Below are 72,089 nucleotides of genomic sequence, written 5' to 3' on the forward strand. Positions count from 1 at the left end.
TGAGAACCAAGTCCGGTTGGGCCAGTAAGGCGCAACTAGTAACACTTGATGCTCCTCTTCCCTGACCTTGCAGAAGACCTGTGTAATGAGGCTCACTGGGGGGAAGGCGGACGTCCATTTGTCCCACAGCCAGCTGTGCGGCAAGGCATCCGTGCTGAGGGGGGCCGCGGTCAGGAAGTACCAAAGCGGGCAATGGGTGGTGTCCAGGGAGGCGAACAGGTCCACCTGTGCCTGCCCGAACTGCACCCAAGTGAGCTGAACTGCGCGGGGGTCGAGCCTCCACTCTCCGCGGGGCAGCGACTGACGAGAGAGCTCGCCGGGATGTGTGTGAGTAACAGAGACTTCGTCACCTGCTGACACCACAGGAAGAGGCATCGGGCGAGTTGTGATAACTGCCATGGCAGTCGTGCTGTCTGACCGGACCAGCTTGTGTTTGCCCTGCACGAAGGGTTGTAACCTCCTAAGTGCAAGTAGCACCGCCAACAACTCTATGCAATTGATATGCCAATGCAGGCGGGGGCCCGTCGACAGACCTGACACTGCGTGCCCGTTGCACACAGCACCCCAACCTTGCAGGGAGGCATCCGTCGTCACCACCTGCCCAAGAGGGACCCCTGTCCGTAAAAAGGTAATTGAAGAGCAGGGTGCGCCGGGAATAGGGCAGGTATAGGGAACTCTCCTCTTTGACGTCTTCCTCTGGGAGGCAGCCTGGGTAGGGGGTGCTGGAGCCGGAGTCTGTGTCGAAGAGGGGCGGGGCTGTTGGGAAGCAGACGCCGCGTGGGACCTCACCGGCCGAAAAGGCAGCCGGGTCACGGTGGGGCAGGATGTGCTTGATCGCCTCCGTCTGCTTCTTTACCATCGAGAACTGCTGGGAGAAGTCCTCGACTGTATCACCAAACAGCCCGCTTTGCGAACCTTCTCAGCATCCCGCATCTGCACAAGGTTAAGCCAAAGGTCTCTTTCCTGGACCACTAGTGTGGACACTCCGCGCCGTCACCTTAGTCGACCGGAGAGCGAGGTCAGTGGTGGTGCGGAGTTCCTGCATAAGCCCCGGGTCGGTCTTCCCCTCGTGCAACTCTTTCAACGCCTTGGGGATGACCATAGCGTGAAGAGCCGAGGCAGCGTACCGCCTTTTACAGAATGGCCAGACGAGCGAAGCGGGGCGTGAACGGTCCACGATCCGGTGGCTGATGGATTGCTGCCGCAGGACGGGAAGCAAGCAAGGTGGTGGCTGCTTCTCAAAAGAAAACAGCCACCCCGTGACCGCAATGTCTGGATCATCATTCGGCCGCTGTGCGGGCATGACATATCCACAAATGCTGCCTCAGCGTGCCGGAGACCCAGACTCCTGAGGCAGACGTCGTGTCCGTCCCCCTCCTTGATGAGTGTGGTGCACCCATGTGCACAGCGGGACATGCCACGCTGAATGGAAATTGCTCTTATAGAAGAGAGAACTCTGGATTATTGCCGAGACGCCCAGGGGAAGTCACTGGAGAAGGGACAGTCCGCTGCACCACGTCGTAAGACCAGTAATAGAAATGAAAATGAAAATGCGAATCAGCATCAGGATGTGAAGGCTCCGAAGAACAAAAGGTGAATGAATGCAGCACGCAGGCTCCCTTTATACCCGGATGTCCGGGGCAGAGACAAACAATTTTTCATTGGCCTTTTCAAGTCAGTCAGAGATGATAGGTTCTCAAGTCAAACCCCATTCTGTCGACACAACGTAGAGAGACCGACAGAAAGGGAACTACTTCAAAGTTTGGTGCATAAAGAGTGACGAGGATCAACCCTCTAGATCACTTGTGAAATCCATATGCTACCCCCAGACAGCAAACTTTACAACTGCGGCAACAAGGTATTATGCATTCATTTTATGATTAAGGGGAAGTATGAAGCTTCAAAGCTGTTGTATTTTGACCAGGACGCAGGATGGAGCTCGGGAACAATAAAACCTCTCATAAAAGCTGTTGAAAAGTAATTGTAAATATGTTAAAATGTGTATGAATTAATAACTTAACTTGGTGTTTACATATTTCCAGTTGAGGCATGCAACAGGAGAACAAGGCAAAGGAGGCATACATCAAGACCATGTCATCAAAACAAAGTCATTTTAATGTAACCCCTACTGGACTCTGCATTTCTTCAGAGCACCCTCATATTGGTGCATCACCAGATGGGAAGGTGCATTGTGACTGTTGTGGCTCTATCTGCTTGGAGATCAAATCTCCCTACTTGGGAAAAGACAAGACCCTGTAGAACTGTCAATAAAAAAGGACGTTTGCTCGGTCAGATCCTCGTCCTCAGACGTGACACATAGACAACACATCTACTACTAGTAATCAAGCACAGTGCCAGATTCACGTTTCAAAATTACTACTCTGTGACTTTTCTGTGTGGACACCTTCAGAATTAGACATTGAAAGAATAACCCCAGATTCCAATTTTGTTTTGTCTAATACACATTTCAAAGGCAACAGATTTTTTCAAGTATGCAGTGTTGCCAGGGTTAAAATGGTTTACACGAAATGCAGTGCTGCCTGCATGATGACCACAACTATGCCAAATTGACCACTGGTTAAAAAATAAAATGGTCCAAAATGTTGAAAAAAACTGTCAGCAGACCTTATCTTACAGAGTATCATATTTATTTGTCAAGGATACTTTACAAATATCCGTCACCATTTTCATCCAAGTACTACAAGAATGTCACTTATAGGTTTTGTTTACAAATATTTACTGTAATGCTTTAATGCTACCATACATGTTGCTGCTAAATGTAGTTTATTTTATTGTCTGTTATTAATGAAAAAAGAAACCTTTTAAACATAACATGTTTTAGAATCACAGTCACAGGTTGTTTGAATAACACTCTAGGTTAAGTCAACTTTATTTATATAGTGCTTTTTACAATTTTCATTGTTACAAAGCAGCTGAAGGCTACATGAAACATATTGACTATAAGCAAAACATATAAAGTTGGGTAGAGAAGGTGGAAATATAAATACTATAAATTCCTTCATGCAGTGTTAATTAAATAATTTTTTTAAATTCTAGCAGCCCCCCCAGCCAGGAAAAACTGTATGCAAATGGTGGCGAGGAATCCAAAACTCCATTGGAGGAGAAAAAAAGAGGGAAACCAGGCCTAACCAGGGATTCCAATTCCCCTCTGGCAAAAGCAGCAGCCTCTGCACAAGCTCAACAGTGCTTGCATAATAAAAAATATGTAGATTTAAGATTACCAGATTGATAATCCAATAGCAGTTTATGTAGTTGTCATGAAACTGCTCTGAGACTTAGAGGTGAGATCCACTTGCAGCTTTATTGGTGGGTAATCCAGAGGCGTAATCCAAATAACAGGCAGGGGTCATACACAGGTAGGCAGTTCAAACAAGGAAACCAACAACACAAAGAAACAAACAAAACAGGCAGGGACCAGAGGCAAAAGAGTGAACAGGGAACCAGGCAATAAATCCAAAAAACCAAAAGACAAGGAACCAGGGAAACGCTCAGAGATGCAGTATTAACTTAACAAGACTTTGCAGTGAGTGAATAAGTGCACATGGTATATATAGAGTGAATGTGAATGATATGCAGGTGTGTGTGAAACCAGTGCTGATGAGTCCGGTTAGTGAGTTATGGGAAATGTAGTTTGTGAGTGCATGATAAGTTTGATGTGGAGTGCCCTCTGGTGGTTTTCAAGGGCACTCCAGCTGGTGAGCGTTACATAGCCCCCCCTTTAAGGAGCGGATTCCAGACGCTCCTAACACTGTCCAGGAGGGAGGAGGAGCGGAGGCGGACCCGGGGGCGGGATGGAGGGCCAGGACCGTGGAGCGGAAGAGAACCCGGAGACTGAGGCTGAGCAGGCGACCAGGGCGGAGCAGGCTGAGCAGGCGGCCAGGGCGGAGCAGGCTGAGTAGGCGGCCAGGGCGGAGCAGGCTGAGCAGGCGGCCAGGGCGGAGCAGGCTGTGCAGGCGGCCAGGGCGGAGCAGGCTGTGCAGGCGGCCAGGCCGGAGCAGGCTGTGCAGGCGGCCAGGCCGGAGCAGGCTGTGCAGGAGGCCAGGGCGGAGCAGGCTGTGCAGGAGGCCGGGGCTGAGACGTCCCTTCAAGGAGACCAGGCCGACTTGTCGGTTCAGGGGTATAACGCGGGTCCGACGGTTCAGGAACCGGCACAGGCGTGGATTCGGCCATCTTGTCCCCAGACACAGGCGTGGATTCGGCCGTCTTGTCCCAAGACACCGGCGTGGATTCGCCCGTCTTGTCCCAAGACACAGGCGTGGAGGAGGCCGTCTTGTCCGAAGACACAGGCGTGGAGGAGGCCTTCTTGTCCGAAGACACAGGCGTGGAGGAGGCCGTCTTGTCCGAAGACACAGGCGTGGAGGAGGCCATCTTGGGATGAGGCTCAGATATGGCAGACGTGACGTGAACAGTCTCTGGCTCCGGCTGGGCAGACGGGGCTTGACTTGACTCTGGAAGATCGACTCGGGCTTGACTTGACTCTGGAAGATCGACTCGGGCTTGACTTGACTCTGGAAGATCGACTCGGGCTTGACTTGACTCTGGAAGATCGACTCGGGCTTGACTTGACTCTGGAAGATCGACTCGGGCTTGACTTGACTCTGGAAGATCGACTCGGGCTTGACTTGACTCTGGAAGATCGACTCGGGCTTGACTTGACTCTGGAAGATCGACTCGGGCTTGACTTGACTCTGGAAGATCGACTCGGGCTTGACTTGACTCTGGAAGATCGACTCGGGCTTGACTTGACTCTGGAAGATCGACTCGGGCTTGACTTGACTCTGGAAGATCGACTCGTGCTTGACTTGACTCTGGAAGATCGACTCGGGCTTGACTTGACTCTGGAAGATCGACTCGGGCTTGACTTGACTCTGGAAGATCGACTCGGGCTTGACTTGACTCTGGAAGATCGACTCGGGCTTGACTTGACTCTGGAAGATCGACTCTTGCTGCCCTTTCATGCAGTGGCTCTGGGCTGGCGGCCATCTCGTGCAGTGGCTCTGGGCTGGCGGCCATCTCGTGCAGTGGCTCTGGGCTGGCGGCCATCTCGTGCAGTGGCGCAGGGCTGGGGAGTGCTGTGGGATTGTGGAACCCCTCATCCACAAAGCCCACAGTAAAGGACGAGCCGCTTAGCAGAAGGGCGAGGTCAATATACTGAGCTAAAGTCCATTGAGGAGTGTTGTCAGGCATGAGGTACTCTAACATGTCCTCAAGCCCATAGCGGAACATGTCCTTCATTACCTCGTCCGTCTCGTCCACCCCATGGCAGAGCTCACAAAACTCCGTAACATATTCCTCTATCGGGCGGTTACCTTGGCTGAGGCAGAAGAGACGGATGACAGGGTCCATGGTGTGTGTTGCTGCTGGATCTTGGGTGGCGAAGTCTTCTGTCATGAAACTGCTCTGAGACTTAGAGGTGAGATCCACTTGCAGCTTTATTGGTGGGTAATCCAGAGGCGTAATCCAAATAACAGGCAGGGGTCATACACAGGTAGGCAGTTCAAACAAGGAAACCAACAACACAAAGAAACAAACAAAACAGGCAGGGACCAGAGGCAAAAGAGTGAACAGGGAACCAGGCAATAAATCCAAAAAACCAAAAGACAAGGAACCAGGGAAACGCTCAGAGATGCAGTATTAACTTAACAAGACATTGCAGTGAGTGAATAAGTGCACATGGTATATATAGAGTGAATGTGAATGATATGCAGGTGTGTGTGAAATCAGTGCTGATGAGTCCGGTTAGTGAGTTATGGGAAATGTAGTTTGTGAGTGCATGATAAGTTTGATGTGGAGTGCCCTCTGGTGGTTTTCAAGGGCACTCCAGCTGGTGACCGTTACAGTAGTGCAGTCGTTTAAAGTTGCCGCGTCCTTCTTTATCCAGCTCCATCATCCAGCATTTGTCAGGTCTGGGCATGGACTGCATCCTGCCCACTCTGGTAACCTTGTAACAATTACACAAGACTGGCTGAGAGTAGAGTACTGTTCTGCACTCTTTGATGCAAAAAAATACATTAGTTGTTATTGGAAGTGTTCCTGGTTCCGGTTGATCTAACTAGTGCTGCCTAAACCTTTGAAAATATTTATATGATTGTGGTGTATGGGCGTGGCCTTTCCCCATTGTAATGTTGGGCTTGGCAAATCAGTGCACTTGCCTATAGTATAAAAGGGCAAGTGATATTGGCACCGGTTGTGCATCACTTTATGTGAGTCCCTGCAGTGGCAATACCACTGTGCAGTGGCACCGTCTTAGTCGGATGTCAGTACCCACCATGGTAGGATTCATACTGTGCTGATTGTATGCTGGGGTCGCTCTTGTACGTTCTGACTCTCCGTGAATGGATATGGACATAATGGGCGGTAAAGTTTATTGTTAGTTTTATGGGACTGATCGCACGTACAGTTGTTTATAAACTTAATTGTTTATAGACGAAATTTCCCTTCCGGGTGGTAAAAGTGGTTGTTATTGGACTGGTTCCTGCTTTATTTCCAGATTGCCATGTTATCCGGTTGTTTCCGGCTTTATTTCTTTCCAAAGTACTTTTGTGTGACTCTTCATAGAGATCGGGGTGCTGTTCTCTAACAGCTCTGTGCTTTTTGGGTTCTTGGTTGATTTAACATTTTGGTTGTTGTTTTTGAGTTTTGATTTGTGTATAAATAAATAACGTGCAATTTTCTTTTCCATTTGAAATTTGTTTTCCTTTTTTTGGTAGGGCCTGGGCACCAAGAGGCATTGAATCTTGGTGGTAGTGATTTCTTCACCGCGTGTAGTGTTCATCATTGATATCAGCTTTGTGTGAAATACGTGTGCATGAAAGTGAATGTGGTGTTCTTTTATTTAGAAGTGATTTTATTCTGCCCTGGCGGGTAAGTCCCAACCCCTTGCCATTAATTAGTTTTTATTGTGACGAATGGGATAAAGATGTTCGTGAGATTTTTATAGCATTAATAAACATTTTTGTACTTTTTTATCTCTGTCCCGGCCCTAAGTGATTTGAACCTTTGTTAGTCCTTGCAGGTAGCTTAGCTTTAGCTTAGTTGAAATCTTTGGGTGAAAATACCAAGGTGGCGTAGTCGGTTATTGTCAATAGGCGCCGCGTGTTCAGACGCGCGCTCGCGCACCACATCACCACATTATGATAGTGTAGTGTATGCAAGATTAAAAAGATGCATCTTTAGTCTAGATTTTAACTGACAGTGTATTTGCCTCCTGGACAGTGCAGTGAAGACTGTTCCAAAGTTTAGGCGCTAGATAGGAAAAGGATCTGCCGCCTGCACTTGATTTTGAAATTCTAGGTATTACCAACTGACCGGACGCCTGAGAGCGTAGTGCACGTGAAGGACTGTAATACAAAAGAAGTTCATTCAAGTAGTGAGGAGCTAAACCATGTAGGGCTTTATAGGCAGCAAGTAAGATTTTAAAGTTAATGTGATGCTTTATAGGTAACGAGTGCAAGGTTGACAGAACCGGGCTAATATGCTCATACTTTTTTGTACGTGTAAGAACTCGAGCTGCCGCATTTTGGACCAGTTGGAGTTTTTGTAATAAGCCTGCAGGGCAACCACCTCATAGTGCATTACAGTAATCTAGTCTTGATGCCATGAATGCATGAATTAGCTTCTCTGCATCTGATAGTGACGGCATATGTCGTAGGTTTGATCTTTTTTTTTAAGATGGAAAAACACAATTTTACAGGTGTTGGCGACATGGCTCTTAAATGCTAGGGTACCATCCAATAAAACACCAAGATTCTTTGCTGATTAGGAGGGTTTTATGGAACATCTGCCAATAGCTAAGCAGTATTCTTGGTTGTTACGTATGGAGGTTTTCGGTCCAATAAGTAATTTTTCCTGTTAGTACGAGTTCAGTAATACAAATGTTTTACTCATCCAGTTTCTTATATCGACTATGCATTCCACTATTCGATGGAATTGCTGTGTTTCATGAGGCTTCGAGGAAATATAGTTGCGTATCATCAGCATAACATTGAAAGCTGTTTATCATATCTCCTAGAGGTAGCATGTGCTAATGCGAAGAGCAAAGGCTCTAAGACTGTGCCCTGTGGTACATCTTACTGGACTTGCGATTTGAGTGACTCCTCATTGTTTAAAATACTACATATTTTAAACGGTCAGATAAATAAAATCTAAACCATTTCAAACCTATTCCCTTAATGCCGATAGTGGTCAATGGTGTCGAATGCAGCACCACGGTCTAGGCGCACCAATAATTCAATTCAATTTTATTTATATAGCGCTATTCACAAAGCAGCTTTACAGCGGAAAACAAGAAAAACTCAAAAAAGGTCAAACACAGTCTTATTCTAGTAAATAATATCTAATGTCAGCAGTCTCCCGTTGGTTTATTTTGCAAGTCTTGAGGTCATAAATGCATGAATTAACTTCTCCGCGTCAGCAACTCGAATAGAATCTTTCGTAATTTGCCAACATTTCTAAGGTAGAAAAAGGCTGTTTTTGTGACATTTGAGATGTGATTTTGAAATGACAGGTAACTGTCTAATATAATACCTAGATCGTTAACAGTATCTATTGGAGTAACAGTACATCCTTCAATTTGCAGGTTATAATCCGAAATATTCGGTTTACGTGTCTTTGGTCTGATAAGTAATATTTCTGTTTTATTCGAATTTAAAAGGAAATTACAAGTCATCCAATGTTTTATATCTTAGATGCACTCTGCCAATTTGGATAGCGTGGAGGAATAATCTGGTTTTATTGAGATATATAGCTGGGTATCATCTGCATAGCAGTGGAACCTAATGCCATGTTTTTTAATAATGTTGCCAAGGGGCAGCATGTATATGGAGAACAGCACGGGTCCCAGAACCGATCCCTGAGGTAATCCATATTTTACTTGCGTTAGATTTGATGATTCCCTATTTAAATGGACAAATTGATATCTGTCTGATAAGTAAGATCTGAACCATTGTAGTACCTGTCCCTCAATTTTAACAAGCACAGTGATGGGTTTACGATGTTCTATGCATTTCAAATTCATATTTACTGTTGTTTTACTGTCAAATATAATGATATGAGTATGTTTATGCTGTGCTGGTTTTTTAATCTTGAAAACTAGTTTGCAGGACTGTTAAACAAGAGCTGTGAGGAATGCAGGAGCTGAGTTTAAGATAACGAGTGTGTGTGTGCGAAAGAATGTTCCTGTCGTTAATCACATTCTGCTGCAAGGCCAGGCTGTTTTCAAATTATGTGTTGCAGAGAACCAACAGTTGGCGGGAAAATGGAGTCAGATTAACGTGTCCCAAGGTGATTGGTTCCAGAGGAATGAACGCCCGCCCCAGGGCAGGGGAGGAGCCTGAACAGAGAATCGACGTCACATGTCATGATTCCGCCATCATGTCATGTTTATTCTTGGTCTTGTAGCGGAGTCATGGCATAGCCTTAGGTTTTGTGTGAGAAAGGCATGGCTTTGTTTTGATTCTGACTTGCCATGTGCTTTCTCGTGTCTCGTCAGTGTTTCCCGCCCTTTTGTCTCGTTAACCTTCCCTGAGTGTTTCAGTACCCACACCTGCCCATTGTTATCTCCTTTGTTAGTCTCCCTATAAAATGCCCTCTTGTCTATTGTCTTGTGCTTGTTCGTTGTACCTGTATGCTGTACCTGGTCCCTGTTCATGTTTCCTGTCAAATTCCCTGGTAAAGTTTATGGTCTTGTACCCTGTTTGTTTAGTTCTTAGTTGTTTCTTTTTGCCCCCCTTGTGGGAAGTCTTTGTTTTCAGTTTTGGATTTTAGTTTTGTCAGCGTTTTCCCCATCGAGGGTGTTTTGGTTTGTTCTTGTTATTTATAATTGAAGTATCTGTTAAAACCCCTTCATCCGTGTCTGCCTGCACTTGGGTTCTCCCCTCACAAATCACGACAGTCACATATATTATAAATATCTGTAACCCGGAAGTTTGTTTTTGGGTCGATAGGAAACTTGTCGTGTTGTTGGACAAATGCTGCCAGAGATATGCAGAAGAACTGATGAAATACGGATAACGGATGATTAAATGAAATAACTCACGGCAGCATCCACCTGAACATCCAAGGGCCACCCTATTCTTTCCCTTGGCTGCGCATTCACAGTTATAGAAAGTGAAAGTTAAGATGATGATGAATAGTGAAGACAGTGAAAAATCAACAATGGATCAAATTAGGAGTATGAAACACATCTTTAATTAACTGTCAAATATACACATATTTAATGCATTACATAAATCAAAATGATTTCTCACCACAAATGCCCATGTGACACATGTATGTAAACATAAAATAATCAAGCAAAAGATTCAGAAAATGGATTTAACTGTGTTGTAGTTGAATTTATACATTTTATGTAATTAGTTAAAGTAACATAAAAACACGTGTTGTCATGATTTGTTGATCATTTATTTTTTTACAGGGTTTCCACAGAGGCCTTGTATAGGCCATGGGACCCTGTGACGAGTCACCCCTAGCGCAATCAGCGTCGCCATGGAAACCATGGGAGGTAACGAGGCACAGCTGTCGGTCGTCAGGGAATTATCTAAACCGGCATAAAAGCCGGTTTCACAGACAGCACGAGGAGCTACAACTCCATGGCAATACTGTGTCTAATGATTCTTTCTCCTGTGACTTTGACCAGGTTCGGACTACTAACGACCAACAGCGGCCACGTACCCCCGAAGCCAGCAGCACTACCCCACGAGGGATTGCACGGACACGAGGGATTGCACGGACACGAGGGATTGCACGGACACGAGGGATTGCACGGACACGAGGGATTGCACGGACACGAGGTTTTGCACGGACACAAGGTGTACACGGACGCACGGGACTTCGAGGAGATGGGGCTAGAAGTGGAGCACGGCTCACCACCCCGCACCGCGAACCCGGAAGCACCGGAACTACACCTAGCGCTCTATTGTTTTATCACCGGCCGTTGGCCACACATGTTAATAAATTCCCCTCCGGGCGGTAAAAACAAGAGTTGTGCGTTTCTCTACTCGTGACAGACCCATATATTAAACATAAATAAACATTTGTTTTCATTGTTGTTGGGTTTTCTTTACCAAACTGGATGGCGAAACCTTGAAGCCCAGATCCCCCTCGGGCTCATGGTAGCCAATGGCCCCTGGGCACTGGCCCCATTGGCCAGGTCAGTAATCTATCCGTGTTCCTACCTCTTTCCGTGGTTTTAAAAGTTAAATATCCGCCTCTAATGTCTCCCATTAACTTGTTGCATCAGCAATGTGACATAAAAGCTTGGATAGTTCTGTAAAATATCTCAACCTCTGTCTATCCACATATGAGATACATATTCAACAGAAGCTCAGATTTGTGCAACAGGGTGGGTGGACCAAACCACAAGTAGCATGTTTGTGTTCACCACGAGCAAGCTCAACACCATGTTTCGATTGTTACATGCAATTTTGAGAGGTTTACAATGACAAAAATTTTCAATTTATTCCACTGTATGTGGTTATGGGGTCTGTTTAAAATTGGGCATGCCAATTACAGGTGAAAATTACGAAAAAAGGACACTTGAGTTGCTTTAGAAGAATAATTGAATACCACATGACTATTTGTTGAGACCTGTTGGAATCAAGAACAATTGTCTCCAGGTTCCTAGGCCCCTCAGGCTCAGAGTAATACACTTTCAAAAACTGACTTTGGGGGAAAAAATCTAAAAGTGCCTTTATTTATGTATATGAGAATATCTTCTCATAGGACTGAAAACACATAAAATAATGTTTATCACATAACAAAAATTTTGTATTTACACCACTGTACTGTATGCGGATATGGTATGCATTTGCAATTGGGAATGCCAAATTCAGGCGGCAATCCAGAAAAAATGGCCCAGAGTTAAACAAGTTAAAACAGCAAAATTATCCAAAACAAATATATAAAACAAATCTGTTATTTATTTGCTTAGTTTGCTTAGTTTAGTCATTGAATTGAGAGACATAAAAGAAAGTAAAAATTGATTTGCTTGCTTCATTAGTCTAGTATTTATCTAAACTAGAAATAGCATCCCACTTTGTGTATTGTCTCCATTGATATGGGATCATTCCTCTCCCCTGGAATTTTGCATTGTAGCACCTCTCCAGATCTGTCTGAAATCTGCACACAAACCACTTCCAGTAGGGCAGCTCAGAGAGATCATGGGTGATGCTCCACCTCGCAAAAACTCCTCCTGCTCTTCTGTATTCTTTATATAGAAACCACTGACCTGATGAAAAGAAATATTTGTTACTTGCCACTTAAGTTGTGCAAGCTGTGAGGTCTTGTCCATAATACAGTCCATTGGATACATTAACTCTATGAAAAGGAACACTGTGATCTCCAGGATGGTTTTCTACTGTGTTGGTGCAGATGGCTGAACAGAATGGACACTGAACCCAACAGCACTGACAGAAGTGATCAATCAGAATCTTATGTACTCTGTTACTGAAATTCATAAATGGATCTGGGCTGAATTTTCCGCTGATGTCAGATATTTTTGAAGGAAGTTTCTTTCTTATCACTTCTTCTAAGAGTTTGAAATCATCAACATCATCATGTTTCACTCCACTGAAGAACTTCACAGAGAATATAAGAACATCAGAAAGCTTCTGCGTGAAAAGCTTCAACCACAAATCCACACCTCCTTTGTTCACTTGAACACGTTCAGTAGAATCATGTGCTGCTGTTATGATCTTCTGCTGCAGAACTTCAATGTTCTGTTTCATCTTGGGCTGAACACTGATACTGAACTGATCTCGAATGTACTGACTGACTTGATTTCTGATGAAATCCTTGAAGTGTTCTCTGGGATTACGAACATAGTCCATGTATTTATTAAAGTCTTCTTCGTTTGCCAGTTTCTTCAGGATGTGTTTCTCCAGATTTGATCTGTTTCCATTCAGTGATGGACAGTTTGATCTCATTTCATCTGCTACATTTCTGGCTGTGTTTCTGTATGCACTCTGTTCAATTGGTCCTTTCAGTTTCTGACAGATGATTTCACCAAAAATGTTAGCTGATGTTGCTCTTTGACAATATTTCTGGAAAATACTGTAATATTCTTCCCTCTTATTCTTTAAATAGATAACAGGGTCATTGGCTTCCATGAACATTCTGTGTTGGTCGGTGAATGTCTTGTTCACTCTCTTCAATATAGAAAAAACTAAATCTACATAAAATTCTCCCTTTAACAAATATTTCACTGGTTTCTCCTGATGTTCAATTATTGTTGCTTTGATGTAGTCTGTGATTTGTTGAATGCAGCTGATGTTGTAGCCCAGTCTTGAAATGTTGAACGTCTCAATCATCTTGTCTGTTTGGTGAACAACATCTGAGATTAATGTTTTTATTTGAGCTTCATCCTCTTTAGACAGACTATTGCCAAATAGTGCATTGACGGTTTTGTTCATTATTCCACTGGATTTCTTTAACTGTACATAATCTACATAACTTTGCACAGTGAATATATCCTTGATGTCTTTCCAGGTTTGTACAGGGACACTTTTATAGATGTCGCTGAGAAGATCTTTCACATCTCTTAGAATGTCAATGTCTTTGATTGGACAAGTATTTGTGGAAATCGTCTTCACACATTCTTCCCAAAATAAATCAAACTCTCTCTTCAGAGTTTCTTCATCACTTTTTTTGTCTTTGTGTTTTAAAGCAAGTTTTTTGCTCTTTTCAAAGAGTGTGTTTTCATGTTGTGTCTTCAGGTATTTCTGCTGAAGAATCTCATTCAGCTTCTTCTTTGTTTTTGTTATAATGCTCTCCTGAAGCTCTTTGATTTTAATTTCAAAAGACTCTTTCCACTGAATTAAGATATCTTTATCTGGGTCTTTCTCAAAGAATTCTGCCATTGATTTTTTCACTTCTTCACTTTTCCCCTTCAGTTCTCTCTGAAGATCTCTTTCTTCAACCCCATTAATTGCTTCACTTTCTATTTTGTTTTGTAGATTATTCTCAATTTCAAAAAGGGCACTACGAAGACTCCAGGTCCACTTGCTGTATTCTGTCTCTAGTTTTCTGTATGCTGAGATTTCCAGAGAGTTTCTGAAGCTGAACACAAACTGTTCATTCAGTAAAGCCTCCCAAAGATCTTTAATACGATCTTTTAGGTGTGTCAGCATCATTCCACCTGATTTTGAGGTTTGTGAAATAATGGTTTTCTTTAGATCTTGAACATTCTCACAGTAATTTGGGTTTGGTGGTGCCATTGGTGGGCTGCCCTCCCACAGCTGAGCAAAATATTTAACATCATCACGTACATCGAATGCAATGACATCACTAAAACGTTCTTCAACACAGACCTCTTCTTTTGCAGCAAGTTTTGTCATCTCATCCAGTGTCTCCTGCAGACGTCTCCTTCCTTCCATGTTTTTCTCTCCAGCTGTGACGTCTGAGACATTCTGATGTACAAACATGCAACTGGGATTCAATTTGACCTTCTTCATCCTCAGAAAGGCCTGAACAACAATCTGGAGAATGTCCTGCATCTCAGACGAGTTTTCTCCGAAGATGTTGATCAATGTCAGATTACCAAGACCGACAACAAATGTGGCCAGTTCATTGTCATGCTGTCTTGTGGACCGTCCAGCCAATTCCAGAGCTCGAAGACCCTCAGTATCAACAACCAGAATATAATCAAACTTCAGTTGATGTTTCATCTTCTCTGATACTTTGAGCAGCTGCATGAAAGCTCCTCTGGTGCAGCGACCAGCACTGACCGCAAACTCAAGTCCAAACATGGCATTAAGCATGGTTGATTTCCCAGAGCTCTGAATCCCTAAAACTGACAGCACAAAGACTCTTTGGTCTCCCAGTTTGTGGATGAGTCTATCTAGAACAGCGGAAACCCACATCAGAGGAACATGAGCAGCATCTCCATCCATCAGCTCCAGTGGAAATCCAGAGATCATCATGTCTGCTGCAAGACTCGGCAGAGAAGAGAAGTGAAGCTGCAGGCCTTGCTTGTTCTTATTTACACATGAACATGATTCATAGATCTGACCAATCTCTCTCATGATGTGCTCCAAACCAAAGGTTGCTGCTTGAAGTTCTGTAGATATTCCCTCAAGTTCTGTTTGTGCATCTTTGAGTAGTTCAGATGTATCATTCTTCTCTCTCAGATTTAAGCCTTTTGACCACTTTTGATCATAGTTGTAATGTAAAGTAGAAAGATCAGCAGAGGTAAATTCATCCAGAAGGATTCTGAGCCATTTGAGGAAAAACATTCTATCAGAACCCTCTGAGTTCATTTGTGTTATAAGGGTCCGTATAAACTCACTCGTGTGGGATTTGTGTTGCCGTTCACGAATGTTCTTCATTTCTGTTTGTTTACTACTTATTATTTGTTCTAACTCGTCTCCTTGAGGTCGATGAAGTTCTTTGTTCTTCTGACACCACTGTTGCCACAGTTTCCCCTGACAGGGAAGAAAAGATTCTTTGATTTCTGTCAAATGTTTATTCTTCAGTAAACTCATCACCTGCTGTGCTGCTTCTCTTCCTCTTCTGCAGTCTTCATCATCTTCCTCATCTACTCTGATATCTGAATATTTGCGTACATCTTCGACTTTGAACATGGTCGACTTTGATTCTGAAGATGAGAGACATTCATTTATAGCTCTTCTGAGTTCTTCAGAAACATCAGAAATATTTCTGTCTTTCAGACCAATTTTGTACATTCTTTTATTTAGCTTTCCAGCAGATTCTTCCTCAGTAAGAAGACAAATGAGTGGCTTTTTGTCTCTGTACAGGCTTTGAATCTTCGTTGCATGTTTGTCATTCTTGTCAAGCTGTGGTAGAAGAACAACATTGACTGAAGACAATTCAGTCAGAATCTGCAGCTGTTTCTCACTGACTCCTGCATCCCCATGAAGATTACAGAATGCAACACAGTCAGTAAATTTATCTGTGCTTTTTCCAGAGGGACAGTACCAGGCGATCTCCACCACTCCATCTACCAGTAGTCTGGTTCTGCTGCTGCCTGGACAGTTCCTGTGGAGGAATGTGTTGTGTCTCTCATTGATCAGACTGTTCATCAGCTGAGACTTGGATGAAGACAAAGAGCCAAACCTGAAGAAAAACACCATTGGAGTTTTTGCTTTGTACCCTAGTTGGTCTCTACTGTAGATGTCATTGTCAGTATTTCTAATCTTCCAGCTCTTGTTAATTTGTCGGAAAGTCCAGAGAGGAAACTGAATCTCTTGTGTGAAAGGATGAGGAACCAGGAGAGGAAGAGCAAACTGACACTGTGAGAGTTTAGTGACCATCAGCTGCTTTAGGAAACTATCAGCACAATGAAACACTGCCATCTGAACATCCAATGGGTGAATGGTGTCGAAAGAAGTAAAAGACAAACCAGAACAACATCTATTGTTAAAGATATCCCCCTCATCTTCAGATGAGTCATTGTCTCTTTGTTGTGTGTAATGCTGCTCATTGGTCTCTTTGGTTTGAATGTTTCTTGCTCTGTAGTTCATGATCAGGAGTTTTTGTAGGAAAGTCTGAACCAGTTCCTCCTCAGCACAAGACTCGTGAGATTGTAATGAATGTGCTGTTATCTGAATAACATCTGACACTTTGATTTTACTGTGGCTCTTGGCTTCAAGATGAAGTCTGTCAAAGGGATACGCTGCTTTTTCATTAATTTCCTTTCTGTTGTCTTGTTCCAGTCGTGTGTCATGTAAGAAATCATTTTCCACTGTTCCCTGTGAAAGAAACAGAAAGAATGAGAGTTTTTCTATTTAGTTTTTCTCTTGTTTTATATACTGTATGTTCGTTAAAGGCCAACAGCTTCAAGTTAAACAAGCCAAATCTCTTGGTTTCTACATCTAAACCTTTTTATATGTCATGAAAGAACAGAATTGTTTATCAAGGGACAAATCAAGCATTTATTTTAGAATACACCACCCTATCAGCTGTAGGGATCCGAACTGAACTAGAATGATGAGTAAGATTTTAACATTTTGAGAAGGATATGTGGGGTACCAAATGTGGAGATGATACGAGTTCTTATTGTTTATGGTCATGTGGAATGCATTTTCTTTCCCTTTTAATGGTAATAAATGAATATCGTGATACATTTTGCTTATTAAAAACATAAATAATATAATTAATATATTTGGCTACACTGTTCATCAGATGCACACTATGGCCATACATGATATGCGAATATCTACAGAGGCAAATATCTGCAGTATACAAAATTGTTTTATAGTATATACTGTGCGTGGACCTTATTGGTTAAGTGCCCATATTAAAGTTGCCATTCCCATGATGCAAATTTTCAAACTTTAGTTAGTATGTAATGTTGTAAAGACATTCATTTTATATTTACACTTCTGCCAGTACAGACCATTTGTGTTTCTCTTCTTGGTCTTGACGTGGTGTGCTCCATTATCTTGTCCTTGTTTGCGGTTTTGTCTTTTGAAACAAAAAAATGGTAAAGGGTAGAACATTGTATTTAGTTCACCAAAGTGGTCATCAAAATAATTCAATCACATCTTACGTTGGTAAGGTCCTTGTTATTAGACATTTTTTATATAAAAAAAGAATCTGGTAAATATACAATATAAAAACCATTGATGGTGAACAATTCTATTAACTTAAACACATTTAAAGTAGCTGGACACTTGTCATATCTCCAGTCTGATTGGTTCCTGTATTGTGTTGATCTGCATGTTTATGTTTGTTCAGAGTTTGTTCAGTAATTACTCAATAAGCTGGATTTCATTGTTCATGATTTCTTAAATAATTTCCTTCCTATGAAACTTATGCTGGACTTGCTGTCATAGCAACAAGTCAGTTAGTTTAAACCCCAGTAGCAGGCTTATTTCACGATAACAAGATTGCGACCATGTTACATGATAAATATGAAGAGCTTCCGAAAGTAATTTTGACAGCAAAAACTCATAAACGTTTTTTTTTACTTTTGAGACGTTTGTGAATGGACACCGGTCTGTTAGCGCAGGGGGACATTTTCATGCTGCTCGCCATTGCCATGACATGACACGAAACGATACATGGTTTCATAACCTGTCCGTCATATGGGAAGTACTTGGCATAATATTTATATCACCAGGACTTGAATTTAAAAAAGCTACCGAATTTATCAGCTCACATTTTATTGTCCTTATTTATAAAAATCTGAAAATATTTTTCTGTGAATTCTCCAGAATGTAATTTGGCTACAACTGAGTGTAACATCTGGGAACGCAAGAAAGAGCAATCGACCGTCGACAAAGAGTAGGCTATAGATCCCAGGAGGCGAAACAGCCACTCGGTGGCGCTTCAGTAGCACGGCTGCCATTTTGTGCACATAGCCCACTTTATTGATTCTATTTTATGCCACTTTACACATTTTCTGTTACTATTATTAGCTATTACCCCACTGGGTCTGAAATATATATTGTATATATTATTGTTCATGCAGCCTACCACAAAGAACTGCATATTCTAGTAAAAATTTGATTATTTTAAATATATTTGATTTGTAGCCTAATCCTTTACATAGCATTCTATATATCAATGACATTGTCAGTTAACAGGTTTTTTTTCCAGCAACATTTAACTGTTTTCGAATCTTTCATAATCCCGTCACACATACCTGCAATCTGACTGCTTTTTAAGTCAAGTCAAGTCAAGTCAGCTTTATTTATATAGCGCTTTTTACATTTTTCATTGTTACAAAGCAGCTGTACAAGAAAACATTGACTAAAAGTAAAACATAAAAGGTTATGGAAGTCAAAACACAGGTCAAATATCAGACAGACTATAAATTCCTATATGCAGTGTTAATTAAATAAGACTATCAAATTCTAGCAGCCCCCCCCGGCCAGCAAACAGTGCAAAACAGTATGCAAACGGTGGCGAGGAACCCAAAACTCCATTGGAGGAGAAAAAAAAAACCTCAGAGGGAAAACAGGCCTAACCAGGGGATTCCAGTTCCCCTCTGGCAAAAACTGCTGCCTCTGCACAAGCTCGACAGTGCTTGCACAACAAGGCAAAATAAAAAAAGTTAGATTTAAAATTATCATTAATAATCTAATAGCGACTGAAGTTTTGTAGAGTCGCCACGTCCTTCGTCCAGCATTTGTCAGGTCTGGGAATGGATTGTGCCCTGCCCGCTCCGGTAACCTTGGACTGCATCCTGCTCGCTCTGGTAACCTTGGACTGCATCCTGCTCGCTCCGGTAACCTTGGACTGCATCCTGCTCGCTCCGGTAACCTTGGACTGCATCCTGCCCGCTCTAGTAACCTTGGAACAATGAGACAAGACTGGCTGAGAGTAGAGTACTGTTCTGCACTCTTTGATGCAACAAATGCATCAGTTGTTATTGGAAGTGTCCCTGGTTCCGGTTGATCTAACTAGTGCAGCCTAGATCTTTGAAATATATATAGAAATATATATATTATGATAGTGTAGTGTATGCAAGATTAAAAAGATGCGTCTTTAGTCTAGATTTAAACCAGTGTGTCTGCCTCCCGGACAGTGCAGGGAAGACTGTTCCAAAGTTTAGGCGCTAGATAGGAAAAGGATCTGTCGCCTGCACTTGATTTTAAAATTCTAGGTATTACCAACTGACCTGACACCTGAGAGCGTAGTGCACGTGATGGACTGTAATACGTTAGAAGTTCTCTCAAGTAGTGAGGAGCTAAACCATGCAAGGCTTTATAGGTAATAAGCAAGATTTTAAAGTTTATGCGATGCTTTACAGGTAACCAGTGCAAGGTTGACAGAACCGGGCTAATATGCTCATACTTTTTTGTACGCGTAAGAACTCGAGCTGCCGCATTTTGGACCAGTTGGAGTTTTTGTAATAGGCCTGCAGGGCAACCACCTAATAGTGCATTACAGTAATCTAGTCTTGATGTCATAAAAGCATGTATAAGCTTCTCCGCATCTGATGATGACAGCATATGATGTAGTTTAGATATATTTTTTAGATGGAAAAACGCAATTTTTACAGTTGTGGCGACCTGGTTCTCAAATGACAGAGTACTATCGAATATAAAGCCAATATTCTTAGCTGAAGATGAGGGTTTTATGGAAGATCCATCAATAGTTAAGCAGTATTCTTGGTTGTTACGTATGGCGGTTTTCGGTCCGATAAGTAACACTTCAGTTTTGTCCGAGTTCAGTAATAAAAAATTGCTACTCATCCACTTTTTTATATCGACTATGCATTCCACTATTCGATGGAATTGCTGTGTTTTATGAGGCTTCGAGGAAATATAAAGTTGCGTATCATCAGCATAAAACTGAAAGCTTACTCTGTGTCACTTTATTATATCTCCTAGAGGTAGCATGTATAATGCGAAGAGCATAGGCCCTAAGACTGAGCCCTGTGGTACACCGTACTGGACTTGCGATTTGCGTGATGCCTCATTGTTTATTGCTACATATTGAAAACGGTCGCATAAATAAGATCTAAGCCATTTCAAAGCTATTTCCTTAATACCGACATCATTTTCGAGTCTATGTAGGAGCGTGCTGTGGTCAATGGTGTCGAATGCAGCACTAAGACCTAGCAGCACCAATAAGGAGATACAACCTCGGTCGGACGCCATAAGCAGATCATTTGTAACTCTAATCAGAGCAGTCTCTGTACTGTGATGTGCTCTAAATCCAGACTGGAAATCTTCATTAATCTCATTCCTTTGGAGGAAGGAGCATATTTGAGTTGAGACTACTTTTTTCAGAACTTTAGATAAGAAAGGTAGATTCGAAATAGGTCTGTAGTTCTCCAGGGTCCAGATGTCATGATTCCGCTATCATGTCATGTTTATTTTTGGTCTTGCAGCGGAGTCATGGCATAGCCTTAGGTTTTGTGTGAGAAAGCCATGTGCTTTCTCGTGTCTCGTCAGTGTTTCCCGCCATCTCGTTTCCTCGTTAACCTTCCCTGAGTGTTTCAGTACCCGCACCTGACCCTTGTTAATTATCCTTTGTCTGTCTCCCTTTAAAACATCCTCGTGTTCATTGTCTTGTGCTGGTTCGTTGTACTTGTTACCCTGTCCTAAGCCTTGTTGTGTTAGAAACTTTAAAATCTAGTCTTTGAGTGTTCAGGTTAGTCTTAGTGTTTATAGTTGAGTTCTTGAGTCTTTGGTTTTCAATTTGTCGTGTTTTGCTATTGTGTACTCCTTTGTTACCCCCTCGTGGGTTTTTGTTTTTCTGTTTATATATATATATATATTAAAGTCCCTTCTGTTAACCCCTTCATCCCCGTTTCGCCGCCTGCAATTGGGTTCTCCCCTCACGATCATAACAGAACGAACCAGCCAGAACTGAACCCAGCAGGCAGCTATGACCTCGGCACGATCCCGGAAGCCTCGTCTACTCTGCGGCATCCAGCAAGGGAACTCAAACCTGCAGGACTATTTTGGGAGATTCCTGGATGTCGCAGTTGATGTGGACATGGGAGAAGAGGAGCTGGCGGTGCTCTTTAATGCCGGTCTGAGGGACCCACTTTCGCGGGCGGAGATGAGGTCATTGGGACCTCCGGAACTCGACGACCTGTGGCGGTACGTCAATGCTCGCTCTGAGTCCGGGGTCTCACCCCAACCGATCTCTCCGCTGGCCGCCATCCCCGAGGGCCGTACCCGGCGAATCGGGGCTGTGGGCCTCTCCTCACCCTCGGCACCCTTCAACTCTTCCAGCACGGAGCTGGTCATGCTCCCCGCCGCTTCTACGCAACCGGCTACACCCACCGTGAGCCGGGCGAAGAAGAAGAAGCCGAGGAGGAGTGTGGTGTCCAGCCCGAGGTTCCAGCCGGAGGAGAACGCCGGAACTCAGCCCAAATATTTTTTGGGGGGGCGTCATACGGGCAGGGGGGCCCTGTCCAGCGGGCCTCCTGGTGTCCCGTCAAGTCCGGTGGTCCCAAGTCCGGTGGTCCCAAGTCCGGTGGTCCCAAGTCCGGTGGTCCCAAGTCCGGTGGTCCCAAGTCCGGTGGTCCCACCTGCACTCAGTCAAGTGCCAAGTCCTGCCCAGGCGTCCACGCAAGTGCCAAGTCCTGCCCAGGCGTCCACGCAAGTGCCAAGTCCTGCACCCAGTCCTGCCCTGCCGGCCTTCCAGCCGGCGTCAAGTCCTGCACCCAGTCCTGCCCTGCCGGCCTTCCAGCCGGCGTCAAGTCCTGCACCCAGTCCTGCCCTGCCGGCCTTCCAGCCGGCGTCAAGTCCTGCACCCAGTCCTGCCCTGCCGGCCTTCCAGCCGGCGTCAAGTCCTGCACCCAGTCCTATCCAGCCGGCCTTCCAGCCGGTGGCTCAGCCGGCCTTCCAGACGGCCTTCCAGCCGGTGGCTCAGCCGGCCTTCCAGCCGGTGGCTCAGCCGGCCTTCCAGCCTGTGGCTCAGCCGGCCTTCCAGCCGGGAATAAGAACAGTTCCCCCGAGGACTTCTCCCATCAAGTCCCCGGGGATTCCACGCTCGCGAGCGCCCCCGGGAACTAGGACTGTCCCACCCTATCCCTACCCTCTTGGACACTCTCCCGTGAACTTTGTTGTTCCCCCACCCCCCCTCCCATGTTTATTATTTTTATTGTCTCACCCCAACCCTGTGATTTTGCTTGCTTGTTTCCCCGTGATATTGTTTTCTTTGTTTTGCCTTGTATTGTCGTGTTCCCAGTCCGTCTTGTCTTGTTAGTCTACCCCTTGATGAACACCTGGAGGTGTTCATTTAAGGGGGGGCTTATGTCATGATTCCGCTATCATGTCATGTTTATTTTTGGTCTTGCAGCGGAGTCATGGCATAGCCTTAGGTTTTGTGTGAGAAAGCCATGTGCTTTCTCGTGTCTCGTCAGTGTTTCCCGCCATCTCGTTTCCTCGTTAACCTTCCCTGAGTGTTTCAGTACCCGCACCTGACCCTTGTTAATTATCCTTTGTCTGTCTCCCTTTAAAACATCCTCGTGTTCATTGTCTTGTGCTGGTTCGTTGTACTTGTTACCCTGTCCTAAGCCTTGTTGTGTTAGAAACTTTAAAATCTAGTCTTTGAGTGTTCAGGTTAGTCTTAGTGTTTATAGTTGAGTTCTTGAGTCTTTGGTTTTCAATTTGTCGTGTTTTGCTATTGTGTACTCCTTTGTTACCCCCTCGTGGGTTTTTGTTTTTCTGTTTATATATATATATATTAAAGTCCCTTCTGTTAACCCCTTCATCCCCGTTTCGCCGCCTGCAATTGGGTTCTCCCCTCACGATCATAACACCAGATGGTTTTTTTTGACAAGGGGCCTTATAACAGCCACCTTATATGCTTTAGGCATATGTCCTAATGTCAGAGATGAGTTAATAATGCTAAGTAGAGGATCTATAATTTCTGGGAGCATCTCTTTCAGTAGACTTATAGGTATAGGGTCTAACATGCATGAAGTTGATTTAGATGATCTAATGATTTTAGAGAGTTCATCATGATCTATAGTAGAAAATAAACGTAATTTCTCCTTAGAGGCGCTGTAGTTAGTCGTTTGTTTAGCGGGATTCACTTCTGGTTGCATAGTTATAATTTTTTCTCTAATATCTTGGATTTTATTTGTGAAATAGTTCATAAAATCATCACTGCTATGCTGGTATACAGAATCAGAAGTCGCTGACGATTTATTTTTGGTTAATTTAGCCACTGTATCAAATAAAAACCTAAGGTTATGCTGGTTTTCTTCTATTAGTGATGAAAGGTAGGCAGATCTGAAGTCTGAAGACACGCACCACCTCCCCAGGTTCAACCACTTTATCAGAAGCTGCTTTATTATGTAATTCCTATCAAACTATAGTTATAAAAAATATATAAATAATAAATTATTCAGTTTTTAATTCTGCTCAATTGGTACTAATGGGCCCAAAGTGTGCCAAGAAAATATCCCCCACACCATAACACCACCAGCCTGAACCGTTGATACAAGGCAGGATGGAGCCATGCTTTCATGTTGTTGACGCCAAATTCTGACCCTACCATCCGAATGTCGCAGCAGAAATCGAAACTCATCAGACCAGGCAACGTTTTTCCAATCTTCTATTATCCAATTTTGGTGAGCCTGTGCGAATTGTAGCCTCAGTTTCCTGTTCATAGCTGTCAGGAGTGGCACCCGGTGTGGTCTTCTGCTGCTGTAGCCCATCCGCCTCAAGGTATGACGTGTTGTGTGTTCAGAGATGCTCTTCTGCATATCTCGGTTGTAACGAGTGGTTATTTGAGTTACTGGTGCCTTTCTATCAGCTTGAACCAGTCTGGCCATTCTACTCTGACCTCTGGCATCAACAAGGCATTTACGCCCACAGGACTGCCGCTCACTGGATTCTCTTTTTCGGACCATTCTCTGTAAACCCTAGAGATGGTTGTGCGTGAAAATCCCAGTAGATCAGCAGTTTCTGAAATACTCAAAAATCTTCAGATTTCAAAAATTAGATGATTATTTTTAGTGAATGCTCTTCCCACATACTATAATATTTATCTTCAAAACCCGCTACTGTAAATACCACACTCGGACCGGTCTGAAACATCTGAAATTGCTGAATGTAAATGTAGGAGTTTGATAAAAATGCTTGTTTAGAGGAAAAGTCATCTGACGGATTTAGAGGGTTTCTATCAGAACTTTGCATGTTAGGTTATGCAAATAGAAATTATGCTGTGAATTTGTGATTACGATAAAAAGCCCAACCCTGACTCGATGTAAAACAAACAAACATTTCTTACCAGTTTCATTTGTATTCTTATGGCAGTCAATTGGTCTATTGAACCATGTGTTGTACATCTCCTCAGTGTAACACTGCTCTTTGTTCTTATTAAACAAACAGTGAAGCTTATCCATCAGTTCCCTCATCTCTGATTGGTCGTTCATGATATTTCTGCAGGTGTGATATCTTCCTCCACATTTTTTTAGCAGATGGTCTACAACAGGATGTTTCTCCCTATCATCTATGATTAAGTCACAGTAATCTCTCTCATAAGTGAAGAGGATCATCACAAACTGAAGAACTCTGTCACCAAATACTCTCTGTAACCATTCGAGACCCATCGTATCAGCATCTGTTAACTGGTCCAGTCGCACAACCAAAATGAAGGCATTGATTTCATTTTCAAGCATTAGGTGACCAATGAGAAAGTTCACAAAGTCCAGGTGAAGTGCAGTGAAATCAATCATGTTAACCACTGAGACATGATGGTCCGACATTTTCATCTGGACAGGAACAATCCTGGAGAAATGGAAGAATTCTACATTTTTAAGAACAAGGTGTTTTTCTCCCAGCAGAATGTTAGCATCACCGAACCGGACTGATGTAGAGTTTCCAAACAAGGCAACAGTCAGACGGGACTTCTCTTTACCTAGCGATTAAAAAAAGTATTTTTAAGCATATTATACATTGATATATTTGTTTTTTTTAAGTTGGAAGAGAATAATGGCCAGGATGTGTGTGTGTGTGTCTTTCTGCAATTTGTATTTATTAGAAACAACAACAAATCTTTTAGACTCACCTTTTTCTTTGACATGCTCCATTGGATCCTCCAAACCTTCACCTTCTTCACAAGTCAGAGCATCTATGGGTCAGTTTTTATAATTTTCTTTTTACTCAGCTGGAATATCTGTAAAAATAGTTTTTTATCATTTCATTATAATGTCATTTCCATCAGTCTGTGACTTATGTGTAGTCAACACTGGTGTGTGTTCATATCATAAACACTGACAGAGAATGAGTTGAGGGGCCATACTCTAGGCCTGAATGATAAAACAGCTCACACTTCAATATAATGCTCAATAGTTTCACTTAAATGCTTTAAAATGTAAACGTACATAAAGTTTGGTTGCATGAACAACCCTCAGCCATGCACAGTTTCTGGATCATAAACGGTCCATCATCTTTTAAAACAACTTTTTACAACTAATCACAAGTGTGCATGTTACGTTCTAGCGTCTCCTTTCCTTGTTGGTAACAAAGATTTTCTCTTTGCTTTTACAGAAGAATTGTTGGAATAGACTATACCCACGCAAGGTTCTGACGTACTCCCACTAAAATCTTAGATGACTAAGCCACCTCTGCTCTCATTGCACTGAGGAAATTTGCCACCGTGTAATAACAATATGTTTACTAAAACAACGTCTCGTTCCGTGTACGTTGGTTTGAGATGACACAATATCATAACCTTCCAGTGTATGGAGGAAATCATCTCCATGATCCTGCGCACTCTTGAAGGTTATCATGAACTCCACTAACTGTTCTACTTTAATTTCATATTTCAGAAATGTCTCCTACTCTATATAAATCTCCTCCGCATGACATGTCTCGGCCTGAATGCATGGCTTTACTGTCCACTGTATATGACTTTTCAACATCCAACAATGCGGTAAATTTCCAACTCCAAATCAAGGCCGCCATGGTGACTTGAAACATGTAGCGTGTCGAGAAAGTTCAGCAGTTTCAGTTTTGTGAGCAAGAAATGGAATAATTATTCATTATTATAACAATGTCCTTTTATAACTTTCAGGCACTTTGCTTGGAGTCGTGGAAAATGATCATGATATGAGGCCTTTGTGTTGCCTCCTGTCATGCAGAAATGACCTTCACTTCACTCTACATGGGCTTTAATATTGTATCTCGAATCCCACACTTATGTAAGATAAATATTTAAATGCTGTTTTCTAAATATTACATTTACTTTACTCGAATGGAAATGGATCTGCACGGCTTTGCGGGTGGCAGCAGGACATGCGACAGTAGGCCTAACGCACATACTGGCCGACCACTTACTGTAAATTGTAACATACTGTACATGTTATGTGGTTTGATGAGTCGCTACATGCTGCCCTAAGGTGAATATTTAGGTTTATATGGTTTAGGCAAATAATATTCATTCCGATCTTTATTCTTTCGTTGAACCAACAGAACAGGTTTTATGTCTTTCCTCATGACCACTAAAAAATATATTTGATGAAAACAAAAAGAATGTATTCTGAATTAAAAAATAATAATAATTAAATTCACTACAATTTAAGGCAGTTAAACCATACATCTGTAATATTGTATATTATCATTATGTTTAAAAAAGAGCTAGAAATGGCAATAGCCGCATGCGAATATGTTAAGGAAGAAGTTTCTCTTTTTGTATGGAGTGAGTGAACTTTCGTCTACTGTAGTTCTAAAAAAATGTGAAAAACTCTGCAAAGGAATGAACACAAGAGAGACTAAATAAGCTCAATAAAAACAAAAACAAAAAAAATGTAAAACATTTGTTGCAAAAGTAGTCAGACATAAAAGTGGTGAGCCTTTTATATAAAATATTTTATTTCTATATATGCTAAATACAGTTTGATCAGAATTTCAGTTTTGTTCAGATGTTGAAATAATTCGTATTACACTTTTCTTTCACCATAACACACACCCGCAAAGCACAAATATAGCGTAAAAGTCTGAATGAACAGATTGATATTAACATGATATGAATTCATATTCTTAGTAATTTTTTTCTGAACACTGAACAAAACCTTTTACAAACAGATTTGTTCTCTAATACAAGGATAAAAGTGAAACTGTTTGATGTTATTGAACCTCATTAACTCATGTATAGTGAAAGTAAACTTTTTCGGTCTAAAATGTACATACTATCATTACAAACATGAACAATACCTGTAATCCAAGGTTTCATCAAGCTTGCATGATTCTTATAATAGTTCCCTCACGGGAGCAGGAAGAGATCTGAGTGTGGGGACACAACAAAAGTAACCAAACAGGCAGCACAAGTCACATGACTTCACACTTATCTACATTTAGGTTGTTACGGCCCACTTGTAACATAAATCAAAAATCAAACCAATGTCTGTTTGTTACCTTTGAATTATAAGGTTTCATGTATATGACACATATGTATCATTCATTTACATTAAGCCATGTTTTTTCAAAGATGGGTGTACATTTTGGGACATGTTTTAGAAAAAATAAAGTCTGACTTGGTTTTATAAGGTTGTAACTGCAAGCAGAAACTCCTTTCCTCTGTTTGTTTTTTCTCACCTCGTGAGAGACCGTCGGCAATCGTGTCATACAGCTGATGGTAGGACACCCGCTCGGTGCGAGAAGAGAGGACCAGGAAATGGCAGCAGACAGCAACTGTCCGGAAGAGACTGAAGCTGCTGAGGCTGAATGAGAACCTTGTAAGAGAGCTTATTACGACCGCTTATGTGACAGTGTGGCCAGTCATAGAAAAAACTGCCAAAAGTAACTCTAAAAATCCAAATAGTTGATGTTTTATGAGAATAAAAAGTCTACAGAGACAGGTCAATGGGGAAGCTGGTAAATCCTGATTTCACTTCACGCCTCTTTCATGAGACAGTTCTGCCCCCAACTGGACAGACATGACAGTTGAAGTTATAAATGTAAAACTTGATTTAGAAACATATTATTTAATCACAGTAGAAAAATATACGTATGTTCCTGTAGCTAAAGTTTGTATTAAAAATATATATACCTTGAATGCACTGTCGCTTAAGATGAAAGCGTCTACAAATACTTAATGTAAATATACAAATATAATGTATATTTAATATACTATATTTTAGATTCTCAGTCTACTGTGAGCTGTTTTAACTGTCCTCAAATTAATAATAATAATTCATTAATCTGTAGATTTCATTATCAAAATGTATTTTCAGCGGTAAATATTCATTTAGTGAGAAAACATTTATAGATTACTTTACATAAAAGGCAAGTGTATGTGTTTTCATTGTCTACCACAAGAGGTCATCCAAATCTAAACTATAAAAAAATTAAGAAATGATAAAACACATTTACTCTCTCACACCGTGTCTACACCAGACCGACTGGCACGATGCGACACGTCACACCACGACAAAAGACATTAGAAACGTATTAGAACCCATTATACGTTTAAATTGTGTCCGCAATGGATGTGGCGCGACGCAACAAACCCATTAAGAACATGCAGGTTTCCATGTCGCATCTCGCTTGTCGCATTAAACAGTATTGTAGACACGGTGTCACTCTCTTAACATGGAGTTTATCAGATCAACCACATCAAATGTACATCTATATATAATAGTTTAAAACATTGTAGATGCTGTAGTGCTTTTACAAAACTCCTAACCATAGCCTATACGTGGAATGGATGTGATACTGCGTGTACACAGTTTATATCAAAGCCTACTCTCTGCTAGATGAACCCATGAATACTGAGAAATTAGTTTCTAGAATCATATAAAAAGACTGTGCAGATCAAGGATGCATATTGTTGAAAATAGATTCTGATTTGATACACCGTAAACATTGTAGAGTATTTCACAGAATCATACCTTGTTTCAGGAAAAATGAACCATGTCATACTGTAGCATCATCATCCATCCATCCGTTCAATAGATGTTTTTGGTTTTGACTGCACCACAACAGTGTTTGTTATTCTTTAAACCATCTGAAAAGCGTCTTAAAAGCTTTTTTAAAAAAGCTGAGAAATTGATGTATACGAGACACACATTTTTTATCTGATCTATTCTCTGTGGTCATATTCAGAGCTGAAATAAAGCAGCCAATCAAAGATGGAATCCATCATTATGTACTGGAGAACAGACCGAGCCTCCTGGGGGGCTTATTTCCTTGTTTTTTCTCTCATAAGACTCCATAAGCTCAGACAAGCTGAATTGTATATACAGTATGGATAGTGCAGTTTGACCACTTGTGAAAATGAGCAGAAAGAGATCTCGTCCAGCCCGTGTGCTCTTCCCTTTGTAAGTCGTTTATGAGAGAATTGTAAAGCTGCCCAAATCAAATATAAAAGCAAATAAACATTTGCATGGACCATTACCATGTTTGTTTTATGACAGTTAATCACCTTCTCAAGTCCTAAGGCACATGGTTATATTAAAATCTCATTCTCGTTGTACTGTAATTTGAAAAAAACAATCCATCTGTTTACTTTATGGTTAATTGTTATATGTGCCGTGGAGTTGCCAGATTTTAATTAGAAATGGAGAAAACCAAAACTATTTTACAGAATTATTGAGTATTATGGGAATTATAATGTTACCTGACATCCCATGACATGTCACTCTTTAGGACCCATGTGGAGTCGGCAATCCACTTTAAAATAGAAACATGAAACTGAAGTTATAGAGTTTTTTCTGTGCTGTGATATTTCAAAACCAAAGACGGTTCAGCTGAAGGGAATGACTCTTTGTTATATCTGACATCGGCAAGCGTTTTTTTTAAGCTTGTCTTTTTCTTGTTTATGCGCACGTCGTAGCTTTGATTTGCTGGTAAAGGGAGCTTCAGAAAAGTGCTGATAACCGGAGTTAACTCAACAGAGGTAAAGGTCGGTGGACATCTGCCGAGTCCTGCTTCACTAGATGCGCAGCCTCTCAGCGATCAGATTTTTACCACCAAACACAGAATGACTTTTATATTGCAGTATACTTTACTATAAGGCAGTGTTGCTCCAACATGAAAGAGCTCGATCACATTACAGAGCTGCACTGAAAAAAAGGTTTTTTGCTGCTGGGCCAATTTGATTCATTTAAGTTAAATCAACATGTTTGTACAATTTTGTCACAACATGATTTTTTCATGTTCAGTTATGTAACTTAATACGATCATGTTGGCACTACATAAATGATTTGTGTAATGTTAACATATATTTGCTACAACTAGGCAGATCATTTACTGCATATTTCCCAGCATCTCTACAGGACAGAAGTGCATTTTCAGATTTTAAGTGAAGATTATGAGAAAGAGAATAACTCGCATTGATAAACTGTTTACAATAAACACTGCAATATTTTAGTAAAAAATTGGTATTGTCATTTTTCATTTCATTGGGACTTTATATTTTGTAATACAGTTTTTCTAGTGCTCACACCTCGATTTGATTCTCTGAATGTCTGTATTTCCACTCTTTTTTTCCCTTTCTCAGAAGACATCTAATTTTGTCCATGATCTCCACCACATATCCTTGTATAGGTGAGATTGCACCCCTGCCGCTCTACATACAAACACTCATGTTCTCTCATCTCCTGCTCTTCACATCCTGATGTCACATCATAGGGTGAGAACTACACTTCAGCCGATACAGACAAATCCTCTCAGAATTATCACATCATTCAGGATTGTACAGACTTGAACAACAGCAAAATGATTGTGTGCATGTCTTTCCTGTAGCAGCATCATCCATCAGGTAAATAAGGAACATTATCGATGTCTCCAAAGAGTTTCCATCGTCAATCTCTATTCTACTGTAGGTCAAAGCTTCTGCAATTTTGTAAGCATGTGCTTTTTTGACATTATGCCCTTCCTGCATCATTTATGTGCTGCTTTCAATGTATGTCATTGTTTTAGTGAGCAGTCCTTGATGTTTGTCATATCAGGTGTATATCCTGATCTGTATCTCATTTGGGCAGGTCACCTAAGTTAGCTTTACTTTACAGTATATATTATGATGGTTATAATAATAATAGATTGAGGCTTTAAAATGAATGAAATAAACACAAGTTTAATATGAATGTAGATGATGGATAAAACAGTGGCAACACATGATTTGTGTGTGTTGGAGAGAAAAGCTTTGTTCAAACGGTAATTGCTTTTTCATGAAGACAGTCATTTCAGAATATCAGGTGCTAATCAGTCTTTTTTTATTGCCATCCCAATTGGAAACGTCAGTGTGTTTCTTCCACTTCCTTTGAGAAAACTTCCAGCCAAAACACCTAGTGTTTATAATAATCCATTTCCCATCTGAATCCTCAGAGTTCACAAAGTAGAATTGGCACAAAAGTTATGACATTTCTTTTTGGAACGCTGCTAAGTGCTGTTTTTTGACACTTTTGCAATTAATGAGAATTTGGAAATATGGCACAAACACTGACACTTATTAGTAAAGCAGATTTGACAGACACTGTGTTTTGTGCTTCTGAACAGCACGCTCTCTCAGAATAGTAATGTTTAGGTTGCCCCTAGACTGCCGGGCTGGTGGGAGGAACTCCGGTGGAGAGAGACAGATTGATATCAAATTATGCAAATTAGTGAAGATACATCTCTCTGTAAAGAAAGCACACGCATTCCTCAGACTTTTAATTATACATTTTCACATTAACAACCAGTTGATCAGTTTGGTCTTTTGAGCAGAAATTTAAAGCGATCGTTCATAAAGGAAAAGACAATTCTGTCGTCGTTAGATTCTAACAAACCTCTGATTTATTAAAAATTAGTTTACGCATTAAACAATGTAAAGCAGAACATACCTTTACTTTGAGCTTGCTTTTCTTTTTCTGCTTTTCTCTTTCTAGCTCCTGAAAAGTCTAATTTTGATGCCATAGTTTGCCTGAGTCTACCACCGCAACCTCACCAAAATAAGTCCTTCGTTGTTTATCTCTAAATCAATTAAGCATTTCTTGATGTAACATGAACATGTCGTTGTTATGAGATACAACATTACCCATAATCCTGAACACTCCAAGCATGCGCAATAAGACGTATTTGACATCCCTTAATGCGTCATAAACATTATGCAGGTTGCAATGTATTGCCTGTTGGACGGGCCGGCACTTTCATTGAACTTTGACCTGTTTGTTCTTGTATCACATTGTGGGAGGAAACCTGCGTGGCTGCTATTCTGGAGGAGTTTATCGATTTCTTCACATAATAGATATTCATCTTTAACCCCTGACCCCTTCTTATACATGGTGAGAAAAATATAGATGTTGAGCTTAATGTCGTCTTACATGAATACACATCATATCTAGAAAATAAACAGCTTTCTCCAACATTGAAAAATATCTTCTCACCAGAAATGAGTTTTGTTCTAAAATACAGCTAGTAGTTAAACATACAAAATATATGTGTGCTTTTGGCCTGAATATACCCATCTACCCCTGAGACGACATTCTTTTAACATCATGTAGCAAAACGTGGCTCGCCTAGTACTGACTACGCCACATGTAGCAAAACGTGGCTCGCCTAGTACTGACTACGCCACCCCGAGTTACCGGGGAAATAAGCTAATAAATGGTAAGCAAGTTCATTCGCTCAAGAAAGGCAGGAGGCGTGAGTTCACAATTAAACAAAACCCTTTTATTAAAGAAAACAACTACCCAAATAATAACTTTAAATAAATTGTCTCGATCCGTAAACAGACGAAAATTAGGTAAATCACTGCAGGGGCTGGGGCCCTGAAAGCAGGCTAGCTATAGCTGCATACGGCAGAAACACCGCAATTCGAAAGTCACACTCCACTACAAATAGTGATCAGAAATAACAACACTCCCTTAGTGTTAAAGTGAAGGCCGTGCAGCTACCATCACAGGCCCACTTCCAGGAAAACCCAGCTCCTGCAGAATACAAAAATAAAAGAAATAAAGATAAACAATCCACATAAACAAAGAGACAACAACAATTTATAACAAAAAAAGTACACTTCCAAGACGATGCGGTCACAACACAGAACACGCAATCAGTCACCAAAGTATTTCTGATGACAAAACTATTTGTCTGGGATCAGTTCATACAGCTGAAGGCTTGGTGACAGAACCAGCCAAATCCATACAGAGACACACACATAAACAAAAACAGAATCCAAAAAAATAGAAACAAAGAAAACCCTTTAAGGCCCACCAGAGCCTAAAACTACGCAGTAGACGGGATGGGATCCCCAAGGGAGTTATGGTTCCCCCCAAAGCAGCAGACGTGGCTCAAAAAGCAAGGGTTACTGACAGTAAGTTGTTAATATGGCGGCTCAACCTGGCTTTAATGAGAGCAAAGATATTTAACAATTATTTATTAACTATCTAATTAAAACCATTACAGATTAAAAAGAAACAATAGCCAACGTACTCACCCTGGTTGAACATCGGCACGCACATACACACGCAATCACAAACACACAAGCAGCCGGCACTCCGACACGGCCACCAAGAGACGCCACACCAACACCGCACTACAATGCATTGCAGATCATTCAAAGGAGCGAACTTGGCTTTTACGAGAGCAGTGAGATTTAACAAATATTTATTAATCATCTAATTAAAACCATTGCAGATTAAAAAGAAACAATAGCGCATGTACTCACCCTGACTGAATGTCGGCACGCACAAACATACACGTAAATCACAGGCACACAGAAGTCATGCGATGGATCTGTGAGTGAGTCAACAAGCAGCTGGCACTCCGACACGGGTAGTAAGGGATGCCAAACCAATGGAAGCCCCGAAGGCACACCACACTAAAATGCATTGCGGATCATTCAAACAAACAAGTTTCCTGAAAAGTTACGATACAACATTAAAACTTACAATGTGGATGTGTGGATGTCACCACGAGAACAACGAGCAGCCTTGATGGCCGAGTGTCACACTAAACATAAAGAAACAATACAACATCACCTACTACTACAATCAAAACAACCAGCTGCACAGCTGAAACGCATACCTCCGCGATCTCTTGGGATGAAGACAAGCGGCGGGCTTTCGACAATGACGCATCTCAGGAGGCACGCACACACAGTCTATATACACTAAGGGCGGTACCCCATTGGCTAAATATATAATGAGGATGACGTGGTAACGAGTCACTCACTTCACTACAATCACATTATAGAAATGCTGTAAAATGTATGTAACAAAGTTCCATAAAAGTGAAGGAAGGAGGCGGGAACCGGCAAACTTTTAACCAACCTTAATCAAATCAAATAAACAATAAAACAGAAGTAAAAGACATAAAACATCAATACGAACTTAACACATGTCTGGGCCTGGTCCTCTCGCCTCAACATTCCTGCCGCTCGTCCTCTTAAGCTCCCGATCTTCTCCGTGAGATATGCTGGACCGGTGCTCTCGTCCCGCCTTCCTCACCACAATGTACCTCAGATTATTTATGCAAATGTCAGGAAGTGGCAGTTTTATCATTATTAGGACTTTCACATCTGATTGCTTCAGATCTACTTTAAATCACCTTCAGAGAAGCTTTTTTTGGACAATGTCTTTTTAGAAAATGTGATTGAAATGATTACTTTATCAAAACAGTAAATCTAGACATACAGTATTTGAGACAGTATTTGAGAAGACATAACTTTAATTGTGTTATGGCACATCTCCAGCATTTCACAAATGCACTGATCACTAGATGACCTGCTGCTGATGCTTTTGGTTTTCATTCCCTAAACACCTTTCTCATGTAAATGAACAGCCAAAGCGCATGAAATGTTTTCAGTCTTTAGTTGAAAACGGTCTTGTGTAAACGGCCTCTGAGAGGTTCATTTACGCCGTTTTGGCGTACGCCGTTTTGGGGGACTGATAACGCAAAAAAATTCTAAACGACGGCATTATCACTTCTGTGTAAAGTCTTAAGGCGACGTTTTCCAAAAACGATGATTTCATACGCATGCATTTTGCACGTTCAAGTCAAGTCAAGTCAGCTTTATTTATATAGCGCTTTTTACAATTTTCATTGTTACAAAGCAGCTGTACAAGAAAACATTGACTATAAGTAAAACATAAAAGGTTATGGAAGTCAAAACACAGGTCAAATATCAGACACACAATAAATTCCTATATGCAGTGTTAATTAAATAAGACTATCAAATTCTAGCAGCCCCCCCGGCCAGGCAAACAGTGCAGAACAGTATGCAAATGGTGGCGAGGAACCCAAAACTCCATTGGAGGAGAAAAAAACCTCAGAGGGAAACCAGGCCTAACCAGGGGATTCCAGTTCCCCTCTGGCAAAAACTGCAGCCTCTGCACAAGCTCGACAGTGCTTGCACAACAAGGCAAAATAAAAAAAGTTAGATTTAAAATTATCATTAATAATCTAATAGCGACTGAAGTTTTGTAGAGTCGCCACGTCCTTCGTCCAGCATTTGTCAGGTCTGGGAATGGATTGCGCCCTGCCCGCTCCGGTAACCTTGGACTGCATCCTGCTCGCTCTGGTAACCTTGGACTGCATCCTGCCCGCTCTGGTAACCTTGGAACAATGAGACAAGACTGGCTGAGAGTAGAGTACTGTTCTGCACTCTTTGATGCAACAAATGCATCAGTTGTTATTGGAAGTGTCCCTGGTTCCGGTTAATCTAACTAGTGCGAAAAATGTGTGTAGGCATTCGCGTGTATTCCCCAAACAATAATGGCGGCCTCCATGCTGCATGTTTGTGCCGCCTGACATACTTACTATCATTTCTCCAGCAAAAAGTAGATTTACTGCACGACTAAAACTAGCGTATTATTTATATGCACACTACTTTAAACACACATACACACAGACAACGTGTATTAACAGCACTTTTAGATCAAAACAGTATGCGGTTGTTCGCAAGCACGTGGGGTTTCTTTGTAGCGCAACAGCAACCTCGGCTGGCCTGGCATGGTGTGCACGCAAAACTTTTCAGTTTTTCATCGTGTAAACGAACTCCAAGCCTTTCCTTCAAACTATGACAGCAAAGGCTGGAGGCTCTCTCTGAAGGCTGAACGTGCGCTCATGTCTGGAATGTAAAGCATTTATTTTGCCATGTTGCTCAAATTTATATAAGCGTTACATATACAGTATAATATCCGGGTGTAAACACACCACTTTCCAACTGCTACAGTCTTTATTTCTTACATCCGGTTTTGTGATCATCAATCGCCAAACATCAGTGATCCAACAGAGCAGAGGTCTCCTGAAGATTTCAGCTCCAACCCCAATCAGACCATCCAGGTGTTGAAAAAATTGGGTGCTGAAAGTGAACGAAATTGTTCTCTGTATCTTTTTCGGCCTTGTAATATTCTCAGACGTCACACACGTCTCAGTTTTTTAAAGTCATCCTCTGATTGGTTGAATTCTACAGGATTTCCAGGAGACGGGTGTGTCATTTTCTTTAAGGTCCCGTCTGGAACCAACACAAATCTACGCGATCGAGGAAGAAAGTTGCTGTGTTTACATCTGTGAAAATGATCTTGATCGAGTAAACTGTGCATCATTTCACTGCTAAAGTGTTTTTGCAAGCTTTTGAGACCTTTGTGAATGCACACCGATCTGTTACTGCGGAGACATTTTCGTGACCCTTGAAGTGGCTCTAAACGAAATGTGTTTGCAATCCAATGTTTCCCAGCCCCTCTGCCGTCCGTCTGAAGGTCTGGCCATGCAAGACTACTACTAAGGCTCATAAATATGAATTATGTTCTTCCAGTTGGGAAGTACTGAATGTACAGTAAACATTGGTGAGTGGATCCAGGTCAGCCTATTGAATTAAGTGCTACGTGACTGGACAGATCAGAGAAGTTACCAAACAATATCGGTATGCCCTATTTAACATTCATGACCTAAGCTTTCACCATGTTATGAAAATGGGTCGTGAAATACAACATCATTCATGTTAAATTGACTCACTTATCAATAGCTTATTTGATGTAGTTCAAAACTACAGCCCTTCAATCTCTGGTTCTGTGGTAAGAAAAGAGGAAAACATAAACCAGCAACAGCACACGGTGTGCTGAAAACCAATAAACAACCTGTTGCTTTCAAATCTTGATGTATCTGTAAAATCCTCTCAGATGCCTCTAAAACATGTGCAGCACCTCTTTAATTCACCACATCACATCACATCTCATCTCATTTGAATTGCATTCATCTAAGAGCACAGATGTGTGCCGAGAAAACTCATTGACTTAATCAGACTGAGACATTTCAGACGTCCACGCACAAACCCAAAATTCATCAAATAGAACATATAACCAGCAGAGACTCAGCGGCCGTATGAGTAAAAGGACTATCTACTAATAATGACCATCCAGAAAAGAAACATAATATTTTATACCCAGCTGTGCCAAAGCAACATACCCCAGAGAGAAGTACCCTCAGCCAGTTAGTGTTTGGGCTCTGTTCACTAAATTCAATCTGCTTGGCGGAGCCCTGAGAGAAAAACACAACTCAGCCAAATTAAATGGTAAAAACAAACAGAACAAAGAGTTCATATTGGACATGAAGTAAAATAAACAGAGGCTTTGTAGACATAAAAAAATGCACAAAGACAGATATTCATCACTGTATAAATCTAAACGTACCTTACTTTTTGTTTGGGTTTTGCTAATATTAACCAATAAAAAGGAAAAGACAAAGCTTGCCAGCTTTGACAACACAGATATGAGGTTTCAGTCAGTCAGCAACAATGTGTATTTCAGCTATATTTTCAAAACAAAATGCTTAAATTCTTTTGTTAAAAACACTTATTATACGTCTCAGTTGGATGCTTGATTCTGATCGGCCAGTCGCGACATTCCAAGGGTTGTCATTTTCAAACAACCGCTCAAAACTAACAACACACGGTAATCCAGCTGCAAATCATTTTGAGAGGTGCAGTTTAATATTACACAAACATTTATTATCAATGTCTTTTAATAACATATTTGACAATATATTTACAAATGATTAAACCGTTTCTTACTTAAAAACCGAAACTAAGCTTGCATTCGGTAACAAGCTGATAAAATAATTTCATTTCATGTCCAGTTTCTTTCTCTTCTCTTTCTTTAGACAACATAATGATATCAGGCTATGGCTCTTCACCTCACAATTTTTCACATCACATATCAGATCTGCTTTTATTATTTTATAACTATATGAGGTTTTCTTCAATAGATTATTTCAAGCGTGCTTTATTAGAAATGAGGATGGCTGCTGGAGTAGCAGTATGTGTGATAGGGTCAGGAATGAATATGTCAGAGGTACAGTAGTAAGATTGGATGACCTCGCGAGTCTACCATTCTTTGGCTTTAGGTGAATTGACGCCACTGAATTATATAAATCAAAACATTAACATGTCAAGATGTGCTGCGGCGATGTTGTGGCTCATTAATATTAATGTCACATTATTATAATCTGAAAGTTTAATAGCCTAAGGAATAATTGATCGGTGGAGAAGTTAATAAATGCCGAAGGCTTTATCTAAATGGTTAAACCACAAGTTCTAGAAACACTTGTATTGTTGTTTGCTTTAAAACCGGTATACTGTACGTCAACAACACCCCTGTAGTCCAGTAGTTATAAAACCATTTTTTACAACCCCAAAACCCTTTGCATCGTAAGACAGAGATGAAGATGGAATAGGCTTGACTTTTGTCACAGATGTCAGAATTTGAAGAGGATTCTCCCCTTTAGTGTTTCATTCTGATGTGCTATGAAATATTCTGCTAGTAGCAGAGAACGTGTCATTCAGTCAGCGAGGTGAAGGTGTGCAGTGGTCAACGGAGGACACTGCGGGTCTTTCTACCCATCCAAAAGCACGAGTGGAAGTGAGACTAAATGAAATGGCAGACTACTTTTGCATGCTCACCCTCACCGTGAGCCTGTACGGGTTTGTGCATTCGTCCTGTAATGAGATCAACGCGCTGAGTTCTGATTGGCTGCCGAGACAACGCCCGATTTCAAAGCCGCCTCTTGCCTGATTCTCAATCCACAAGCACTGTGCCAAGAGGGAGTGCAGAGGGGTACAACAGAATGCCAAAGAGAGATGCGTCACGTCTGGAGAGAGTCATGGGGCACAGCAGCTGGAAAAACTTTACTTGTGCTGAATGGTGTTTAGATATATAGTTCCAAGAGTAAAAACATCTCAAACTAACTGACCTCTCATTCATGTGCTTGATGATTCAGAATCAGAGGGGTTTTCTGAGGTCTCTTCACACAGGCATCAATTACGGACATACAGATTTGACTCATCCCTGGACTGACCCGTCTGCTGGCATGACGGGAATGAGTGGACGGTGATTTTGGCGTGATTTTAGGGTCCGTAGTTTAAACAGAAATTAAAGGGATGGTTGAAAGGAATGAAAATTCATTCATCATTTGTTCACCCTCATGTCATTCCAAAAATGAATAACTTTCTTTCTTCTGCATAACACAAAAAATAATGCTAAGCCAACAACATTAGACCCCATCGATTTCCATTCCAGAATATATTTGTATTTCTCAGAAAAAGAGTCATTTACCGGGTTTGAATGGCATGAGGTTGAAACCATCTCTTTAAATATTCCCATCCCAAGATGCCGCAAAGTCCAAATTTGTGGTTTGATGACTTCAGATGAACCAACATCTCCGATGTTGTCAGCTTTGAATCAACATAACTTGTATTGTATATTGTAAACATTATGAGCATTGGTTTTACAGTATCACCATTTCTGTTTAAATGCATACAGTATGACATTCGCCACTTGCAATGAAATGTACAATCATTTGCATTATCTTGGTAATGTACCTTTTTGAAAATGTTCTGTAATGCAGCAGTACATGTGTGTTTTGTGTATCGTGTGTATAGTGCAATTCACGTAAATGTGAACTGAATAAAGGAACGCTTTATGACGGTCCAAACTATTTGACTTTTTTACATTAAACATCAAATATTGAGCAGAATGCATATTTACTAGGACTGCTCTGTCAAAAATGAACTAGTAAGTAGTTCAAAAGCTGTCTTAAATTTGGATTTATTTCATATAAACCTGACTAATCTCATTTTGTCTAGGATAAAAAAATCTAGTTAAACCAACTTCATTTTATAGGTCGGTTAAATTGAATTAAAATTCAAGACTTAAAAATGCAAGGCATCTCTTGAAAGTCTCCAATGTGCTCTTCATTACAGCACTGGCAACCTATGATGTGTGACTAATATATAACATATCGCTGAGCCATATTTGAAGCTCTAATAACATGAGCGATACGGTGGAGGATTTTTCAACAAACAATGACCTACATTTGGGTCTGATTCTCAAACAAAACAATTGTACGGTACTCAAAAGAAGGTCTTACAACCTTTTTGATAAAGGCTGTTGATTTTCAGCTCTTGTCTCATTAATAGAAAAGAGGTCTCTGGACATACTTCATCCGCGTCTGCAATATTTCATCTTTTGTGGTCCATGAAAGAAAATCGCACGGGTTTGTGGCAATATGAGATGAGATTTATATTTGCCTGAACTAATCCTTTAGCAACCACGATCAAGAAACAGCTGCCTTGAGAATCTTTGAGTGACCTTGAAAATCTGTGAAGAAGCTCTATGATCTGTCTCGGGTCTCTGTCACACTGATCAGTCATCAGACTCCAAGAGTAGAGATCAATGAGTGTCAAGATAACAGCAGCAGTCACTAAAGCCCCCCTTGAGTCCTCCTGTGAAGAACACATGGCATCATCAATCCTCCTGACCTTACAAAACACACTATAGCTGCTTGCATCAGGTGCAGCGAATGGGATTTTGCAATTAACCTTTCGATCTGTCTGCGAGTATTTCAGCTAAGGAAACTCGACTTCTAAAGCCACGTTATATATGATGCTTATCTAATCCGGGACCATTGACCACGTTGAAATTCGTCATTTCTCACTCATGCTTCAGGTTTCAGTCAACATTTTGGCAGCGTAACAGTTTCTGGGGCGTTCACGAGGATTGTAGCTCGTATATTAACACTCTGAATGTACTCAGGCCTTCTCAGATGTCTGCAGCAGATGTAGCACAGTTTGCTCATGATGTGTCTTGTAACAGCACAGTGCTATGGGTTCAATGCTATTTTCACTTTTGTGTGTTACAGATACGGTTATGACCAAACCCAGCACGCAGATACGGTTTGTGATAAACAGCACAGGGTTCCAAAACTGAGGATTTGGTGAAGCTTTTTGTGAAATTTAAACATCATCAATTCCATTTCGAGCGCAGTCGTCATCATTCGGTTAAATTGGCATCTTTGAAACTTAAATGGATTATTCTTTCATCATGGATACACCGTCACGTCATTCAAAACCTGTTTGAATGTCTTTCTTCTGTAGAATGGAAAAGATCTTTTGAAGGACGTTCAGACCCTATTGACTGAAACTGCATGGACACAAATAAAATCTTCTTTTGTGATGCACTAAAGAAAGTCAGATACATATTCGGGTTGAATTAATGATGACAGAACGTTTATTTTTAGGTGAACTATCCCTGGATTGAATTTTAAATGTCCTCTCCATGGTAACAAATAATGTAAAGTGAGTAGAAATGCGATAATACAACCTTCATACTATCAGGTCGACAATATTAAAATAGTATTGTAGATGCAAAATGAAAAGTATAAAAGTACAGATTTGTATTCCACTTTTGGGGGAATTTATAAAATGGTAAGCTTTCACAAATGGTTTTATTGCTAACTCACGGTCCCCAACATAAAAGCCAATGGGCCGGACGCTGGCCGCTGACCGTCTGTTGTGAGGTTCGGCTTTTGATCATGAACAGTACAGGAAAGTGTGGCCTGCAGCTGCGAGAACAGGGACATCAATGAGGCAGGTGTTGAGCACTGAACTCAATCTTTATGATGTGAGATCCTGCAGGAGACACTGCATTTATTCACAGTGAAAAGAGGATGAAATGATTTCTCACTTTAAAGCAGCTGTTTTCACGATCATTAAATAAAATGAACAGACCATTAAAAAAACGTCAAGTGTGGATCTGTTGTTAGAAACAACAAAGTTTTTCATTAATATTCATATCTGTAGATCACCTTCTTTTCTCTCTTACTGAATTATAGCATGTTAAACGTTTACTTTGTTTTAGCTTTACTAACTCAGCTAATACTTTCATTTCTGTTGTGCCTGAGGGCCGAACTGACCCGTAGTGGGGAGAGTTCGTTTGCTTTCAATAATGACCGAGTGGGTTTTTTATCTTTTCAACATTTTTTGATTAAAAGAATCATGAAAGTGTCATTTTGCTCTATTAAAAAAATGAAGCAGCTTGAATATTGTGGCTGCCAAGGCTGAAGTTTACATTATAATTAACTCACTACTACTGAAGGTTTGGGAGGAAGGATAAACGATGACACTTTGCATAGTTGTGTGTGACACTCCATAACAACACTTGCTCGTCTTAAAACCGATATAAAAATAATTTACACTCATTCATCAAAGACAAACGTTTTTAAAGGCTTTTGGAGCCGGATGGATTGTGATGATTTGAGTCTGATGATGGTTAAATGTCAGGAAGGAGAGGGGCTTACGCACGCACGAGGGCACAGGTCAACCGCTTGACTGATTCAGATGACTCATCGCAGGAATCCATAATCCAGGTAATGTCCTAATCCGCCCCCATCCAATTCCATCCAGTTCTCATCTGGGAAATCACACAGCGTCCAGATTACACATACGGTAATCAGGATTAACGGATCACAGAATAACAAAATCGACTATGGTACTTTTTTTAGCTTGTGTTTGTGGAAATATAATCTTGTGAGCTCTGCCTGACGCATGTCACGCATAAAAAGCTAAAAGCTGATTGACGAAAACTATTTTTTGCTTGTTTCTATTTCTGAAATGTTGCATTGATTCGCAGATCATAGATTTTATCCAGACGTTCAGTAGGACATGCTAAACCATCTTCATTCAGGTGTCTTACTGTAAAAATTATTTGTTGTTCTGTTGGTTCAACTTAAAAAAAAATATTAATGCAATTTAAACATATTAGTTGAATCAACGAGTTTAGTCAACTCACTGAAATTCATTGAGTTAACTAATAACATACATAAAAAAATGAAGGCAACCATGTAACTTATTTTCTTTAAGTTGAACCAACAAATCATTTTTCATTATTTGTAAAAAAATGTATGCATTACATTACAATTTTAATATCTATTTTAGACACCTGAAAGTGCATATATGTAGATAAAACAACTTTGATCGTGCGGACGAGATCAGCTTTTGACCCTCTGTATTTCTCGATTTCATTCAGAATGAATTTCCCCAAAAACGGAGTGAAACAGAATAGTTACAAGAAAACATCACACACTTATGTGACTGTTTGTAACAAAGAAGCAAGGATATTAGGTTTTTGGATGATGCATTCACCAAAGAAGTGAAAAGAGTGTCTTAGCGTGTGATTCAGAGGGATTGGTGTGAAAAGAACAGACGTGACATTCAGGTTTTATAATTTAATGAGTTGTTCGGCTGAAGGGGGGTTTGCGAGTAGTTTTTCCTGGAATAGGATTGTTAAGTGGAGACTCAATGCGGCTTGAAGAGGTCACCATTGTGTCCGACACCCTCTCTGACTGTAGCTACACAGAAGCATGTGTTCGCTATAGACGGATCTTTGTCTGAGGCCGCAGCTGAAACAGTGGCATTTAAATTTACCCTTCACCACCGTGAAACATGCCCTTTTCATAAAGACCAGATACAGAAACACTGTCTGCCTTTCATTACCACATCATACATGAAAATTCAACGTTTTTACAGAGTTTGAAATAACACCTCACCATTGTAACCAATCCTACTGTATATAGTGAATTATTGCTGTGGAATCTTCATATTTTCCAAAAATGTTAAAAGATTGGTTACCCGGTTACCCTTCAAGTTCTTCTGCTACGTGTTTCTGTTTCCTGAAAAGTAGCAGAAAAACAAATTCTAAAACAATATGTAAAGGTGTATTTAAGCATAAAATAAAAGGTTAATATATATATATATATATATTATATTATTATTTTATTATAATAACAACAACGTTGTCACTATCGTCTTCAGTTACACATAATAAATTGCAATCCTGTAGTAAACTTGTACCAGACATAAATTAATAAATAAATAAAGTAAATCTAAAGCGCCGCACAGGTATCTTGAGATCTGAGAACAGCGTGTGGCTTTGCTGAGAGATCTTTGTAGAGAAGACACGTGACATTGCAAGCCTCTTTCCCCCAGGAGAAACCAAATATGATCAGTCCGACATGACTTGAAGGCAACATACTAAAACTGGATTTACAAAGCATTTTTTTCTCTACTTACTTTTATGACACAAAATAGCAGTACATTCAGAAAAGCAGAATAAACACAGTTTTTCTATCATTTCAGTGAAGCAGTGCTCTTTTCGTAGCCCTCGTGTAAAAACATGGTTCAACACACTAATGCATTATTAGCATCTTCAGCAAGAGAATGCTGCATTTCACAGACTTTCATCTGGCCTCTGTGCACAAGCTGAACATTGAAATAAAAACATCCATGTAACACAGCAAGACACAGCGACAGCGACAAGCCCACTGGAGCATTTAGACGTGAAAACGCAGAAAGGTCCACGTTTACATAAAGTGTCCCAAATATTGCACTGCTCTAAATAAACACAAACCTACAATGTCAACAAGACATATAAATAGATCAACCACAAAAGAAATCAGCAAAGTAAATGGAGAAATCTCACTGTAACATCTGCGGGTCACATTTCATCCCCCACATTTTAGATTATAGTCATTATTGTAATAAAATGATTACTCATTTAAATCAACTTAGATTGAATACAAAAAATAACATAAATACTGCTGCTTTGATTTGTACAGTAAATACTTTATAACTGAAATAATTGATCATTTGTCACATTAGAATAGAGAATGGGATTTATTTTGAATTATGGTATTAATGACAATGGCTAAGGGGAGTAATGCTAAAACATTTAGCTAAAAAAGCCTTCAGTGTTTGTTTTGCAAATTACAGTTTTCTATTTCTTCCATTTGATTGTGGGATCAAATATGACCCTGGCGTGTTCCTGTCAGATTCCCCCACAAGCAGCATCAGTCTCAGAGATCACATAAATCAAACATCCTGTCATCATTCTCTCAATGAGAGCAAGAGCCGTCGACATCATTAGTGCCTATCAATATTTCTTTCTCATCTCCTTAAAAAAATAGTCTCGCTCATTTTCCTAGTGCTTTGTGCAAGGGTCTAAAAGGTTTACAAAAAACGTGTGAAGACGTTATTTACAAAAGTACAACTCATTGAGTTCTCACTGTTAATGTGTGCCTACACTTCGTACTCCGAATAAAATCAAACATGGTTTCCATCAAGCTTCATAAGGTGAATCCCTTCAGCTAGATCCTTCTGTCCCATCGTCTCTCCAGCTCCTGAGGGCTTCTGGGAGCTGTAAGCCAGTGCTTGACACCTTTGCGTTTAACATTCTGGATGGCGAATCTGCTAGAGACAGTAGATGCTTATAGCAGTATTAAAGTAGACTTAAAAAATGTGAAATAATCTTTGATCGAACACAGACAAACACATTCGGTCCAAATGTCTCTGTGAATGTCACAGACTGGCACATTCATGTGTTTCATAAGATCAGGATGTAGTGCTTAAAATGCGGAAAAGCAGTGGTTACAAGGACCCATAACCCATACACGACATGACAAAAACTCAATGTTAGAGTTAAAAAAATCCATCTCTACTTTAGAGCGTATAAATAGCCACGTGTGTGTAGAGAGGTGTTTTTGAAGGACGCGACACAGAAAAAAGCATATCTACTAACAACTAGAGCGTTTCACACAGAGTTGCAAATACTACATTATGACCTTGTTTGTGCTGACTGACATTTTTAATAATCACAATCATTTTATTTATTGTGCCTCAACAATCTCAACAAATATGAAGCGGAATAAAGGATGAAATAATCTGTTGTGTCCACAGTGGTTCTTTTCATTGCTTTTGTCTTTCTGTAAGGTTCCCAGAGTGATATTGGGACGTGGGTTACCTCTTTAACCATTATCCTTGTTTTCAGATCTATAGATGTGTCTTTAGGAATCAAACAGACGATCTTCACAAATCTCCAGAGCTGCTTTTGTGGCACCGCCAAATACCTCCACGTTGGCATCGACCCATGGCACCACATTGCCAGGCATATAGGCGGAGCAGTTGGCCATAGCAGAGATGTCTATTGGACGCAGAACTCTGTCCCACATGTTAAAGTGGCTTAACTCTCCTACGAAAGCCTGTGTGGCATCGAATCTCCCACCTACGGTGTCCTGATGAGAAACAACAACACATCAATAAACACCACGTTTGGCTCTCAACTTCTCCCCAACTTGGATTGATAAACAACCAAATACTACAAAACTGCCTTGCGGGTCATTTTTAATGTTCAGGTTAAAGCTTATCTTAAACAGAATAGAATGATTTTTGTTATAATAACATCATTACCTAATGTCTCTGTAATGACTATAAAATAGTCTCTGTGTGCACCAGAACCTATTGATGCGCCGTTTGTGAATATGGCTAAAAAGCATTGGGGTTACAGATTTTCATGCACTATTAGTCTTTATAAATACACTCTATTATCAGAGTATTATCTGACCTCTCATCAACTCTCATGTGCATCTTATGTAATATCCCCGAGGAATTATCAGGTCCCTGAGCTCTCAGCGCCTGCATACTGAGATGCTGAGAGGTGACGTCTTCCTATCATCGCGTGTGAAGACTTATTATTATCATCTTCCTCGAGAGAGGCCTCTCTCTCTTTCGTGCACTGACCTGTTCTTGGCCCAGTATAATGACTCCTCCAGGCTTAATTGGGTGCCAAGGGGCCAAGTTCTCTCCGGTCCCTAGTCGCTCTCCATCCTGATACGCCTCCCAGAAGCCATCTCTGGTTGTCCAGGTGATGCAGATGTGATGCCATCGGCCGTCACTCACTGAGAGAGGCAGCTGAGCTACCTGCAGCAGAGAAGTCAGAATCATTGACCTTTATTCGTGTGGAAACACAAGTGTTGTGTGCTTAAGCTTTGGATTTGACATATATCATTCGAAATACATTTTTGACTCTCGCTTGCATATGAGTTATTCAGTGCAGAACCATGCCAGTTTCCGTCATAATTTCCCTGAAGACGCGATCCTGAAGCGTCTCATGTACTCACTGGAGGAATCCATCAAACATCAGACCTATAACTAGATTTCCTGAAGGAAATGTAAAGGGTGGTGAACTTGAAGTGCTTATGCTGAAGTTGACATCATGAGGATGGGGTGTTTTAAGGGGATGCTGGACATTGTTTTGCAGGTGCTTAAAGTGTGTTTGGTGTATTGATGTGCAGTTGCTAAAGCCCTTCAATGGAGTTCTGAGTGGTTTCTTCAAAGATCTCACAGATGACATCTCTTTAATATCTTAATTATCAATTAAATGAAATGGAGAGCAAATAGAAACATATGCTAAGTCTCCTGTGATATTTCTGCTGAGAAAAAAGAGTGTCCCCATTAGTGTTTCAGAAGAGATTGTCAACAATGTGTCAAACTGAGCTCAGATTTGTCAAGTCTACAATCAAAAGTCAATATTATGGAAAATCTCAAAATAAACTCAAACATTTATTATCAAATTTTACAATCTACATTCGTTTTACACCTCGATACTCTTCATCTGCTTTAACCCCTGCAAATGTCCCATTGGGATGAATAAAGTAACTGACAATTGACCCTTCAGATTGGTGATCTGACCAATCATAGTGCCAATATAATGTGCCCCGTGACTGAATGCCATTTTAAAAAAATCATTCTAAATGAAGGAGATATCACAACTATACCAATACAGATACGAGACACTGTTGCAATCATTAACGTATGAATATCAGACTGAAGTGTTTGGGTTGTGGTGTTTTAAGGTGGAACATAATACTTATTGAAACATTAGTTACATATTACAAGTATGAGCAAGCTGACAGATATGCTTTGCGTCCCTGTGCAGTTGCAGGGACATTTTAAAGGAAAGACGTTTTCAACAGCTGTTCTGTGTTTGTTGCATTTAACACAAATAAAGATGAAGACACTGCTGGACTGTTATTCTTTTCTGTACTGAACTAATATTGAAAAGTTTACTTCGGTTTTCGCGAAGAAGGTTCCCAACCAACCACAACTCTGCCCGAAATTACTCTCTCTCTAAAATTGTCATTATTACAAATTTTGGAGTAAATATAAAAACCTAATACACCACATTTAGGTTAGCTACACATCTATTTGTGTGACAGGAGTAGCCTTGTGCACTGTGTGAGTTTAGAATTATCATAACATTTTCGTCTGCTGGTGTGGACCAAATATAGGTATCATTTTTGTTACAGTTATCTCAAATCCTGAAGGTATCCCTTGAATGCATATTGCACACCTTTCTATCTGTAATCATCCAGTCATTTTTCCAGAAATTCTTTATTTTCCCAGGGAGTGCACACATTTACACTGGGAGCACATGGCTGATACCGAAAGCTTGTCGGACATAGTAACAGGAACAAAGGGGGTCGAGGTTTTGCGAAGGATCAATTGTCTGATTTGTCTCTATTTGAACAATTCCAAATCAATATTAGAAGAAACACCTGAGACTACGCTGAACTGAAATATAACTTGGCAATAACATTTTTCCTTTGGCATGCTGGCCCATAGGTTCTGTAGCTAAAACATATATTAATGACACAAGCTGATGGGGCGAAATGTAACATTTTGCTGGGGGGTTGTTCATACCCTCAAGTATGAAACATTTAAAAACCCCAGGGTTTGAGCAGTAATCTTCATGTATCAGTCAGAAAAGTTAGGCAAGTGTCTCAATGAATCATGGAAACATGAACTACTGTCTATTTAAAGTTGAATTTCATGTTCTATGTACTTTAAAATAATTAATGTTTAATCCCAAAGGCAGACTTGTCTTGTCTTGGGTGAACATTTGAGTTTGATAGCTGTTTACCGTCGAGACAAGATACAGTTTGTAACTTTTGTGCCGTAAAATATCCAAAAAACACTTGGCCAGTGTTATATATTTTGTATTTAATATATATTAAGTATTGAAATGTTTCCAACTATTTGTAAATCTTGAGAATTTTTTTATTTTGATTGACAGTTGCCTGTCAATGGCGTCATATCCGTGTGATAGGTGCCTCACATGATTCAACTTAGTCTCGTGGACAAATGTGAAAGTATTAGTTTGTAGCGTCTATCAAGCAACTATCTTGTTTTGTGCAGTCAACAATTAAATTTTTACTAGACAGAGAAGCTGACTCCCGGATAATCGAGAATGGGCAGAGGCAAGACGCGGTCGGAGCTGAGACACCTGGTTGCTGAAACCACTTGTCACTCAAGTGGCCACGCACCTAATGTGCAGAATTTTTAGGCTTAATATAATCTAATGGGGGGAGTATCCCCTCACAGTTGTCATGAAGGGCAAAATGACCTATATAGACCAAAATTATTTTTGTTCCAAGCTGCAAACATGTAAGTTGGCCATTGTAACATGGGGCTCAATGAGATTCTGCTCTTTTTTTGGAGCCAGCCATTAGCAGAAAGTCGATGAATTGCAGTTTTAGTCACTTCAGTGTTGGTTTTACGAAAGAGACCAGAAGATTGCCCCTTGGTCATAATGCAACAGCGTTGTTGTTTAGAAACATATCTGAGCATTTGAACATATAGAATGTGTGCACTTTTGCTGCAGATTACACAAACTGCGCCTTTAACTGAGGCAGTATGCACAAAGTATAAAAATACAGAAGTAAAAACAAATGCGCACAGGTGTGCTGTATTCACTGGAGTGGGAAAAAAGCACTGACGACACACTCGACAGGTAATCAGGTTCAGCATGGCAGCATCTCTATCACTTGTTCTTTCCTGTCTGACGCACACACACACACCCTACCTGTATAATGCATGCTGTGCTGCAGGGCAGGATGCCTCTCTTAATAAGCGAGATGCCAAACTGACACATCCTGAGTGAGGTATCAGGGGAATATCAGGCCAGCGGAGTTCATTCATTCACTCCTATTCTTCATCTCCCTCAGGTAACACTTGACAAGAGCAAGAGATGGTGATACCGCGTGATCTCTTCTGCAAAGATCCAGAGCTACAGCGTGCATCGCTTACTGAGACATGCTAACCTCATTTACTGAGATATTGGAAACAAATTTTCCCCAAAGAAAAGTGGCTTAGTTTCATTTTCATATATTTAGAATGATTAAGACATATTTAATTCATTAATGTGTGCTTGCTTTCATGATAAACTTGGATATCACTGAGGTCTCCGAGTGCAAAAACAGTAAATATCCAATATTCTGTTTTATTGAAGGTGTATCCATTCTTAGCAGTGTTAATCAGAGTATCATTTTGAGTGTTCCTACAGTTGAATTTAAGGACTGTTGGTAAAAAAGTTGAAGAAAGACAGTCTGTCAATGCTTTACATTTTTTTATCTTAATGTTGTATTTCATACGTACTGTATACTGTACATGCACGACGCATAAAAATTTGAAAAATGTATTCGTAAAAAATGTTGCAGTAGCACAGTTCCCAAAGCGTTATGCTAATGCTTATGGTTGCTAAGGTGTTTTGGGTGGTTGCTAGGATGTAATTACTGGCCCAGGTCGAAAGAGCCCACCCTCAAATCTCTAATGCTGTGTTCATCGTAAAAACACATATTCGACTTGGTTTTCAATTACTGCAAGTGTTGAAATCTTATCCGTTTATTCGGTGGGTATACATCAATATCAGTCGCCACAGTAATGATGTAAGCGTAGGCAAACAGCACTGGGAGAACATCTGAGAGAAGCTGTCAGTGTGTAAAGACGCATTGGAAACAGAATATTTTGCTTCTGTTTATGTCCTCATGACATCTTGCCGTGTTGCTTATTAGGTCTACAAGAGATAGTACACATTTATGCACATGCTTTGTGTGCAACAAACTATTCCAGACAACTAGGAATTCTGTAATTCTTTTTACACATCCTACTTGGAAATATTTCCCATAAACAACATATAATTTCAACAATAAAGCCTACTCTGTTAGTTTAATTACTAAAATCAAGCCAAAATATGGCTTGGAACTCCTATTGTGGCATGATGTGTGATTGAATAGAGTCCCCTAGGTCCCATAAATTCTTACCTCAGACAATGGGCCCTATTTCTAAGCACATGATTAAAAGCTCACGGCGCAGGTGCGCTCAGCGGGTGTCAAAATGCACTTTTGCTAGTTTAACGGCGGGAAAACGGTCGGTGCACCTGGGCGCATGGTCTAAACGGGTTGTCTCAATTCTCTTAATAAGTAATGGGTGTTTTTTTGGGCGTAAAGTGCAATAAACCAATCAGAGTGTCATCTCTCATTCCCTTTTAGAGCCAAAAAATTAGCTCGTGTCATGACCGATTCGCTATTTACACGGCAAAACAGACACTTCAAAGAAAGGAAACGCGTCCGCTTGTGCAAGAGGTTAAAGCGCGCAAGCAGACCATCTACAGGACAAGCCGGATTCTTATCTTTATGTCCACAATAATAATATTTTACATTGTAATTCATTTTTAGAAATATTTGGCATTATTGTGTGCTTCTGCGCATCCCTTTGTGTGTAATAAGCAGAATGTTCGAGCACTGTGCACCTGCCTGGGCGCATATTCCTAAAGCACTCTAAAATAACTAAAGTGTCATGAACTGTGGAGGGTGGACGTGGTGGAAGAACCCAAGTGCAGGCAGACATGGGGATGACGGGGTTAACAATAATTTATTATATGATAAAACAGAAACAAAAACCCACGAGGGGGTAAAACAAGACAGGATAAAAAAATAGTTACAAACAGGACACGGACTAACTAACCTAGGAACATAAACACTAAGGACAAGACTAAACTAACTCACCAAAAACACGAGGTAACAAGAACTAGACACGATGCAAGACTTAACCAGGCTTTCAAGGACAACAGCATTAACGTACAAGGTACAAAATACAATGAACGAGCACAGGACAATGAACACGAGGATGCTTTAAAGGGAGACAGACAAAGGATAATAAACAAGGGTCAGGTGCGGGTACTGAAACACTCAGGGAAGGTTAACGAGACAAAAGGGCGGGAACACTGACGAGACACGAGAAAGCACATGGCAAGTCAGAATCAAAACAAAGCCATGTCTTTCTCACACAAAACCTAAGGCTATGCCATGACTCCGCTGCAAGACCAAGAATAAACATGACATGATAGCGGAATCATGACATAAAGAAATATTTTTTCAGTATTTCTTAAAATAGCAACGCGCAAACAATGTGCCTGAGCACACTTCTTTTTTAGACCAACACGCCTGGGTGCGCAAATGCATTTGCTATTTAAACAATGCGGCACAGGATGGGAAAATGAGATCTGTGTCGGGCTGAAACTAACTAAAACACTTTGCCGGGTGTACGATAGGGCCCTTATTTCTAAACATGGCATAATTTACTAAAAGTGACTGTCATATTGATTTGATATGAGAGTTAATAGAGATGCTTGGACCAAGTCGGTAAATCATCCTGAAAATACCTGAGAAGGCTTGAAGAACCGCGAGAGAAAGATGGCATTAAGACAGGAGGATGGCATTTTCTAGTTATACGCAAAGATATACTACATATAACTAGATGCTGCATTCAAGCTTCCAGGCATGTGGACGTGTCCGCCATCATGGAACGGTCCACTAACGTCACTCACAGTTTACTAAAATGCCTCAGCACATACCGATAACGGGATAATGAAATGCGAAAATGGGATAACCTTTCGTTGATGTCATGTGTTAGTGTAGCAGACATAATGTTTGAGTTTACACAGCAATAAATACGTTTTCAGAATCATACACCGTCAGCTTGCTCTTGAGTGTTAATGGACCGGCTTGCACCATTTTAAGATGGCGGACGACCTATGTACTGTATAGCGGCCCATAGAAACAGATGCTAATGCAGCATCTACTTTTTATATCTAGGGTTATATGTGTGTTATGGTACTTCTTCTGCGGAGCATAATTGGAGTTTGTGTGCAGCAGCATTTAACTGTACTTCGCTGACAAACCCCATATCGCCTGCAGCCCTATTAGATGGCATGACCAAACAGATTCCACAAACAAGTAGTTAAGCATTTTGTTGTGAAACAGTAAGGCTGTATTTTACAAATCAGTTTGATCTCTTTCCCAGTAAACAAGGTTGCTTTGGATCCACAGTTCATTAATGACGTACCTTATCATTGACAAGCAGCTCGATGGGGTTGTTTCCCCACTCTATCAGCACGATCTCATTGGCCTGTCCCGGGACACCATAAGAAAAGGGAGTTCCGATTCCAGGAGTGGCGCTGGACTTGAGCCACATACACACGGTGAAGGCGTACATCTCTGGCAGACTCTTCTTTATGCGGCCATACAGATAGTTGGTGCGCAAGGGTAGAGACACCTTGAAGTCCTCTGGTGATTTAAATGCGCTGTTGCCTTTGAAAAGATGCAAGAGAGAGAAGCTTGAGTTTGAAGGCCAGCAAGACACAGTGCTGACGTTAATTTAATTTCATCTAATTTAATTTGAGTAAAGCTTTCAGGTCCAATTAATGAAATGAGAGACACACACAAGCTGTTCATGTTCTAATATGAAACGATGTGCCGGGCTCTGTAAGGTGAAATGATGATGTGGCTGTTGGCGACACATTGGTGTTAATCGTTCGCTGATCTTTGCGAACGTGGCTTATTTTCTGCTCGAGCTGCCCTAAATTCTGAATAGAGCAGGATGAGCGTGTCCATCCAATGCTGACAGATGGGGACTGTTTAAATCCCACATCCAAAAAGGCCGAAGGGAGGATGGAAGGCAAACAAACGACTGTAAATAGCCAGTTTATTCGCATGCAGCAATTTTCTCATCAGCTAAAGTCGCCACAGCCAACAAATCCTGCAGTGCTTGTTAAATCTTACATATTTTTTAAGATAAAAAAACAGTTGAACTGTGTTGACACTGGAGACCAACAGGTGAAAAACGAATGCTTGCAAACTGGTGAGGTCCTACATCAGTAAGCAAAAGTAATAAATTCTATCTCATTTGACATGGCTTTGAAGAACTAGTCCAATAATTCATCAGTAAGAATGTGGTCAATTCGGTCTTATTTGACATGACTAAGAAACACGAGGACAAGACTTAAAGGACTGATTAAATAAATCATCCGTACTTTTCTCCAGCTCTGTGATCCTCTCCAGCAGTGAATTGAGGGTGTTGTCTGTACGTTGCCGGTGAGCGGCCGTCTCGTTGTACAGCTGGCTCTTTTCTTCCTCTAGTTCGGCCACTCTGGTCAACAGTTGGCTCTCCAGGTCACCCAGGCGACGTCTCAGCAGGTCTTTCAGATCGTTGGGAAGTGGTCCTCCGGATGTGTTGGGACGCAGCTGCTGCTGCGTGACAAAAGGTGGTAAAACTTTAATCTGCTTCAACCTGGTAATGACTCAAGCTGTTACAGTTAATACATCAGAGCAGGGATCCCCATTGCAGGGATGAGCAATGGAAGCGCAGGGGGTTCGGGAGTTGTGACAGAAATGTCAATGTTGAATTAATTCTGAATGCTTTAGGGGAGTAGGCTTTGGTGGTTGCAGCCGACAAGTTAAGTGGATCTGTGCACAGTATGCGGGATTATTGGAAACGTTAATAATTATATTAATTATAATTGGATATTATTTACAGGTGTAGTTCTGTCTTTCATTATACAGAAGAAAACCAATCACGTTTTGTGGTTACACACTTAAAAGGTGCTTAAAAGGTTTTTCATAGTGATGTCTTTGAAGAAACATTTTTGGTTCCACAAAGATCCAGTCAATCAAAGGATATTTGCAGAACCATCTCTTTCTTACCCTTTTATAATCTGAAGAACCTTTTTCTTCACAAAGAACACTTTGTGTGTATACTATATAAACTATGCCGATCTTGAATTAACCCCCAAAAAGAGGTGATTTGCTTGTGTAGCTTTTCCAAAGCAGCCTTTTTTCAATTCATTTTGAGCAAATATTGTGGAAATAAGTATGTGTCAATTTCAGCAATTATGCTAACATCTCATTTGCTTTTACTGTTTAGTTCAATGTAAATGTTGCTATATTATTCACCATTGATACCCATACTGTATTTTGAATTCTGGATTTACCATGAGGAACCATTTTATGGGGTGGCGTTTGTAAAGCGGCTCCCTCTGAAAATAACAGCAACATTTTGTCACATTTAGCTTCAAACAATGTTTAAAAAACTGGTATGAATTTTTGAGGGTCACTTTTTAGCACATTTAGAACAATATTTGTCAACTTAGAGATATTTTAAATAGTTAAATCTAAACATTAAATGTTACACCTAAATGTTAAATCTAAATCTAAATGTTAAATTTAAATATAAATCTAAATATTAAATCTAAATGTTAAATCTAAATCTAAATCTAAATGTTAAATCTAAATATTAAATCTTAATCTAAATCTAAATGTTAAATCTAAATCTAAATCTAAATGTTAAATCTAAATGTTAAATCTAAATCTAAATCTAAATGTTAAATCTAAATGTTAAATCTAAATCTAAATCTAAATGTTAAATCTAAATATTAAATCTAAATCTAAATCTAAATGTTGAATCTAAATGTTTCGGGTGAAACTAAATATTTAGCTAATATGCAAATTCAAAATGCCGGTAACCGGAAATACCAAAATAAAAGCTCGAGGAGGTCAGTGTGTGTTTATAGTGTCAAATAATGAATAAAAAAAACATCTCATCCGGGGAAATGGACTCTTGGACATGGATTATCGTGATAATAACTACCTAAATAATAAACACGTTTGGAGAAACTGTATTTAAAGAGTACTTTGAGTTTTTAGTGTCACTTTTATGAAGGGGGCGAGACTTATGACCTGTAGCCACTATAGCCAGCCACGAGGGGCTCACTTTGACTGATCTGTCATGTTCGCTTGCATGAAGGCCAGCAAGAGCCTGTCCCCGCCCGTCCCTGACCAGGTCGCGCTGCGAAAATGTCCAACGAATCGGCGATAGCCGAGAACATCGGCAGAGCCGTCCTGGCGGCTATTCAAACTTTTTCAACAGCCGCCAGGACGGCTCTGCCGATGTTCTCGGCTAACGCCGATTCGTTGGACATTTTCGCAGCGCGACCTGGTCAGGGGCGGGCGGGGACAGGCTCTTGCTGGCCTTATTATTTAGGTAGTTATTATCACGATAATCCATGTCCAAGAGTCCATTTCCCCGGATGAGATGTTTTTTTTATTCATTATTTGACACTATAAACACACACTGACCTCCTCGAGCTTTTATTTTGGTATTTCCGGTTACCGGCATTTTGAATTTGCATATTAGCTAAATATTTAGTTTCACCCGAAACATTTAGATTCAACATTTAGATTTAGATTTAGATTTAATATTTAGATTTAACATTTAGATTTAGATTTAGATTTAACATTTAGATTTAACATTTAGATTTAGATTTAGATTTAACATTTAGATTTAACATTTAGATTTAGATTTAGATTTAACATTTAGATTTAGATTAAGATTTAATATTTAGATTTAACATTTAGATTTAGATTTAGATTTAACATTTAGATTTAATATTTAGATTTATATTTAAATTTAACATTTAGATTTAGATTTAACATTTAGGTGTAACATTTAATGTTTAGATTTAACTATTTAAAATATCTCTAAGTTGACAAATATTGTTCTAAATGTGCTAAAAAGTGACCCTCAAAAATTCATACCAGTTTTTTAAACATTGTTTGAAGCTAAATGTGACAAAATGTTGCTGTTATTTTCAGAGGGAGCCGCTTTACAAACGGCACCCCATACCATTTGGGGGTCTCTGGCCACTGAAAACCCATAGTGTTTGACCACGAATAACTACTATTTATTATAGAATATTATTATCTTTACACTCATCAACATGAACTCTGGTATTAAGCATGGTTTTATTATTGAAGTTTTTTAGCAGTTTATTACCATAGTTCTGCAACAAAATACTTATTGGTTAAACTATTAAATTGGCTATTACAATTACAATTGTTTTACAATCCAAACTGTTGTTAGTGTAGAAAATACGCATAAGCCACTAGTTACAAAAGTAGCTAGTTTTCGTATAAAAGTTAAAGTAGTAGCTATATTCAAAAAGTTAGCATCCCTCACATGACAGGTCATTCAAGCATCACTCACTCATAACCAGCCAAGAGCAAATCTCACAGATCATTTGCTCACTTCATAGCCTATTTATACATCATCACCAGCCGGGGAACGCTATTAGATGATGAAGTATCTCCAAACTCTCACCTCCAGGTTCTCCAGTCGGTCTTTCAGGCTCTGCATGGTCTTGCCCAGTTGCTCGACGGTCTCCGCTGGGTCTCGTGGCAGATCGCCCATCGTGTTTTTACCAACCTCCTTCCGGCGCGCGCTGCCTCGCGACCTGGCGTCCGCCTCGCAGCGCGCGAGTTTAGAGTTGAGCTCTTTGATGGTGCCCTGCTGACTGACGATAGTCTCCCTTTGCTGGAGGATGGTCTCTCGCAGCTGAATGATGGTGCTCCGCAACTCCTCCTCCTGCGGGCTGGTGCTTTGGACCCTGTTCGTGGTTTCCACCGGGCAGCTGATGTCGGTGCCGGCGGGCACGGCCGTGCACACGAAGCGGCTTCCTTTCGCGCCGCTCGCGCGATCCACTTTCCCGCTCCAAGACGCGTGTAGAAGCAGCAGCGGCACGAGAAGAGCGAGCATAACGGCCGTTTCTGTTTCAAACACGCATAAAACTTCCTGACTTCGGTGAGTATGGACTTAAAAGTCGCTCAAAGTCGTACGAATGAATCTAGACGGGGAGATGTCGAACAGCGCGTGCGAATATATTTGTATCAGAAACAACGACGGTCCATTTGCCAAAACGACGTAAAGGTCGGTCAAAATCAAGTAAACGAAGAGGTTTTATTTCGCCTGTAAATCCAAAGAGTTCTTGCCGTCAAATGCAGAGTGTGACGCGGTATGTTATTAAATATAGACAAAAACTGTTGCAGCCCCTCTCACAGGCGTGTCAAACGCGAACAACTCCGTGGCAGTATCACAAAAACATCACCGCGATACAAGTTGAAGTCCAAACAGAAAGAAATGAGCTGAAATTGGTTTAAATATCCAAATGTTTCTGGCTTCGAGGACCGAGTGTGAGCGCTTCAACTCTCTTCACACAGTCAGTCAGTCAGTCAGTGGTGCTGAACGGACAGCGGCGCGTTAACGGCTTCATATAGGGACTGTGCGCGCGCACATTTAGTTGATCTCTGCTTGCGTCACTTACTCGCGCATGATGCCGGTCACGATTGTAAATCACACTGTGTGTTTGTTTTTTTAGTTTTTGGACGTCGGTAAATGTCGTGATGGATAAACAGATGCTGCGTTAATAACCCTCTAATAACTGCATATATCAAACTGACTTACCTTGGGATGCTATGATAGTATGTGTAATAATAAAGCATACATAAGAGACTTCAATTGATACGGTGTCTCCTAAAGGTACTTTTGGGGCCACTGTATATAAAATATATTTTAAAGACATGACTGCTTGACAATATGGGGTTTTATTGGCAGGCTAAGGATGCTTTTCAAAAGTCTGCTGGTACTGCATGTCTTTTTGGCAGCTCGATAGACAAAGCACTAGACTTCACATCCAAGCCAGGCTTGCAGTAAACTTTAAGCTGGGTTTTAGGTCACAGCTTGTTGATGTGTGACCACAGTCTTCAGCCTGGCACCGGTGGCGGAGTTAGAGTTAATGGTCTGTTGTCTGGCAGTAATACAGAGTGGGGCGGCTTGGGTCACGGGTTTGGTGACAGTTTCCATGTTCGTTTGGACACACACAGCAGGAAGCTGACACTCTTGTGCCTCCACACCTACAGAAAAACACATCTCATGTCCTCTCCTTCTCACTCCCTTTTCATTTCCTTTTTTTCTGAGCAAGCTGGCTTCAGTAAGCCTCAGCAAAGATCATTCTCCTTTTAGGTTGTGTGATGACTGTATTATAGACAGAGGCTGGTAAATGGATACCTACACAACAGAATTTGCCAGCTGCAAAATTTCCACTGCAATAGCTATAAATTAGTGTTTTTAAAGCAAAAAGTTCATCTGAAAGAAGAAAACATACTACAGTTTGTCGCTGTAAACCTGGATGATTTTCTACTTTGTGGAACATGAGAAGCACATGTTTACACTGCCCTTTTCCATATAGTGTCAGTGAACGGCGAATAGGGCTTCCAAAACTTACAGAATTGACATTATAATCACAATGAAATATTTATGCCACCCATGTGTTATGAAATCATAGAGCTTTGCATGAGGGACTGAAATGTTTAATTGCTGTAGCTGTAAAATCTTATGCTTTTTCATATATGAACATAATTATATGAAACCTGAATTTATTGTTTTTTACTGGTATATTGCCAGCAAATTTCCTTTAACGGATCATGTGAGTGAAACCTTTGCGGTTAATCAGTACTGCCATTTTACCAGTAAACAAATATTACCAGTTAATTACCAGTAAATTACCAGTATGGAGCAATGACGTGGCTTTCATCTTTCTCTGCGATTTGATTAGATGTATAAAAACAGCCATTGCATTTTTAAAGGGAACTGCAGTTGACTGAGAGTTGAAGGGAGGAGCTAACGGATGCTTTGCCCAAACCATCTATGTCATTTAAGATTGACAGTAATCACATTTACATTAAATAACATTTATTCATTTGGCAGTTGCTTTTATCCAAAGTGATATAAACATACTTAACAGTACCGTTAATTTACAAGGCCATGCTTCTAGGAGGATTAAAGCTGGAGTAGGCAAGGGAAAGAATGAACAAGAAGATTATTTCTTTTTTAGACATTAGTCAAATAAATGTGGAACAGGTATGTTTTCAGCTGTTTTCTTTAAAGTTGTGAAGAATGCTGCAGTTCTCTTGACCGCTTCATCTCTTTACGATATTGCAGTGCATCGCAAATCTTTGATATCTGTCACAACTTTTAATACTTGCTTTCTTTAAATGAAACAAAAGTACTTCCATAGCCCTACTGTTTAAGTCAATCTCTGTATCCTCACAGTCTGTTTTTACCAGAACTTTTACTTCATATATTGACACAGAGACGGCAGTGATGACAAAGTTACACCTGCATTCTGTAAAATCTTGCATATGTTTTTACGTAGTTTTGTATATGTGACGTGTAAAAAAGATGTAATGCTTTGTAAAAATATTGTGTTCAACAGTACTAGCATGCTTTTTTCCAACAAAGTATTTTTTCTAATTCTATAACTTCATATTCAAAACATAAGGGAAGAATTATGCATCAATATTCAACTGAAATTCCTGTAGCTTTCCTGTAGCTCAGTGGTAAGAGCATTGTGTTAACAATGCAAGGTTGTGGGTTTGTTCCCAGGGGATTGCAGATACCTATGTAAAATGTATAGGATAACGCAATGTAATTCGCTTTGGCTAAAAGCGTCTGCCAAATGCCTAAATGTAAATGTGAACTGGAATAATTGCCATATGTTACTAGAAAAACAAACAAACACACTCATCGCTGTCTTTTGGCCATTTGAGGTCAGGGTTATGGTTGTATGGTATGCAAAGTGGCTGAACCACTTTTTTTTTTGGAACTACACCACTGGAGGGGATGTAGACCAAAGCGACATAAAGATTATGAGGGCTCATACATTTGAAAAAGAGAATAACTCCTAAAAAATTCCTTTTAATTACTACAAGTTCATTACAGTATGTACTTCTGATTTTTTTGTTTTTTATTTTCCCTGCTTTGGGAAAAGGTACATCAACACCACCTTCTTCTTTTTTTGGAACATTTGGGATTTCCTATATAAGAATAACATCATTACCAATACCATCAATTTAATTATTAGCAGTCCCAGAAATACTCAAAGCATTTAAGAGATCAAATCTAATAGATGTGACTAACTTTAGCCTTGCTGCTATCCTGAGCAAGCCTGATCACAAGCAAACGTTTTTGAACAAATCTGAACCACGTATAATATTCTGTCAACAATCGATAACTCCTCTGCCCCACCATCTCCGACACGAATCCTAAACTCCGATTAATACAACTAATAAAACAATTTAATAACGTTCAATCTAATTTAGCGCCCGCAGTTTAAAATGTATGACGAAGACGAGCAGGAAGGCGGGATCTCGCTGATGAGTTAATCCAATCATAGCCCGTTGGAGGCATTGCCTCCTCTCACGTGACTTTTCTCCATTCTATTCAATTACCCCCACTCAAACTCACAGCACGCTTTAGCGGGTTTATGAAAGTCAATGAGCTTAGAGGAGGCAAGAGAAACGCTGCCTCCCTTTGGAATTCTTTCGAGCGGGGTCGCTGTTTCACACTGTTGTACACGCTGATTTATCTCATATTTAGCTAAATACGTTATATCCGCTGTCCTATTTTATTTCTAAACTGTTAATAATATTCTCATTCGATTATTTTCGAGGGGGAGGGGAGGCACTGCCTCCCTTGCCTCCTCGGAGGAAACGCCCCTGACCTGCATGTATGTGAAAATAGCGTGATATATCCCATGATAAAGCTGTCCCAAAGGTCTTTTTTGAGTTGTTGGGTGTTTATTGTCATGACCTGGGGCCATCAGCTCGGAGCATCAGCAGTATGTGATTCAGGGAAAACAACACACACAGATGTACACTGTTGGCACACAGCATGCCTCGAATTACTCATTTACAGAGAAAAAACCTTATATCCGTTGGAGCAACTATCTTCAGAATATTGACAGGAATCTTTTTGCAATTTCTTGCAATTTCTTCTTCCCCAGTACTGTCAATTTTATTAAGGTAAATTCTCAAGTGACAATCTACATTTTTTAAGAAAAGCTGATTCATATTCAAACCTTGAGTCTTGGCTTTTGACAGAGGCTCTTAAGATCAGGTCCTACGATATATATATATATATATATATATATATACATTTGCTCTGGGTTATATGAGAGAGAACAAGATCAAATAACCCTTCAGTTCCTGAGGGTGCTGGAGTTTGGCGAGTGGCTGTATGCTTCGATTGAGATTAGGATTAAAGACCCAGAAATCGCAACAAAGACATGATGCAATGCTTTTGGGCAAAGTGCTTCAAGCTTGGAGAGTGAGGGTGTGTTTGAGTACATGTGAGAAAATGATAAAGCAGAGAAGGATGCAAGGACATATAAACCGTCGAGCTGGGCATGTTATAATATATGAATAACAGTCATATATTCTTATGTCATATAAAATGCTTTTTATATTAAGGTGAGGAGTGAGCTTTTTATCTTTTAATGCTTTCTTACATTTACATTTAGCTTTTATCAAAAGCGACTTACAAAGACTTCAGGGAGCACTAAGCGATATGTCATACAAATAGCAATAGTACAATAGGTGCTAATACAAAGTTACTAGTTTCAACAAAAGTTTCCAATCTGTATATAAATGACCAATCTGTAGGTTGATCTCCCTGTTCTCACTGTGGCTCTGTGGTGCTTTAACTGTATTTATGCATCCTTGACCATCTTTATATGCAGTTAGAAGCACGTCATATAATCATATAATAATGCTGAAAAATCATGTATTTATTATTTAGCTACACTGCCCGGCTCTAAATGTTGAGCTTTAACAATGATCTGTAGAAATGCATGTGTGAAAGAAAGAGACATTTACAGAAGAAAAGTCAACTGATTTAAGGTCATGATGCTTCAAGGTGCCCGTCTTCTACATGCTCTGTGATATTTGGCCTGTGAAATGGAGTATGGTCTCTCTGAATGAAGTCACGCTCTGACACAGTGGATATATTCACAGTAGACATCCCACTCATGTTGGTTTGCTCAGCATTTGACAAGATCCAAAAAGCCCAAAATAACAATTCTGTCATCGTTTACTCATCCTTATTTCATTCCAAACTCGTGCGATCTTCAAAGGACGATGTTGGTCAAAATATTCAGGCAGATTTTTCCCAATGCAATAGAAGCAGGTGACCAGGGCATATCAGTTTCAAAATATTTCAGGTCGTCTGCCTCCACACACGTATGTGAGGACTGGAAAGAACACCTCAGTAGCCCTCTGAACTATCATTTTGGGGAGAACTTACCTTTTAAAAGGTAATTCAAATCTATGTTATTTGATTAAAACATTAAGCTACAATGTGTGCCCTACAAAACAACTCAGCAATTTTAGTTTCTCAATATGAATATTTTATAAGAGACTGCCTCAGCTGTGAAGATTCATTTCAACATTTTTCATTACCATTAAAATGTTTTTGGTACGCAGCAACTCACGCAATGGAAATAACTTGAAAGGCTCAAACATATTCTAGCAATGTATGAATTTATAAGTTTGCATTTTCATTATTAGCGATATTTCACCTTGAGTTTACACATGATTTGGTTTTAAATCGTCAATTTGTTCTATTGAACACATCAAATTCAGATCTGATAAAAGAGTTTGTGTTTTGTTCCGTATTTTCTGTTACGGATTCAATATCGTAGTCTGCATGTGAATGTTGTTTTCCATTCGCGAGAGAAAATAACATGAGCGGCTGCAATATACTCAAACAAAATCAAACTGACATTTCAAAAGCTGTCGAAATCCAGCGCGCTTTGATGTGAAGTGTGCCGTCAATAAAGAAGCCTCAATATCTCCAATTTTTCTCAGTAGAAGGAATAGGAAAAAGCTCACCGTCTACTCGCAGGAGAACTGAAGAGGTGACAGAGCTTCCGCAGAAGGACGCGTGAGCTCCGACATTGATTTGCCGCAGAAGTTTGTGGTTTACATAAGATATTGATGTCTGCAAACCGCAAGTCATGACCTGTATCCAGTCTACCAGACGGAGTGATTAACCACTGCGCAATCTGTCTGCAAACATCACTAAAACAATTGCATTAGCTCTTTATAATAAGCTTGCATTAGTTGACATTGGCAATTGCATTAACTACGGCCGGGCGGAAGTGCTCGTCGGCGGCGTCGAGATCGTAAACAAAGGCGGGGGAAGCGCGGAGGTCTAGGAGCTAGGCTAAAGCTAACACCACACCGGCTCTCTTTACCCAGCATTTTCCTTGCTAATGTTCGATCATTAGTGAACAAAATGGATGAGATTCGACTCCGCATCATCAACAGCAAAAGACGTTTGAACTGCAATGTCATAATCTTCACGGAAACATGGCTACACAGCGGTATACCGGACAACGCTATTGAGTTAGCGGGCTACAACACACACCGGGCGGATAGAACGGCAGAGGAATCCGGTAAGACAAGAGGAGGTGGATTGTGCATTTACATCAACAAAGCTTGGTGCACGAACTCTGTTATTGTCGGGAGACACTGCTCGGCTAACCTTGAGTTTCTCATGGTTAAATGTAGACCGTTTTATCTGCCACTGGAATTCACTTCCACCATTATAACTGCAGCTTATATTCCACCGGATGCTGATGCCAAGCTTGCTATGAAAGAACTTCATGCAGCCATCAGTAAACAACAGACTGCTCACCCGGAGGCTGCATTTATTGTTGCGGGAGATTTTAATCACTCAAACTTAAAGACAGTGCTCCCTAAATTTCATCAGCATGTTTCCTGCCACACAAGAGGAAACAAAACTTTGGACCATGTCTACACAAACATGGCTGAAGCTTACGCCTCGACCCCCTCCCCCACCTGGGTCAATCTGATCACCTTTCTTTGTTCCTCACCACCAAGTACATTAATCTCATTAATCGTGTGAAGCAATCAGTGAAGACCATCAAGGTGTGGCCTGCGGCGGCAGACTTTTCACTCCAGGAAAGGTTTCTAAACACAGACTGGAGTCTGTTTGCTTCTCAGGCCACCAGTGGCTCTCACATGGACATCGACAGTTACACCTCCTCTGTATTGGACTACATAAATTCCACCATTGATAGTGTCACAACCCAGAAGCAGATCACCACGTACCATAATCAGAAGCCATGGATGAACAAGGAAGTGCGCCTCCTGTTGAAAGCACGCAACACTGCCTTCCGATCGGATGATGCAAAGGCCTATAGTACTTCTAGGGCAAATCTGAAGAGGGGCATCAAAAAGGCCAAGCACTGCTATAAGCTGAAGCTAGAGGAGCATTTTTCTAATTCTGACCCTCGACGCATGTGGCAGGGCATCCAGGCCATCAGTGACTACAAACCCAAACACTCCATCCCTAAAGCCACAGATGCCGTCTTCCTGAACGAGCTTACTGACTTTTATGCTCGCTTTGAGAGAGACAATAAGGAAACAGCTACCAAGCTCACACCCTCTGCTGACCACCCAATCATCACACTTAACTCCACTGATGTTCACACTGCACTAAGCCGGATCAACGCGCGCAAGGCTGCTGGCCCAGACGGCATCCCTGGTCGTGTACTCAAGGCATGTGCGTAGCAGCTCGCTGGGGTCTTCACGGACATGTTCAACCTGTCCCTCGCCCAAGCAGTGGTTCCAGCATGTCTTAAATCCACCTCTATTGTGCCCATCCCAAAACATTCGAACCCGACATGCCTTAACGACTACCGCCCTGTAGCACTCACACCCATTGTTATGAAGTGCTTTGAGCGGCTGGTCCTGGCACACCTAAAGGTCTCCCTACCACCCACACTGGACCCATACCAATTTGCCTATCGCAACAATAGGAGCACGGATGATGCAGTGTCCATGGCGCTGCACTCTGTGCTCACACATCTGGACAATAAGGACACTTACGCACGCATGTTGTTTGTAGACTTCAGCTCTGCTTTCAATACCGTCATCCCTTCCAAGCTAATCGTCAAACTTGGAAACCTAGGCATCAACAACCCTACCTGCAACTGGATTATGGACTTCCTGACGAACAGGCCTCAGCTTGTTAGGTTAGGCCACATCTGCTCCACCACCACCACCCTCAACAATGGTTTACCACAGGGCTGCGTACTGAGCCCCTTTCTTTACTCCCTTTTCACCCTCGACTGCAGGCCTGTGAACGGATCTAACTCCTTCATCAAGTTTGCAGACGATACAACGGTGTTTGGCCTCATCAGCAACAACGATGAGACTGCATACAGGGAGGAGGTCCGGCACCTGGCCACATGGTGCTCAGACAACAACCTGCTCCTTAACACCTCCAAGACAAAGGAGATCATCGTGGACTTCAGAAAGGCGAAAGGAGGCACACACAACCCCGTCAACATAAATGGGATGGCTGTTGAACGTGTTTCCAGTTTTAAGTTCCTGGGGACTCACATTTCGGAGGACCTGTCCTGGACCACCAACACCTCATGCCTGGTCAAGAAGGCTCACCAGCGTCTCTTCTTTCTGAGGACACTGAAGAAGAACCAACTGTCTTCAACTATCCTGGTGAACTTCTATCACTGCACGATAGAGAGCATCCTGACCAACTGTGTCACAGTCTGGTACGGGAACTGTTCTGTTGCCGAGCGCAAGGCACTGCAGCGGGTGGTGAAAACAGCCCAGCGCATCACAGGGACTACACTATCTGCCATTGAGGAATCCAGAAGAAACGCTATCTGCGTCGAGCTCGCAGCATTCTCAAGGACTCCTCTCACCCCGCTCATAGGCTGTTTACTCTCCTGCCTTCCGGTAGGCGCTTCCGGTGCCTCCGGACAAGAACCAGCAGACTAAGAAACAGCTTTTTTCCCAGAGCTGTTTCATTATTGAACTCTGCCCCCCCCACCGATTCCACTACCTCTCTTACCTTGAACTCCAAGCTGCTATAACACACGCACAGCATCATTTGCAGTCTATACTGCTCACTTGCACATCTGAAATATTTAACTGAATGCTCATTTGCACTAATGGACCACTTTCATAACTGCATCTACTCATCTATTGCACTGTAACCTCAATAACTGCATTAACTAATCTACTGCACTGTAACCTAATTAACTGCATCAACTCATCTTCTGGACTGTAACCTATTATTAACTCTTATACTGCACCGTAACTTTAATAACCGCATTAACTCATCCACTGCACTGTTACTTCAACAACTGCATTAACTCACCTATTGCATTGCAACTTTAACAGCTAATGTCAATAATCTATGCACACTTAATCACTTGCACTATTGTTTAGTCTAAATTATTATCTGCTCATATCCACCTGTACATTAATGTTCATAGTGTTAATGTTCATAGTATATTGTCATCTCTATATATTGTTCATAGTACATAACTACTGTAAAATATTTTCATAACTGTATTATATTCTCTCATATTGTATTCTGTATTTATTCTAACTGTACATCCTGCACTTGCTAACTGCACTTCTGCTTAGACCTAAACGACATTTCGTTACACTGTACTTGTATATGTGTAATGACAATAAAGTTGAATCTAATCTAATGATTAACAATATTGTTTTTCTGCATGTATTAAAGGGATACTTTACCCAAAAATTTAAATTCTGTCATCATTTACTCACATTCCAGTTGTTCAAAATCGGTGGAAATTTCTTTGATCTGACGAACACAGAGGAAAATATTTGGAAGAATGCTTATAACCAAATAGATGATTCAAAATGTCTTCTTTTGTGTTCAAGTTATTTTTCCTACTATGGGAGTCAATGGGGGTCAAGATCTGTCTGCTTATAAGCTTTCTTCCAATTATCTTCTCTGTATTCATCAGAACAAATACATTTATACACATTTGGAACAACTCGAAGGCGAGTAAATGATGACAGAATTTCAATTTTTTCGGGTGAAGTATCACTTTAATCTTTGTTAATACAATAGATATTCCCAGTCTACTGCATGATAATCGCTTGACATGCTGCAGGCCAAGGGTTTCACGTATGTTTTTCAAATACGTGACCTTGTGCTGGTTCACCACTCATCTGTCTTCTTGCCTGGCCGGACTCTGACAATGGCCCTAACAGCTTGTTGTTATACAATGTTGGTGGCCGAATTGAGTAACATGTGCGTTGACGTCCCACACAACACATGTCTGGGCGTCAGGTGTTGGCGTTGGTACAGCCTGAAGCAATGGAGGCGTGAGTGTGTGATCATTTTTATGTGATCATATTCATGTGCCAGTGTGATATCACCATTTTTACGATGCTGAATCACTGTGTTTGCTGCTGCAAGTCCATTTAATGTTTTAATGTATGTTGTGTCTATTTGAATGTGATTTTATAATTCCACTTATTTCAGTATATTAGTCATGATTCCAATATGCAATTTTATTAAGTCCTGCTATAGGAGGCGTAAGGGTCTTTGTTTTGTAATAAGAATGTCATATTATGAAAACAAATATGTTCTCAGTGCTTTGTGCATAATTGATCTATTAGAATTATGTGATTATTTGAGTTCACATGCCCTAAAGACACATGAGCTTAACTAGCTAAGTGAAGAGATTGGTTCCAAAAGGAGAACTGTATTTCAAATCTTTCAAAATCATGTTTTTTCATGCATTCCAATTAAAATAAATGAAAATGAAGCAATGTGCGCTTCTAGTGTACAAAAGTATCATAATTTAAATTACGGTTATTGGGTAACCTGAGAGTCTGATTTACACGCATTCGAGAGATGATGGAAGTTAGGCATCGACGTTAATAACACTGTCAATATGGATATTTCTCTTAAAAAAAAGCATGGGTTCGCTTTTTTCAACCTGGATATCCTGGTATAAAAGAGAGCCGGTGTGCTGCATTCATTCACCTTTTGTGCTGAGGAGCCTGAGGATCGTGCCCCGACTGCTGCAGCGGGCGGCCAGCGTTGTGGCATGAAGGACACGGTCCCTCGACGTTGTGTCGACAGAATGGGGTTCCTCGGAAAACGCCACAACGCTGTGCCGCGTCACAATCTCCCGCGAAGCGACGCTGACTGGCCTGGGCGTGTCAGACGTGAGCGCTAGCGTGAATTGTAACCTTCCAGTGGAAGGGAAGGAGTCCAGAGCTTTCTTAAAAAGATGGGAGCCCCTTCCACCGGCCGTCACGGACGGAGGCCTAGTTCTCTTAACAGCGAGAAGCCGCCCGGCACCGTAATGGCCACTGGGAAGCGCCATTCCCCCCTGAGGGAACGCGCTACGGAGACATTTACATTTATTCATTTGGCAGACGCTTTTATCCAAAGCGACTTACAAGTAGTTTTATACAGTGGCACATTACTGCAGAGCAATCAGGGGTAAGGTGCCTTGCTCAAGGGCCCTTCAGTCATGACCTGCTGGCACTGAGATTAGAAGCAAATGTTTTTGGGCTTTAAATAACCTCGGCAGGTGACGTGGCTAATTACACCAGCACCTGCAGGTTATAAATACGCATGGCGCGAACACGTCTTCAGGTTCTTTTGTCTTCAAGGACCACTTTGTGTGCATGTGTGTTGCGTCTTAGCAAGAATAGTGTAACTCAAAGCAGATAAGGGCTCATTATTATTGTAATTCTAAGCACTACAGTTACTAAGATATAACTAGAAGAGTAAGGAAAGTCTAGTCCAGAGCGGAAATGTGGGCCTCTGTGTCAGAGGTACCTTGACGAGCTGGACAGACATGAATTCTGTTTTGAGTGCTTGGGGGTTGATCATGCTACCCTGGGTGCGACCTCTGTGAGGTGTTTGACATCCGAGTTCTCCGTGCTTGGCATTCTTTCTTTAAGAGTGACCGAGCCGCCTCTTCCCCGAGCTGAAGAAGCCGTTTCCCCTGTGCACTCGCCGAGCCGCGACATGCCCCCCGCACGTCTTCGGATTGGGCAGAGGTCGAGGCATCCCTTGTTCAGCGTTCCTCTCGCGACGCAAAAGCGTTGGACAAGCTTCTCGGGGTGGTGACGAATGCAGTCAACCGCCCTAAGCTCGACTGGCCGCAGGCACAATAGACCCCATTTCGCCCTCCGTGTTTCAATGGCGTAGTCTCCACTTCCCTGCAACCGGAGCAAGCACATCTGTTGATACAAGAATTACAAGCTCTGCTGTACAAAGGGGCCATAGAACGTGTTCCCCTATCAGACAGAATGTCAGCCTACTACAGCCTGTAATTTCTAGTTCCCCAGAAGGATGGGGGGTTGCGTCCAATTCTAGATCTTTGCGGATTCAACCGCTGTCTAAAGACAAACAAGCTCAATATGTTGACAAACAGGATGATAGTGTCTCAAATTCAGTGTCACGAATGGTCCGTGACAATCGATCACAGAGACGCATACTTTCACATAGAGATCTTGCCCCTACACAGGAAATTTCTGAGGTTCGCTTTCGGGGGCGAAGCTTACCAGTATCGGGTTCTTCCATTCGGCCTAGCATTGTCACCCCGCACAAACACAAATTGCATGGATGCAGATCTGGCTCCTCTGCGACTCCAGGGCATCCGTATTTTGAATTACATAGACGACTGGCTGATTTTAGCTCAGTCTCGGGAGCTAGCGCTTCTACATCGGGATGTCGTCCTAGCTCAGAGACTAAACGTCAAAAAGAGTGTTCTTTCCCCTACACAGAATAAAACTTATCCGGGGGTTATATAGGACTCGATCGCAATGCAGGCAAACCTGTCACCTCCAGGAATCCATCCAGAGCACCCTGAGGAGCATCAGGTATATAAGGGTGGCGCGCCAGGGGCTTCGCACTCTTTCTATGTGGTTCAGACCTCGGTTTCTAATTTTACACCATGCGAGCCTATTCACTGCCAGATTGTTTCAGTGTTGGAGTTTCTGCAAGAGAAACTGTCCTCAGGGACAAGCCCCAGTACTCTCAGGGTTTATGTGGCCACCATTTCGGCCTGCCACGCCCTGATTGATGGGGTTTCTGTGGAAAAAAAAACTTAAGTCGGCCGCTTTATTCGTGGACCGAGTTATCTGCCTAAAGTTCCGTTCTCCACCGTGCATCCAGTTGTTCTTGAGGCCTTCTGTACTCCACCGTTTACAACGTCGGAGCAGGGAAGATTACAACTAGTGTGTCCTTTACGTGCTCTTCAGAATTACATCCACCGCACTAGCCAGTGCCGTAAATCGGAACAGCTTCTCATATGTTATGGGAGCCGCAACAAAGGGACGGCTGCCACCAGGCAAACAATGTCACATTGGCTGAGGGATGCTTCACTTCTAGGAGTCAGTGCTCATTCAACAAGGGGGGTTTCATCTCCTATGGCCTTAGCAAGAGGTGTCCAGCAAGTGTGTGATGCGGCGGCCTGGTCCTCTCCGCACACATTTGTCTGGATGTCCATGCTACTCCAGGCTCACACGTCCTGGAGTCTACATCCCAGCGTCATGTCTGAGGCCTCTTCTTGGCTTGTGCACACATACCACACAACATAGAGGGGTTCAGACACCTCCAGTGCAGCGGCGTTGGTATTCTCGTTCTCCTTGCATTTGAATCAGAGCATCGAGAGTAGCTTTTGATAGGGAACGTCTTGGGTTACTTGGCTGTAACACTGTTCCCTGAAAAAGCGGGAACGAGATGCTGCGCCTCAATGCTGCACTTAAAGTGTGCCGGACGTCCTCTCAGACAAAGTTGGAAAGTGAAGATGCGTTCGTGCCACTCGTATTTATAACCTGCAGGTGCTGGTGTAGTTATCCACATCACCTGCCGAGGTTATTTAAAGCCAAAAACATTTTTGCCGTGTTTGACACACGTGCTTCACAACCGGTCGAACAAAGACGTTCTCCCATAGCGTTTGAAATGCAGCATCTCGT

At 41.1% G+C, this 72,089-nt stretch overlaps 3 protein-coding genes across 3 annotated transcripts; all 3 read right to left on the reverse strand.

Moving 5' to 3' along the window:
* Positions 1–10,194: 10,194 nt before the first annotated feature.
* On the reverse strand, positions 10,195–17,554 carry LOC306894019 (interferon-induced very large GTPase 1-like; the record flags this gene model as incomplete). Its single annotated transcript, XM_079456239.1, has 2 exons — positions 10,195–16,727; positions 17,528–17,554. The coding sequence occupies 2 exons, from the start codon at positions 17,552–17,554 to the stop codon at positions 12,279–12,281; spliced, it is 4,476 nt and encodes a 1,491-aa protein (XP_079312365.1). The 3' UTR covers positions 10,195–12,278.
* Positions 17,555–24,281: 6,727 nt separating this feature from the next.
* LOC306894020 (GTPase IMAP family member 9-like) lies at positions 24,282–25,489 on the reverse strand (the record flags this gene model as incomplete). The annotated part of the gene is made up of 3 exons (XM_079456240.1): positions 24,282–24,319; positions 24,688–25,317; positions 25,468–25,489. The coding sequence occupies 3 exons, from the start codon at positions 25,487–25,489 to the stop codon at positions 24,282–24,284; spliced, it is 690 nt and encodes a 229-aa protein (XP_079312366.1).
* A 19,222-nt stretch (positions 25,490–44,711) lies between these two features.
* Positions 44,712–58,675, reverse strand: nptx2a (neuronal pentraxin 2a). Its single transcript, XM_079455614.1, has 5 exons — positions 57,757–58,675; positions 54,635–54,851; positions 53,668–53,912; positions 47,224–47,403; positions 44,712–46,718 (listed from the first exon to the last, which is right to left on the reverse strand). The coding sequence occupies exons 1-5, from the start codon at positions 58,189–58,191 to the stop codon at positions 46,491–46,493; spliced, it is 1,305 nt and encodes a 434-aa protein (XP_079311740.1). The 5' UTR covers positions 58,192–58,675; the 3' UTR covers positions 44,712–46,490.
* Positions 58,676–72,089: the final 13,414 nt, after the last annotated feature.

This window comes from Barbatula barbatula, assembly GCF_947034865.1.
Source record: "Barbatula barbatula genome assembly, chromosome: 5".
NCBI classification, from domain to species: Eukaryota; Metazoa; Chordata; class Actinopteri; order Cypriniformes; family Nemacheilidae; genus Barbatula; species Barbatula barbatula.

Excerpts from the sequence above, each read along its gene's own strand:
- nptx2a (XM_079455614.1), bottom strand. The coding sequence starts at position 58,191 with ATGCTCGCTCTTCTCGTGCCGCTGCTGCTTCTACACGCGTCTTGGAGC. Across the intron at positions 54,852-57,756 it reads ACCGACTGGAGAACCTGGAG|CAGCAGCTGCGTCCCAACAC; the intron begins GTGAGAGTTTGG and ends TTTGTCACGCAG. Across the intron at positions 46,719-47,223 it reads TTATACTGGGCCAAGAACAG|GACACCGTAGGTGGGAGATT; the intron begins GTCAGTGCACGA and ends GTTTCTCATCAG.